At 40.2% G+C, this 72,089-nt stretch overlaps 2 protein-coding genes across 4 annotated transcripts; one reads left to right on the plus strand and one right to left on the minus strand.

Moving 5' to 3' along the window:
* The first annotated feature begins 1,694 nt into the window (after window positions 1–1,694).
* fancl (FA complementation group L) lies at window positions 1,695–34,707 on the plus strand. Its single transcript, XM_063491053.1, has 14 exons — window positions 1,695–1,997; window positions 2,512–2,570; window positions 5,043–5,103; window positions 5,539–5,595; window positions 5,873–5,970; window positions 14,714–14,810; window positions 17,232–17,300; window positions 28,102–28,252; window positions 28,370–28,453; window positions 29,489–29,534; window positions 31,148–31,229; window positions 31,924–32,040; window positions 34,148–34,219; window positions 34,599–34,707. Exons 1-14 carry the CDS (start codon window positions 1,911–1,913, stop codon window positions 34,632–34,634), a joined length of 1,116 nt encoding a protein of 371 aa, XP_063347123.1. The 5' UTR covers window positions 1,695–1,910; the 3' UTR covers window positions 34,635–34,707.
* Window positions 34,708–34,723: 16 nt separating this feature from the next.
* On the minus strand, window positions 34,724–58,111 carry vrk2 (VRK serine/threonine kinase 2). Of its 3 annotated transcripts, none has more exons than XM_063491051.1 (14): window positions 57,960–58,111; window positions 57,216–57,350; window positions 55,822–55,877; window positions 54,205–54,274; window positions 53,559–53,646; window positions 51,986–52,094; window positions 51,698–51,790; window positions 49,884–50,016; window positions 41,086–41,206; window positions 40,086–40,144; window positions 38,536–38,708; window positions 36,747–36,890; window positions 35,289–35,456; window positions 34,724–35,077 (listed from the first exon to the last, which is right to left on the minus strand). In XM_063491051.1, the coding sequence occupies exons 2-14, from the start codon at window positions 57,343–57,345 to the stop codon at window positions 34,724–34,726; spliced, it is 1,698 nt and encodes a 565-aa protein (XP_063347121.1). In that variant the 5' UTR covers window positions 57,346–57,350; window positions 57,960–58,111. The 3 variants fall into 3 exon arrangements, with proteins under 3 accessions (XP_063347121.1, XP_063347120.1, XP_063347122.1); XM_063491050.1 differs by having other exon boundaries at window positions 36,747–36,893; XM_063491052.1 differs by having other exon boundaries at window positions 34,964–35,456; window positions 36,747–36,893.
* Window positions 58,112–72,089: the final 13,978 nt, after the last annotated feature.

Raw genomic sequence — 72,089 nt, forward strand, 5'->3', positions numbered from 1 at the left:
TGTCAACTCTTTCTCTTAGACTCTTAGATTTTTGTCCAGCATTATTAAGTTTCAGTGTTGGGTGGGTTTGCCCTTGTGCTACTGTGCCCTTGTAGATAAGAATACGTCCTAGATGGATCTTTTTCATCCAGGACCTGTCTCTCATGACACTTTTGTGTACAAATAAGTATGAAAAAAAAAAACTGTTATGAATAAGTGTGGAATGTGTGTGGCCAAATGGCTGCAAAGTGAGAGAAGGTGACCTACCAGGAGGCAGAACAGCAGTTATAGGGGATAGCTACAAGTGTCTGGGTATTCCACAGGCCAACTAGAACCATGATAAAGATGCACAAAGGTCAGCCACAGCCAAATACATTCCAGAAAATAAGACAGGTGCTGAGAAGGCAGCTGAATTGTTAGAATTAGATCCAAGCCATCAATACATATGCCCTTCTGATCATCAGATGCCCAGCTGGAATAATAAATTGGCCACAGGAGTAAACACATGCCAGTGATGTCAAGACACAATGCACGGTGTCCATCTGAAGTCCAGCACTTTTTCTATGGTTCTTTGAGCAACATAGAGCGATGGAGGGCAAGGAGAAGTGCAGGTCAGAGTCCCAATCCAGGATGAAACACAGAGCATCTGCCAAATAGGGATGGGTATCGTTTAGGTTTTATCCGATACTGGTGCCAAACCGGTACTTTTGAAACTGAGAATCTGAGCATAGCAGTACAAGAACAAACCCTAAGCACCAGATCCATAGAGACAGTGCAGAGGAACATCTGGGCCACATATGGCCTAGAAGTCCCCAAGTCCTAATGGGAGACACCACCACAAGTGGTTAAGAACAACAGGGATAGGTTCTAGACCAGGGGTGTTGAACTCCAGTCCTTGAGGGCCGGTATCCTGAAACTTTTACATGTGTCCCTGCTGCAACACACCTGAATAAAATTTGTAGGTCATTAGCAAGTCTTGACTACATGCAGAGGTGGCAACTGCTAACCCTACTCAAGTAAATTTAAATAAAAGGTAAATAAAAGTACTTCTAAAACTACTTTTATTGCACCATGTTCATTCACTCTTGAGCTGCTGTAACATGAATCACCTCAGCATGCAGTTCACTTCTGTGGATCTACTAAATTTTATTCAGGTGTGTTGCAGAAGGGAGACATGTAAAGTTTCAGGACATCAGCCCTCGAGGACTGGAGTTTGACACCTGTATTCTAGGCCAACCAATCACATGTAGTGGCGGTTGACAAAGTAGTGATAGATATGGCAATCCCAGTGGAAAGCAACTACTGGAAGAAGGAGCACACCCCAAAAGTGGAAGAATGGCTTTACCAAATTCCAGGCACAATTTCGGAGGGCTCTGTCCACAAGAGTGTAGTCCTAGAAACAGGACCCTCAAATTCAAGGCTGTCTGGTAGAAGACCTGAGCTTGAGAAACACACCATCCCTGAGGGGATGAGAGCAAGATTATATATAAATAAAAATTATGTTTCTGTCAATTAGACGCAATTACATAATGGGCAATAATGTCGGTAATTTTCAGTAATTTCAAAAGTTAAACCTTCTGTACAGACCGGCAGTTAATCAGTAAAATCATCAACACACTAACGTTTAAACGTCACACCAACGACTGTCAATAAACTTCAGAATTACGATACTTTTTGTAAGTCTTTGAAAGCAACTGGATGACGTCGACTGTTTGGGATTTAATGGCGGGATACAGGGGTTGCGATTGATTCTCCTGTCAACGCACCTCTTGCTAATTTTACGTTTAACAGCTTTAGCTTGAATATCTCAGGTTTGGTTCAAGTCAGCGACTAATCAGAAAGTGCCAGTCTCTACGGTCCAATTCAAGCTAGGAAGTAGCCACCCCGCTTCGAGAGCGGAAACTTAGGCGTAAAAGGTCATAGAAAGTTTTATGGAGAAATCACTGGTAAACGATAACCCGTTGCTTTTACCTTTCAACAAGCAGCAGACAGTCTACGATGGATTTATCACTGTTCAGGTAAAATGATGCGTTTGTGTGTTGTTTTTTGTTGGACGTATGTCAGTGTCATATTGAAAAAACGATTAATTCAAAGATTTTTTGCTTTGGATGCAAATACTTGTCTGGAAACCATATATTTAGACATCTAACTGATTTATATAAACTTCTGGTAAATTCGTCCTGTTATTTTAAGCAGCTTACATTAGTATCGGTAGCAGAACCGTAATTGTATTAGCGCATGAAACGACTTCATAAGCTGGTATATAATCTTGAAAGCAGTTACTTACTACGAGTGTCATGCCGTATTAAAGCGATGAAAAAAAGTTGAAAACGTGGTCTAAAGTAAATTTCTATTATTTATGTGTCTTTTGAAACACCCAAAGAAACGTAATATTATCCAATTCTTTAACGTAGATTGGTCGGTCACGTGTTCTTCATTAGCGCGTTAGTTGTAGAAGGTATTAACCTCTGTAGCACACTGATCGCAGAGCTAGTAATCTGATAATGCTTTGTCTTGTCTTCCCCCCCCCAGGAAAGAGACTTCAGGATGAGAATAGTACTCCCACCAGATCGACAGCTCAAGGAGGCCAAGTACAAGCATCCCCTTGCATTCTCTGTACAAATGTTTTAAATGTGATACGGGATAAGGTCTAATAAGGGAGTTGTAATAAAGTGCTGCTATAATGTAGTAGTTAACAGGTTTGCTTAGTAAACTAAAAGCTGATTCCAGCCAAAGACTCAAAGAACCTTTGGGGTTGCATCAGGAAGGGCATGCTGGGTAAAACTGTGCCAAACAGAAATACCTTAAAAATATATAATTTTCATGAAAATGACTTATAAAAGATTTAAAATCATTAGCTTTTCTTATGAGACATAAAGGGTCAAATTCCAGTGTGCTTTTACATCAGTACTTCCAAAGAATAAAAAGAAAATAAGATTTATATGAAATAGCTTAACTTTCCCACATGTAGTTATGACCAACATCATCAAGCAAAGGCTCTTTTCAGGCAGAATCAACTTCATTACAAGAAAGTAACAGTATTTTAGTGTATCTTAATTTGTGAGAGCTAACTTAACAGTATTGTTTAGTAACAACATTAAACTGCGTTGTTTGGTTCCTAAGACATATCCTCAGCTTTCTGCTGCTTCCCCTTACACCAAAACTGAATTTCTGTTGCTGCTATTTCTCCTGATTCGCGTCTGTCCCTGCTCAATTTTACGCCCCACAGGTTATTAATTATAAGACTGTGGTCTGTCTTGTGTATTCCATTCAGTTTTATTGATATAGCACCAATTCACAACAGCCACCTCTGGGCACTTTATATTATAGACCTTATAATAATAAAAAGAAAACGCCAACAATCAGATGGTGACAGCGGGGAGAAAGAACTCCCTTTTAAAAGTAAGAAGCCTCCAACAGTACCAGGCTGACGGAGGGGGAGCTGATATAGAGAGTATCTTGAACCAAAACATTCTACAGGGTGAGGCATTTATATGGATACACCGTAATAACATGGGAATGGTTGGTGATATTCGACTAATGCCACTCTCCAGTGACATGCGGCGAGTGCTATGCTGTGGGCTCTTGCTGAATGAAGCTAGGACAGCCACTGATGTTTCTTCATTAGTGACAGTTTTCCTGCGTCCACATTTTGGCAAATCCAACACTGAACCAGTTTCACGAAACTTAGCAAGCAGTTTGCTAACTGTAGCATGGGAGATGGGTGGTCTCGTAGGGTGTCTTGCATTAAAATCTGCTGCAATGACCCAGTTACTGCGTTCACCAGATATCAACACAATTTCGATCCGCTCCTCACGTGTTAACCTCTTCGACATGTCAATTGCTGTGAACAAAGAGAAACTTGTAAATAACTCATGAAAGAATAAAGTTACGTTGAAACCAAGCACACCATTGTTTTTCTTGTGACATTACCAATAAGTTTGATGTGTCACATGGCCCTCTTCCTATTGAAAAAACAAAAGTTGTATCCAAGATGGCCGACTTCTAAATGGCCACCATGGTCACCACCCATCTTGAGGAGTTTGCCCCCTCACATATACTAATGTGCCACAAACAGGACTTTAATATCACCAACCATTCCCATTTTATTACGGTGTATCCATATAAATGGCCCACCCTGTACTTTTAGCCACAAGTAAGTCTGCAGTGTGAGAGTGAAGTTATCTGTTGATATAATATGATATTATATGGTCTTTAAGATATAACGGAGCCTGATTTTTCTGGACTTTATATGCAAGGAGGAGGATTTTAAATTCAGTGCTCGATTTAACAGGGAACCAATGAAGGTTTAGGGGAAATCGGATCTCTGCCTCATGTACATTTGCTGTATGTATTCGTATGATTGCATCTCACCCTATCCTGAGGATCTTAAGGATTCACTAGATTTCTAAATGTTGTCTATGGTCTTCCTCTTTTCCTCATGCATTTCAACTCCACATTTGGCATCCTTTGTCCAATCTACATACAGTTACTAGCTTTGTTAAATAAAATGTAACAACAAATACATGCAGAGTTATAAATTTACTGAATTGGTATTTAAGTAAAATAATTCATGACAACAAGATGGAAATTCTTGTTTTGGACACCCTCTCTACTTTTAAGATTAGGCTTAAAACTTTCCTTTTTGATAAAGCATATAGTTAGGGATGGATCGGGTGACCCTGAATCCTTCCTTAGTTACTCTGCAATAGGTGTAGGCTGCTGGGGGCCTCCGATCAGTGTTTCTTCTTCACTTACCTGTTTTTCACTTTCTATGTGTTTATACACCCCTATGCAATCACTCGTTAGTTGTTATGTTTTCTGGTTTATAAAAAACATAAGGCACCACTAAAAAAGCATTTTGACCTTTAATCAAGGTTAAATTATGGCCTGCACTAACAGGAAAATGTATGGATTACTCTTAGGGTAAGGTAACTTGGCCAATCAAGTACGTGTGTACGCATCATCGAAAGCACATTTTGAGCCAGAAAAGATGCTCTTGAAACTTGTGCCTGGCCACAGAAGATGTCCTCAGTAATCCATTCACAACTTTGTCCTTACAGGCTGCACTGCTGCTGGCAGTTGAAGCACCTGTTGCGTGGATATGAGCGCATAGTGAAGCAGGTAAATGTGCTGCATGTTGGTATTTAGTGATATGTTGTCTCTGTCTATGAGAGCACGCTGTTTTGTCCTGTGTGCTTTGTATTTGGCTCCTTTGTGTTGCTCCTGCTCCCTCTGTCACCCATCAGGCTCGCCTCACTCACAGGCAGAGAAAAAATATTTTTCACTGTTTAATTAACATCGCCTGGAAAATGTCCCTATTTGTTATGTGGCCCCTCAGGGTTATTTGGATGAGATTGATATTTCACCCCGGGCTGCAAAGTTCATTATTTTCACAGCCTTTAAGCTATCATTAATTATTAAAGCTGGTGGCAGCCCCCATTAATCACAAACACTGTGTTTGATTTGAATGGCTGGCTAGAGGAAAAAAATAGACACTGTCACTTCATTATCCCTCCATTCAAGGATGTCTTTTCTCTCGTGTTTGACTCCTCACAGAGGCTGCAGCAGTCGGCTGATCTTGTCGGTTTCATTCTGGAGCTGAAGACTGTCTTGGTAAGGAGGAGAATGACATGGCGGCTCGCACGGTCACTTTGACATTGTAGCTTCATGAATAGCAACTAAATGGGAACCTCCAGGCATTATCAATAGCCTTGCTTGAGAGGCATATGCACGTGCATGTGTATTTTGTGCCATAAAAATAAAGAAAACAGTCATCATGGCCCTGATTCAGCTTGCTCTGTAGAAAGATTGCTCCTGAGAGTAAGTTGTGATATGATGTGCATAGTAATCTGGGCTTAAAATAAGAAGAGCTCTGTGTGTGTTGTTGCAGGAAGTGGTGCTGAAGAGCCGCCCCGAGAACCACTCCATCCCGCCTCCGCAGTATTACTCTCAGCTCATCTCTGAGATGGAGACCCTCGGGTGGGACAAGTAAGAGTACCAACACATGCTCCGGAACCAGGGCTTTATTGGCGCGTCAGTCATTAAGCTGTGAAATGTTTGTCAGCATGTTTGCCAGCTCTGAACGGCACTTTTACTGGTGGTTTTGTCTGAGTCGCAGCTTAGGTTTGTGTCTGCTGATTATAGGACACCACAACAACACACAACAGCATTCATCTCAAGGCACTTTATAATGTAAGGTAAAGACCCTTCATTATTGGAGAGAAAACCCCAAGAGTCAGACAATCCCCTGTGAGCAGCACTTGGAGACGGAAGTATTTCCTTTCAATAGGCAGAAATCTCTGACAGAAGCAGGCTCTGAAATTATCTGCTTAGGCAACAACACTGATCGTGTTATTACAATGCAGTCCTCTGGAAATATCCTACAGGCCTGCTTATGGTGCATGCTACTGTTTGTAGGGGGAAAATACTTTATTTGCCAAGAATGTTGTGACAAACGGATAACAGAGTAGGGCTGTTCGATATAACGATATATATCGGATGACGATATATATCGGATGACGATATAAAAATGTCTATCGTTTCATTTTACGCTATCGTTTGTTTCGTGGTGTCGCAAAATAAACTGTTTACGGCAATATTTTTTCATCGTTTTGACGGTCACTGTAGTGGCTATATTAATTTCTTAAAGTTCTCTCTTTCTCTTATATTTAATATAACCACACTACAGACAGACAAGCACTTGTTTTTATGCGTTGTCGTTAGCAACAACTACGGTAAAACCACGGCGTGTCCGTTTGTTTATTTTTCCACATAAACCTTTCACAATAAAGCTCAAGATCCTGTTGAGACTTTTCAAAATAAACTGAATCACGTGAAAGATGCAGAGTATTTACGGATGAGAAGCAAAAAAGAGCCGTCAGGTGCTAAAAAATAAACCTTAGACTCAAACGTTAGAACAGACTTTTCGCCGCAGCACGCCTGTAATAAATACAAAGAAAACGGCGGCCGTTGAAACTTATGTCTAAAAATGTATAGTTTCATACATCAGTTAAAACACTCGATTCCAGGTACATGACGCCCAGCTGGAAACACTTCACGCAAGTCAAGCTGCCCGAGATTCACAGAATTTACAGAAAATGTTGCATTTTTGTGATTTATATCGTTATCGGACGATAGATGTCTTAATATCGGGATATGAGATTTTGGTCATATCGCACAGCCCTATAACAGAGTTACCTTTTTTCAGTGGAATGAAAGATTATCTATACTTACCTGGCCCTATGTGGAAAAAAATAATGCCTTCCTAAACCTAATAACTGTTTGCTGTTCTTGGTAACAAAAGTGGCACAATCAGACATTTTTGCTCTTTTCTGAGTTAGTCTGAGATGGACCTGCTCTTTGTTTTGTTGTTTTGTTTGTTTTGTCCTCCTGGATCAGTGCTTTTGAATTTCAGAGCTCAAACTGATGGCTGGACATTCTCCTTCAAGATTTTCTGGTACTGACTAGAATTCATGGTTCCCTCAGTTATGTCAACTCATCCAAGTCCTGAAGCAGCAAAATAGCGCCAGACCATCATACTTCCACCGCCATGTTTGACTGTTGATATGATGTTCTGTTTTTTACACTAGATATAACATAGCCTTCCAGAAAGTTCAGATTTTGTCTGGTCAGTCCACACAACATTTCCCCCAAAGTCTTGGGGATCATCAAAATATTGTTTGGCAAATGAGAAACTTTGTGTTCCTTTTAGTCAGCAGTGGTTTTTGCCTTGGTACTCTCCCAAGGATGCCATTTTTGACCTTTCTCTTTCTTATTGTTAAATTATGAACACTGAACTTAACAGTTCTTTAGATGTTGTTCTGCGTTCTTTTGTGTTCTTTTGTCTCCTGGATGAGTCGTCAATGCTCTCTTGGGCTAATTTTGGTAGACTGGCCACTGCTGTGAAGGTTCACCGGTGTTCCATGGTTTGCTGGAGGCCCAAATCCTTTAACCTCCTAAGACCCGAACTCTTCCACGGCATGCATTTTTAATTTCTCTTTGATATTTGGGCTGATTGGGGCCTGATAAATGTAAAAACAAAGAATTAGCTTTTTTTTTTTTTTTACCTAATTTTAGTTTCTAAGAAAAATGAGAGCCACATATGAGGATATTCATTTAAAATTTTGATAGAACAGTAGCATTATAATGTCCTCGTAAGTGGATATCAGGCCCTTGTAGAGCAAAATTGAGTATTTTGGTCTAAATAACCCAAAATGTGATGTCCACATATGTGGACGCCAGGTCCTAGGAGGTTAAATTGGCTTTGTAACCCTTTCCAGACCAACGGATGTCAATGACTTTGCTTCCCCGTTTCTTTAGATCCTGGCATGTGTTGCTTTGTGAGATGTTTTAGCCTGCTTCACTTTATCAGACAGCTTCTATTTAAGCGATTTCTTGATTCAACAGGTCTGGCAGTAATCAGGCCTGGGTGTGGCAAGTGAAAGTGAACTCAGCTTTCCAAAAAGTGTGGTTAATCACTGTTAATTCATCATTTAACAATGGTGGGGAAATTACTTTTTCCACACAGGGCCAGTTAGGTTTGGATAGCTGTTTTTCTTTTCCTGTAATAATCACGTAAAACTGCATTTTGTATTTTTCTTACTTTATCTTTGACTAATATAATTTGTTTGATCTGAAAGATTTAAGTGAAAGAAATGTGCAAAAAAACTAAGGAACTAGGAAGAGGCAAAATACTTTTTCATTGCACTGCAACTGTTTTCTTACCAAGACATCACGCCTTTACATGTCACTGTTACCTCTCATCTGTGTATATTCTAATACAGTTAGCATGCGTTTCTTCTTACTTGCTGAAACTTGTTTTCACAAGCAGTCTTAGTCGTAGAAGCACTGCAATCACACCGCCTCATTTAATGGAACCATTCCTGGACCCACATCTAAAAGTGGTTCAGGGCACTGTATGCTTAAGTGTGCCCTGTGAGTTTATGCAGTGGTCCCGCTAGTCTGAGGAGAAGTGGATTTTGTAGGTCAGGCTTGCTCAGGCACAGTCATGTTCGTACGCTGGGAGTAAACCCTCTGTCACTTTTAGCATTTGCAATCAGGATGACCTCCATGAGATTGATCAGATAATGTTATGGAAGTCTGTAGGTGCATGTGGTGATCCTAAAGCTGTGGGTGTGATCATCAAGTTAAAATAGTGCAGATTCAATCCCCACTCAATATAAAAGGCTGTTGAAATTAGCTTTGGCAATATCAAGCCATAATCAAACAAGTTATTTTCTCTTAATGAACAATGTAGTAACATGGTTCCATTCCCCACTTACATGGTCCCAGGATACTGTGGTAGTAATTTGCCTGTGGAATTGCTTGCTGATGGAGCTCCACGTATCAACTCAGTGGCTCTCCTGTTCCTCCGTCAAAGCTTTGATATATGTATTTTTACTTTTCTGCATTTTCCCCAGGGGCAGGATTAACTTATTGTGGTGCATATATGAGCAGAAACCCCCACTGCTTTAAAAGGCTATATAGAGCACCCCCCCCCCCCCCTTTCTTCAGCAGCGTAAACTGATTGGAGAGCCTACAACAACACAGTTCTACATTAACAAATGGCTCTTAATGACTTCCTTATTTTTAGTTATTGAGTTATACTTAAATCCAGGTCACATTTAATAACACTCAGCCCACGTGCGCTGACGGGTCTGGCTAATACCGTTTTCTCCGCTCATCAGGAGAGAATGAGGAGGAGGAGGAGGAGGTGGCGGCGGTTAGGAGAAAGATATCTATTCTCCCCCAGCTCGGATTAAGCCTTGACTACTACACTCATTTTCCACTTTCCTATTAATGACCGGAGCTACAATTATGATATTAGCAAAATGCAAATGGCTCTAATTGAAGACTCTCAGGTTTTAATAGGAGTGGGGGGGGGGGGGGGGGTGGGGGGGTGAAGGTATGCTTTATGCTGAAATGGGACCAACATCATTTTCAGTGTCGTGTTACGGTTAGGAGGCATTATGCACAGTGGGCCTCAATCTCCAAAGCACTCGAGATTCGCTTAGCGTCTTAATTGGTACGGGCCGTGCTAATAGCCACCAGGGGTTTTCAGCTGTAATTCTGTCTGCTGATTGGGCCAGGTAAGTGAGCAGCTCTGTCTCTCTCCATGTGTCTCCATTTGTGCATTTTGAGAGTGTGGTCATCTTAATTGGCTGGAGATGGCAAACCATGTGTTAATTAATGGAAAATGAGGTCAAGTAGGTCAGCTGCCATCACTCGGAGGCCTCGAAATGTGGCCCTAGAAGCTGCAGGGCTCATTATGGGCACAGCTGGCACTCGATGTTCACAGCCTCTTGGTGGACGTGCAGAGCGCCGTCTCTTCTTATCTCAGCATTATCATGCGGTCACACTGCGTTGCTGCTCTTCTGAGGCCAGATACATCGGCAAGCTTCTGATGGGTCGGAGCTGAGGGGGGGGCGCACGGTTTCATCACTGTTTTTGTTACATTATCAGGCCAGCTAATAAAGTCCATGTAAAATCCTGTTCTGTAAAATTACACAATGTTGTTATCTGGGGTTGCTGTAAGTAATGAGAATGTCCTGAATAGCACAGTTAAAGTGTAAAGCGGGTAGTGGCTTCTACCTTATTAAAGTTGGTGTATTTATTATTAGTATTATTATTAGTAGTAGTATTTATTTATTTTTGTACGGCTTACATCGTTCTCTATCCGTTCTTGTGCATGCCATCGTTTTGCATGTGTGTTTCTGATGCAGCGCACACAAGCATTACATATGTGTTGATCTCACCATTCATGAATCACTTTGTCAACACGCACTCCCATATTAAAAAAAAATCAGACACATGCGCACACACTGATGTGCGTGGTGTGCGCTGTCTGGAAGTGTGGAGTTGCAAATGGGATGCTCTCATCAGTCTTCCCAGCAGGACATCGACTGTCACGCTGTTTCCATCATGGCCAAGTAGGGGCGGCAGCTAGTCCCTGCTATACGGGGTGTGAAACCCCAGAGGAGAGGAGCTGGAAATGTGTTTTAGCAATGCACCAATGATTTTTTTTTCTCCCTCCTGATATTCTTTGTCAAGAAATCAAAATTACAAGTTCTTTTTCTTATACTGTATACTGGTCAGATTTGTTCTGTCTAGATTATCTCTGTACATTCTGCCAGATTTATAGAGCAGAAGTCAACTTTAGCAATATTCTTTGATGTTTTTTGAATTTCTGTTTTACATCTTAAATATCCAATGGCAAATTTGCTGCTGTGCCAGCCTTACTTCTTTCTCATAACTCTTTGCATGCACCACATCAGAGAACACATACTTCAGTGGTTTCTCATGAATACTATGTACTTGCATTGCACACTACTAGACGTTGTGAAGAAGTAGATTTTGAAGTAGAGTGGTTTGCCAACATTCTTGAATAAGCATTAAATTAAAAAACAAACACAAACAGATATTTAGTAGTTAAGTATTTCTTGCTTTAAATTTTTTTCTCTGTTTTTAAAAATTGTATAGTGTGATATTCCAAAGTTCTTCTTTGGATGTTAGCTGCGTTCAACACTATTTCACAAATGTTGAGGTTCTACCTTTGGGGAGGCCAGACTGATGTTTTTCTATCCAGGTGTGCTTTTGCTGTGTGCTTTGGATTGTGGTCTGCTGCCAAACATGTACTCTGTAGATTGTATTGTATTGTGGATCAAAATCTGACAGTACTTTTCTGGGTTATTCCATCGGATAATTCCATCAGTTTTGACAACATTCCCAGACCACTGGCTGAAATGTAGTTCCACACCATGACACAGCCTCCACCCTGTTTTAGAGGCTGCAGAGACTCACAGTTGTACCTCTTCTGACCTCCTCCCCACAACCTGATAGTGATTTGAACCAGAAATGTCAAATTTGGATTCATAACTCCATACGACCTGTCACCACTCGTTTTCAGTTTAGTTCTTTTGTAATTCGGTACACAGTTAGCCTTTTTTTCTTTGTCCCTTCTTTAAGAACTGCTACTTGACCGAGTGAAGGTTCAGTAAATAGTAGATGGATAAACAGAAGGGCCAGATGTGTCTGTCTGGTCCTGTATCAGATCTCTGCTGGTTTCTTAAGGATATGACTTTCAGATGCTGTTCATCTATTGTTTTAGACAGCTGCGTAATTAATTTTTATTTTATTTTATCCCTGGATGTGCCATTTTTCTTGTACTTGAATGATTCCTAGTTCAGTGGTCAGGTACTTGGCTAAAAATGGGTGAAAAAGCAGCCAAAGACTGGAGGACTCAAGGTGACTTTAAAAAAACATGGCTGGCATTTTGTGAGATATTAAAAAAAAAGAAGGCTGACCAAGACTTTTGCACAGTACTGTAGATGTAGATAGTTGTACAGGTAAAACAGTAAAATGTAAAAGATTCATTTTAATTCAAGGTGCCTATAATGGTTGTTAAGTTGAGTTCCATCAAGCCTACGAGACGCTGTAGAAATACAAAGGGATCTATCGTGGGTTACTCTGATATCAAAAGTATAATCGTTTTAAAAACATTGAGAGGTTTTCCTTTTTCACAGACGGTCATTCTTTTGTTCATGCCTTCTGTAACTCACTGGCACTTGATTTTAATGATTCCACTTGTTATCCATTGATTTGTTCTTTCGGACACCAGTCACTTTCATCACCTGAATAGGTTTGGTAACTTGTCATTATTGTGTCTTTATTGCTGTGAGCAGCAATCGGTATTTTATGACTGTCCTTTTGGTAAAAGTGCAGGATATGAAATAGTCAGAGTAGTGCCTTTTCAAGAAATTCAATACTTTGGCTAGATTGTTTCAGCAGGTAGCACCGATTTTTGGTTCACACAAAACTAAAATTGTGGCTTTGTCAGACTAGCTCGATGGTGACATTGTGTGCCTGTATGCATAGATGTTAGTGAGCACATTGCATTAAAGCACGGACGCCCTACTCCGGCGTTTGATTGAAAGTGAGTGAGCAAGCAGACGCTTTTATGAGTCGGGCCCATCGGACACCGTCTCCCATCATTCCATCACTTCCCTAAGTGTGTGTGTGTGCGCGCGTGTCATTCCCTGAGCACAATGCTCACATCAGTCCTCTCTAACACACTCCATAAATCCTCAGCTGATATACAGCCATGTCAGCCTCGACATAGAGCGCCCGTCGTAATGTACTGTAAATCTGGAGGAGGACTGTTCAAATCCTTTGTCTCGGATCAGTCTTTTATCTTTGGGTCTCAGTAGACTGGAGTTGGTCTGGCGAGGGGGAGGAACTGACTCCTTCACAGTGTGCTGGAGCAGCAGAAGGAGCAGTAAATCTGACAGCAGTGTTGGCGAGTGCTCCAGCCACATCAGTGTTGTGTCCTTAACCTCAATAGGTTATAATTAGCTCAGGAAGGAGAAGGTCTGATTTACAAGTTGATTCAGGCTGAAAAACATCTCAGCCTAAGGTCATCCAGAGACGCATCGTTTTCTGAGAGCTTCCTCCCACTGCTGTAACTGCTAAAGCCACGCTAATGTTAGCGTCATGTTATTCCTCTGGACAAACTGGTGTTGGCTGAGGTTTGTTTCTGTCAGCTAATGAACTCAAAGAATTGTTATTAACATTATTCATATAATAACTAAAACATTAATTAATAAATGTTGTCTCTGTCTTAATTACCTGCATATTTTTATTAAATACTAAAGTATATATGAAGATTATTAACTTTATTTATGGGATAATTACTATTAATTATTTGTTCAATAAAAATAATGTGTTCGTGCATAAGACTGAGAATGTGCAACGTAATTGTTATGTAATGTATTTTTTGTCTTGTATGTTTCTTTTTAGCTTACTAACCTAACCTAATGCTAATATAAAACTACCTTCTTTGCTAACGCTGGTTGATAGGTGGGTCTGGGACTAGCAGGACTCAGCTAAATTTCATTCTTTTTTTTTACTTTATTTTTGGGAACTTTTACAAAAAGAAAATAAAATGACAAAAAATAATGGAAATGGGCAAGGCCATCAGTTGCATTTTAAGATTCATCCCATGTCAAAGATACCAACAGAAACCATGAATGGATGGATCATAATACCTGTGCAAAAGGGGTCACAGTTCATTTTTGCCCACCATCTATTTTGTCTTCCTTGTTTTGTTTTTTTTAATACCCAGAAGTTCCTCATAAATCATATCCATAGATGGAATTCTCCAAGAAGCAGGGAGACCCAATATTCTTATCCAGCAGATGCAGTTACCAGGTTCTGTGCTGAAACAAACTGTGTTTCGTTTTTGTTTTTACTGGCAAAAACCCACCAGACAGACAGGTTTTGCCAAGCTAGTGGCACTTAAAAATAAAATTTTCATTCTGTATTTAGTGGTTAATACAAATATATGTGAACATCATTATGGTAAGATGACTAGTCAACTGTTTATTAACAGGGTGAATCGGCAAAATAACTTACAGGATGGCACACTAAGGTATGGGCCAGGACTTTATGTGTCATGTCAGGTTACTGTGGCCACAGTTTGCTGCAGAGGAACACAGATTAGCAGAAAATGATCCATAGTTGTAGGCCATGACTCCAGAGTTGCAGTCTGATGTAATGTCACTGTGTTGGTACCCAGAGTGATAAATCTCAAGGTAGAGTTTATGTCTCAATATTGCTCTCTGCAGCTGTGATTAATGACGGATGATGGCTGCTGTCAGGTTACAGTGTTGCGTGTGCCCTTCTCTATGAATAGAGGTTGATTTATGGCGTGTGCTTTGTGCGTGTCCATCTTCAGGCTGCTCTTCATCGACACAGAGTTCCGAATGTTGAGACTGAAAGCGGAGGACTCAGCTGGAAGGCAGCACATCCTCACTGTTAAACTCAAGTCTAAGGTAAGGCGCACTCTCATTGTGCACACTGAGAAACACACAGTTTACCGTAAGGACTGGATCATTTTCCACACTAAAAAAATTATTCATCATCAAATGGAATACTCTACAACTTGATGTTGACCTACAGCCAATCCAAATCCAAACAGGCCAACTTCACCAAATGCATGTGGGGTTGTTCACTTTGCTGATGGCAAATCAGTGATTTACATCTGTGCCCCTAAATCTGGGTCAAACTGGAGAGGGTGTGGAGAGACACGATAACCCGCTGTGACTGAGACGTAGCACAGATAAAATATCTCCACATAACCCCAGCGTGATGGAAAACCTTCTATGCATAGAGAAAATCAGTACACCCACACTCATCTGCATAGCTGCTGTCTCTGCTCTGCTATTGAAAGAGATATACAAAACCTCTGCCCAGTGTAGGTTAACCTAAACGCAGGCTGTGGAAGGCTGTGGCTGTGGAATTTCCATATAAAACGACACTTGATGACATTTTGTCACAGGTACATGTGATGATTCTGGTTGATTGTAAGCTTTACAGTAGTAAGGCTGCATTCTTGATTTCTGATCATGGAAATGTTCTTTTCGTTTCGCTTGTAGCTTCCTGTGATTGACTCTGAGTTTGCTGTGACTGCTCAAGCAGAAAAGCCTCACTATCTGAAAGCATGATTTGTGATATCTTAGTCCCAGACTAATGAACTACTTGCAGAAATGAGACGTGCAGTTCTCCTCTGCTCGTCCAGTAAGATTGATCTTTCTGGTAAAGTTGGTGAGATCTGGTTTTAAAACACTAAACTTTTAAAAAACAAGTTGAACTTTGAAAAATAATGAGACAATTTATTTTTCAAATCAGGATAAAGGATACATTTAAATGTCATCATGCATCGCTAAAGTGGAAATTTAAACAAGCGCTGCATAGGTTGCATCTGTAAATTAATTAAAGTCAGCACAGTGCTGCTCACTAGTGTTTGTGCACAGTAGGGTTGGGCGATATGTAAAAATTTTCCAACCGGAAACCGTCAGTCCAACAATCACAGATGGGCGATATATTCGTGGATGCGCAGACTTTTTGATGGGCAGAGCAATGTAATCATGCACGGACTGATTTGCGTCTTTACAACACAGAAGTCCAAACACGGACGAACTAATTTCCCCCCCACAAAAAAAAAAACGCTGTCAGCGTTAACGCGGCTTAAACGTGGTCATCACAATTAACGCGATTAAAATTTTTAACGCGCTCAAACCATCTGGAGCGCAGAATGAACAAACTTTGGACAAACTGCTCGAAAAACGTTGACAGAGACGTTTCAAGGATTTTGACTCAGTCTGCGCTCCAGGTGGGTTAATTGTAAATCGCGTTAACAATTAATCCATGTCAGTATGTCATCGGTTCAGTGATGACGGCACGTTAACGCTGACAGCACTAAAAAATATAAAGTCGCCAATTTGGGATTTCTTTGGCTTTAAGCCAGATGAAAGAGGTAAACCTAAGGATGCAACCAAAGCGGTATGCCACTTGTGCAGACGCAGATTTTGTTATGCTTTACATTAGAATTTATAATTCAGACACTGGCAACACAAAAAAATATTTCATCCTTTAAAAATAGGTTACATAATGCATACTTGAAGAAGTGAGCTCTGCAGCTTATCTTCCACACATAGAATAAGGCTTTTTTTTTTTTAAAATTGTTTAATTTTGAGATTTTGACAGCAGAATTACTTAAAACTTTTCAAGTGAATGTTTTACTTTTTGTAAGTCAGAGTGGGGAAGCATATTCTGGGCATGGTGGGTGGATATCATGGTGAGCTGGTGCTTAGCTAAGCCCAGATGACATCCACCAGGGACAAAGGAGGGTGGTGGGACCCCACTCTGTGCCCACCTGCCTACCTGGCCCTCCTCACCTTTTTGGCGCTGTAAAAAAATAGCTCCAAGTCCTCCCTGTGTTCCAGCTGCCTCCGCCAAATCCAGCGCCAGGTCATCCCTCACCAGGCACAGCCAGGGAGGAGGCAGCACTGGCACGGACGCGTGGAGGCTTGGAAGGCAGGGGAGTGAGAGAGGATGAGGATAGAGTAGTATGATGCTGAAGGTGAACAGGGAAAAAAAAAGAGCTGCTCATATATATTGACCAAAATGTATTTTTCAGCTCTTTAGAAAGTTGAGCCAATAAAGTCTTAATAACAAGACTGTTTTAAATAAATACAGGGTGGCTGTTAATGTTAATTATAAGACGCTGTTGACCTATTATAGCAGACTTTTCTAGCATGTTGAGAAATCCCAGTTTAAGCCTAATTGCTAAACTATGATGCCCAACTTCCTGATGCACATTTTTAAATCAGAATTCGGAGATCACTTTGCTTTTTTATTTAAATGAAGTCTTAATATATGCCACAGTATTACCCCATCTTCTTAACACACAGCATCCTGCAGAGACTCCTGAATGCTCAGCTGACCTGCCAGTGCCACTAGCTATAAACTGGACAGCACAGGTAAGTAAATATACACAGCTGCACACACTGTCTGTCTAAAGAGGTTTTACTTCTGTTCAGTGAATGTCAAATGCTACTAGGTTGCTATATGTCACACTTTCGACCAATGTTTCAGAAACATATCATCTAAAAGATTTAACTCACAACAAATATCTGACACATCAAAAAAAACAAAAAACCTCCCAATATTTTAAATGTATGAAGTCAGTGAAAGCTGACTTTAAAAGCAATACCACAAGAATTCATACTGACATCAGATTAAACCTTAAAATGCTAGTTTGAGGGTCAAATATTAAAGTTTGTTTTAAAATAAAAACCCATCTTAAATGAATTCTCAATACATTTCACACTCTAACATTTCTCGTGATTTCAGGCAAGATGAACTGGGATTAAATCTCTGCTAAGGATACACCATAATGCATTAAAATGTTTGGTTAAACTTCAGGATGTAATGTTTTTTTGTTTTTTTTTTTAAATTTCATGCTTTTTATTAAATTTTAGTATAATTTATCCACCCATTCTTACTTTGTGGCAAAAGATCTTGAAGTTTGCAGTTCATTATGACAGATTCTAAAATTACTGAAGATTTACATTCACAGTAAAAGATGGTGAAATCCCAGACTACTGCGCACCCACTACTGGATTAGAATAAACAGTACACATCCCCAATTTTTCTTTTCATGTAAAAAATAATTCTAATAAAACCCAGAAACTGTGTAACGTCTGTAAATGTGCACAGATGAATTAAGCCAGTCAAACTCAATATGCAAACACTAAGTAATATGCCCTATTTATTAAACCAATGTATAACTAACTGTTAAAAATGAATATAAAAAACAGCCAAGTGAACTTTCTTCGGATTTTGCTGCCCCCCTCATTGTTATGCTTTCTAAAACTCAAGTGCAGTGTTATTCGTGCATGAATCCATATAGCAGTCACATTTAGTTTTATGATAGTAAGGTTTCGCTGACAGTGGACTGAGCATGCACTTGTAGAAGTAGTGCTGGAACCGTGAACCAGGCATTAAAAGCCTGTAATAAACATCCAGTTACAGTATTTTAAAAACAGTTTTTCACAGGATGCAGTAGAGCTGGGCGATATATCGAGTTTTTTAAAAATATCGATATATTTTCATACGAGATATAAGATGTGACAATATCGTTTATATCGATATAGTATATGTTACGTTATAATTATACTTGTGGAGCCGCAAGTTTGCCTCTCTTTCGTCCATTTTTGTCTCTACGCTGCGTTACTCGGCCTCGCCTCTCCTTCACTGAACACAACTCCCCCTCCCCCATAGCTTCACCTGCAGGCAACAACAAGATGAACACGGCAAATCTCCGTTAACGAGTTACCTCGGATCGCCCCGTGCGTGGGGCTGGACGGGGCGAGCTAACCGCGCTAACGACATGCAGCCCACAGGGGCTGCATGACCTAAAATCCTTTCATTTTCTCAAAAATCGACAGTGCACCTTATGTATGAATTCTGGTTGTGCTTACTGACCGCGAACCGTTTTTATGTGGTACACGGCGCTCAGCAATCTGTCAAAAAATGTTTTAGTACGACTTTGGTAAGCTACGGAGCCGCACCGCTTGATGGATTGTCGGAGCATTACGGCTACCGTAGTGGAGCCTCGCGGAGTGATACGTACTGTGCTTCAACGTAACATTACCGTATTGTGTGTGTATAAGAACCATAAATGGCACCTGTTAAGAGACATGGTTACAAAGAGGATTTCAAACTCAAGGCTGTCAGTAACGCAGTAGAACTTGGGAATAGAGCAGCTGTGAAATCTGTCTCTTTGTTATTATGTTCAGCGTCTTTTAGTTTACATTTTGACTGCACAATTGTGAGCTTTTTGTTATGCACAAAAACAACATTGTGTTTCTTTTATTTATGGAGCATTATTATTTAATAAATGCTGATGATTTATTTTTGAGTAATTTCTTCATGTACATCTACGCTGTATGTTAATAAAAGTGCCTGTGTGACATCTGGGACACAGCTTTGACTAAGAACTCTCTTTTTGTTCTTACCTTATGGCTTAAAAAAAAATCGAGATAAATATCGTATATCGCCATCCAGCTAAAAAATATCGAGATATGAATTTTGGGTCATATCGCCCAGCTCTAGGATGCAGTCCTGAGGAAAAACTAAGCACACCTTTACTGCTTTCATAGAAATTAAGAGGGTGAGTAGCAGCCAGGTGTTTCTAATCAATGCTCAATTAATTGATCATCAGCAAGTATTGGCCACCTTTATAGAAACAGAACTTTTGATACATTCGTGATCTTCCCAGGATTTAACTGAAAGTCACATCACGCAGTGGTCAGAGAAATTGTAAAAACAAAACTCGAGATACAAGTCAGACTCTGAGGCCTCATTTAACATTTTAAAATTAATGACAGTACTGTTAGGAAAAGTCAGAACAAGATTGGCTTGTTGGGAGGGTTGCCAAGAGAACTCTTTTCTAATTCTTTGTAAAAAAAAATTCTTTGTAAAAACAAAAACAAAACAAAAAATCCCCAAAACAAATAAACAATAACCCAACATTGCTTAGGGTTGCAAATTTGCATCTGAACAAAGTAGAGACCTCTGAAACAGTGGTCTCTGGACATTGGAAGACATTAAAGAGGAGATGTTTGTTCATAATGCACAGCGCCATGTTTGTGCTCATATGCTGTTTGGTTTTGGTGGTGGTTGAGTAGTTGATGATTTGGGTTCATTTTGCAGCCACTGGACCTGAGCACCTTCTCATTTTTGAGTATATTATGAACTGTATATCTCTAAGGATTTTAGATTCAAATGTGTGACTGACAGCTAAAGCTTGGCTAAGATTCAGTCATGCAACATGGAAATGATCCCAAACACAGCAGTACATCTACAACAGAATGGCTGAAGAATAAAAGAATCAAGCTGTTGCAATGATTTTGCAATGGTCAAAGTCCAGACTTACACTCAACTTATCTTAAAGGAGTTGTGCATTCATATCCACAAACCTCCATGAACTGAAGAAATGCGGTAAGCATAAGTAGGACAAAATTCTTTTACAGCAATGTGAGAGGTTGATAAAGTCATACAGAAAATGTTAATGCTGCTTTACCCTGTCGAGGATACTTGGGTGCATGGGAGTTTGTCCAAGCAGTCTACATGTGTTTGGTGTACAACCATTGCAAGAGCTTGGGGCCACATAGCCAGCAATAAGTTGGACTCGTTCCCGGTGGGTGTTAGACTCCACCAGGGCTCCCCTTTGTCACCGATTCTGTTGATAATTTTTATGGAAGCGAAGCTCTTGATTTACCGGTTGATGTATTTGGAAATGAGCTTTCTCCAAAGGGTGGCTGACCTCTCCCTTAGAGATGGGGTGAGGAAGTTGGGCCATCCGAGAGGGGCTCAGGATAGACATCGAAAGGAGCCAGTTGAGGTGGTTCCGGAATGTAACAAGGATGCCCCCTGGGCGCGATACTCTGGGCATTTCACACTGGGAGAAGGGCCCTGGAGCAAACCCAGGACACGTGTGAGAGATTATATCTCTCAGCTGGCCTGGGAATGCCTTGGTGCCCCCCTGGATAAACTGGAGGAGGTGGCCGTTGAGAAGGAGGTTTGGGCTTCTGTTCTTAGGCTGCTGTCCCTGCAACCCGCCCCAGAAAAAATGGATGGATTGATGAATCGATATTGGTATTAAATTGGTTCTATAAGCTATTGAATTATGTAGTCTACTTAGTTTTTTACAGGGATGCATAGAGTCCTGTGAATAACTTATGTGACTGTGTAATGTCACAAAAATCGGGCTTTTACATGGCGTGTGTTTTTGTAATTGATATTTTAGAAATTTTTATTGTTGTCAGAGTTTTGTACTGTGATGTATTGAGGCTCTCGGAGACTCAAACTCTGATTAAGGACTACACTGATCCACTTGACTCATCTTCGGCTGCCTATTGCATAATTTGACAAAACACATCTCCACCTGCTCTATTAAGACATTTTCTTTCAGCCCCTCAAATTTAGTCCACTATAATTGGCATAAAAGTGCTTTGATGTAAAACCAGCTGTGGACTCTTTGTATCTCTTTGGCTCCTCATTATTGTTGTTTGCCGTCTTTCTTCTTTCACTCTGGTGCTGCTTTTTATCTCCGTCACTGCCTCGGAGTCGGATGTTGCTCATTCTCTCTCTCTCACACACACACACACACACACACACACACACACACACACACACACACACACGTTTTGATTTATTTATTTATTTTTACGCAAACAGTCACTTAATCCATCGTTAAAAAAATACGGTGGCACTCTGTATCTCAACATTGCACGTCCTTTGTGCCAATTTGATGTGCACTTTTGTAAAGACCAGTTTGACTTTTAGACCTCAGGAGTGAGGATATGTTTGGAGAGTGACAAAAAAGGAGCTGTGAAATGCGTTATGTCAATCAGAGAGAGGAAACACCAGCGACAGAGAATGTGAGGAGAGAGATGCTAATGCATGGGCGTGTGTGTGTGTGTGTGTCTGTGTTGGCGAGCTGATACATGGCAGGCGTACAGTGAGGACCAGCTTAGAACAGCGCTACCGTATGGAGCCTGTCTGCCTGCTGGGCCGTTGATGGATCTCTCCCACACTGCAACATGAAGTGTGTGTATATGCTTGTGTATGTGCGCTTGCATCTGTGGCAAGTGTGTTTTTGTCTGATGTGTGAAGGGTGTGTGTGGCGGGGGGAAGGGCTTGTCTGTCGGCAGTCCTGACATGTTCATTTGAATGAGTAATTATTGCCTGCTCTGTTGCAGGGCCAAGACGTGCCACTCTGTGCATTTGTGTGGAACCTTGGTGTGTATGCAGTTTTTGTGTGCTTGAAGGCTATACAATGGTTTGTGTGTGTGTGTGAGTTTTTTCTTTTGTTTTTTTTTTTCTTTTTCTAACGACCAAAAAGTACAAGCATGAGAGATGATGGAAGTTCTGTGTGACTGGCTAAGCAGTGGACCCAAAAAGCCCCTCCTGAATACACATCCTTGCATGAAAATACAAAATTGCTGTTAAATGTTGGTGATTGCTTATTGTATAATAAATTGAAAAGTTGCAGTCCTAGTTGGTTCAGACCATGTACTCTATAGGCACCTTGGCATTACCCATTAGTTTTGAACTCATTTTCATATATCTCTATATCTCTAATACTTATTAACTAAGTCTCTAATAATTACTGACTAAAATTTAGTAAACTGACTCATTGTTTATTCACTATGACCTGAAAGAAGTGACCCAGTGAATAAACTCATCACTAAAGTGTTTACAGAGGTCAAGTTCAACCTCATCACTTCTATGGGACAGAAGTCTTTTTGGAACCACAGGTATGTAGGTTTATTACTTGCATACCTAACTAGGGCTGGGCCATATTTTACCGTTCACGGTAATACCGGTACAATGGTAGGCAACGATAAGAAAATGAAATATCGGGATAGAATATGGGTAAAACGCGCATGCGCAGTGCCTTTGTTTTCATACGCACATGGCCGAACTGCAATGGAGAATGAGAAGGGGGGGAAACAAATTGTCGAGTGAAACGCACGAACCAGAATTGGTTTGTAAAAATGGTGCAACTTCAGTGATGTGGAACTGGTTTGGTGTTTGTCCGTCAGATACACAACAAAGCACATTTTTTTGTAGAACATGCAAGCGGGCCGTCATTATTGCCGTATTTGTCGGACTAAGGTGCTCGTAAATCTGGGAGTAATCTGGGTCCTAAACTCTGTCCGCTTCAGGTCCCAAAGTCAAACGGACACTGTGGCATTAGTGAAAGTTAAAAACTGTCTAAATTCTTTCATCTTTAATAAAACAATCAGTATTGCTGCTTTACTAGGTGTAACTATCTAGTTTAACATCCAGGCATCCATGAAAACAGAATTTATTACATTTAACGGAGTTAGAAGTTAGCAGGCAGTTAGCTCGCTAGTTTTGCTAGTTACCTAGGCATGATATAGCATGTTCTGACTAGAAATGGCACGATACCACTTTTTTATGTCCGATACCGATACCGATATCATAAATTTGGATATCTGCCGATACCGATATGAATCTGATATAGTGTGTTTTTTAATCAATAAAACTGTTTTTTTAATATCTTGCTGCTTTTTGTATAAGTTCATACTCAAGTTAAAAAAAAACCACTAAAGCTATTCTGTTATACCTATATGCAAAAAATACACTGCACCCAAAATATTTCATAGTTCAGCAATACTGATCAATCTAACAAACTTAAACCTACTCCATCCTCCCTATTCTGGTATTTTAAAGAGTAAGCAACCTAACTAATAGGGTTGCAAACTCCCAGCAAAAAAAAAAAAAAAAAAAAAGGGAACCACCCCCCACCTCATGATGCTTAATCGACGTAATCAACTTTAATTTGATGCAGTGTGAAAAAAATGCACAGAAATCAATTATTTTTCAAGAATAATTAAATAGATTCAACATCTTTCTTCAACAGAATTGCAGACTCCACAGATGGTACCTTCCCAAAGGAAAAAGTACTAGCTTACTAGGGTATATTAGACTTAATAGTTAATATATACAGTAATGGACTTCTATACATTTTACATCAGATTAAAACTTTGGGTGTAAGATTCAGATAATTATTTATTAAAAGCTAGACATTTTAAATGAGAATAAGAAAGAAGTATGCCTTTGTGCCCCCTTTTCCCTGTTAATGCCCTATCGGCCCCCCTGGCTAAACTTTGCTAGACCCGCCCCTGCACAGTTACCAGCTGTCAGCTACTAACAAAAGATTATCAAGCTTAAACGTGCTGCTGTTGTTCAGCCGCTGGTTTCCTCTTTCTGGCGCGAAGTGGGTGATAAACAAAGAAGAGAGACAGACTCGCAACAGAAAAGCCGATCAGCTGATCATTGATCAGTGTTTCACGATTGAAGTAGCAGCAGGAGAGGGAGGGAGAGAGAAGAGGCAGTCGCTCCATATATCGGTTGTTAAGCTTAACGCGGGAATGCTTTACAAACATTCAGAGATGAACTTACACACTTGCTTTACTTCTCTCTGGGATAACTTCCTCGGAGATAAAATGCTGGTTTGGTAGCGAGGTTACAAATACACACAGCCGCTCTATCACATGAGCACACTGCTCCGATGTGCTAAGGTTATGAGCAGAGTTACGCCATGTCGCAAGTTTTGTGAGGTGCTTTTTTGATATTTAATGGATCGGATTACATTTTTTATTTCTCTCCGATATCCGATCCAGGAATTCACGTCAGTATCGGACCGATACGTAATATCGGATCGGTCCATCTCTAGTTCTGACTGAGAGATTTCTGAAAAAAATCAAATGTACTGCCCTGCTATCACTTCCAACATAAATGAAGACAGGAAACTAAACAGCAGTGACGTTTGTAAGATTACTCAAGTTGGGCTAGGTGGTATTTAACGATGTGCTACGCGACACAGCGACACAACTATGCTATGTTAGCATAACATAAACAGTGAAGCTGGAGGATGAACGCTAACCCTTTTCCACTCGATAAAAGTTAACGTGAAGGTTCCTGATGGTTAGAGACAAATGCAATCGCATGGCAGGATGCTGTAAACGGACCAAACTTCAGTCAGGAGAACAACTGAGATAATCCATCCACAATATGAGGTTAGTCATTAATATACTGCAACAACATGGGAATAGAGCAGCTGTGATAGAATACAGCATTAATGAATCAATGGTACAGAAGTGGAGGAAGCAAGAAGAATGAGTTGAATAAAGTTTGATTTATCTGACTGCTTTGTTTCACTTAATGTGCCTTATAATCCCATGCACCTTATGGTCCGAAAAACACGTATTTGACTTTTTTATTTGGCACACTGTTTAATGTTGCAAAGCACCTCTTTTTAACTTCAGTTAGGATATGTCAGGATATGTCAGCCCATTTCTACTGGAAATGCCTTTTGGTTAAACATTCAGCAAGGAAACATTTGCACTGTTAAATTTTTATATAGCTTTAATGCACATAAAAAACAGCTGCTTGTTTAAGTCAAAATAAATGGATGGGGGTTTTTTTGCACTAGTAAAGTTGTGAAGTTGTATTTTGTCTCGCATCAATTATATTGTCAGTTATATCGTTATCGCAAATTTTCAAATATATATCGTGATAAATATTTTTGGCCATATCGCCCTGCTCTATACCTAACCTACATCCTTTTTTAAATATATGTATATTGTCTGTGTGTTTTGGCTGCTGCCATGTTGGCTCTTTGGAGCCAGAAGTAACTATATTTGGTCAGATTTGTGGGCTGCTAAGTTATCACGTAATGACAGCAGGTATGTACGGTTATGTTCAGTGACTCAAATTACCAACGTGAGAGCTGTCTGCTATAGCCTGTCTGCCTGTTTGTTTATATCTGTAAAAGCGATACTACTTTCCCAATATGTATATATATATATATATATATATATATATATATATACAGATATATACATATATATATACAGATATATCGTTTAGTATTAAGCTTTGCTTGTTCCATATTCAGTTTTTCAGCAAAACTTGTTTGAGTCCATAAGAAAAGATTGACTCTTATATCTGGAGGAAGATTTTTTTCCAATAAATGTTAATGTTAGCCCGCGACTTTGTTCCAGTTTTGAATTTTGGCCCACTGTATATTTGAGTTTGACACCCCTGTTCTAGATGGACAGTCAATGTTACTTGCCTGCCTCATCTGTGAGTGGTCATACTCCTTTGGTTTATCTATGAAGTTGTAAAATCTGAAGATCACATGTAAATAACATTACATATAATGAGCGATTAAAAATAAAAAACAAAAAAAAATTTGTCCATTGTTCCATAGAAGAAAATGTTCATGCTGGCAACATGCTCACATCCATTCTCAGTAAAATGTCACGTTGAAGGCATTCTTTTGCAATTCTATAAAATTACAGAGTGAAAGAAATTACAATAGTGAACAAATAAAAGAAATTGTAAAAAGAGGGTTAAAGACAGTAAAATTTAACAGCATCCAAGTAAAGAGAAATGAATAATTTCAACCTGGCTGCTTTTAGGAGTTAAATTGAGGTCAGTCATAAATAGATAAAGAGGACTGATTGAGATGGCCAAAGAGCAAATCTCAGCTCAGACTCACTCTCTTTTATACTTTCCTACAGTTTGCCACTCTTACGCGTGTTCTCTTCTCAGATGTAGCAGGAATTCAATTACCAGCTCTTCTTCCTTTTTTTTTTTTTTCTTCCTTCTGAACTGGGTCTAGCGCAGTTATCCTGAGCTGTAACCGTAATCATACCACTGGCATTAATTGGGCTGTAATTGCTGAGGCTCTCGGCACCTGGACGATGCTTAATTGTGTGCACTGTGCTGGCACAATGACCCATAATTTTTGGTTCATTTTTTCCTCTAATTTTTTCCTTCTCATTCCATCTGTATTGCTCTCCCACACCTCTATCAGCCTCCCTTTCTCTTCTGTGTGTGTGTAACCATGTGTGTGCACCTCAAGTTTATACAGTCTTCACTCACTGTCCATTTGCTGTCTACACTTTGAGTTCACTTCAATTTTCAAATGAAACATGGCAGCAAATGTCTTCTATGCATTTGCTTTGGCATTAAAAACATTATATGTAATTATTAACCTTTTGAAATGGCATATTAAAAACCTGCCCTGTGTCACTGACTTTGAAAACCAAATAATTTGTCCAATAAGAACTCTGTGTTAACTGTTTACAGGTACCTGCTTACAGATATAACCAGAATACTTAAACTGGTTATATCTTAACTGAATATTTTAAAATTGTTGGAACTGTCTAGGAGATTTTAAATGTTTTTTTCTGAGATTGATTTAAGATCAGTCACACTCATTTTTATTTTGAACAGTATTAGAAATGGCAGCTAGTTCCTATTTACCCCCGCTAATATATCTCAAGCTCACTAATAAATCATTATAATCTTACAGATATGATAAAGATACAATAAACTAGGACAGGAATGATGCACAAGCCGTGCTTCAGCCATATGAAAAACTCCACCATTAGCTTGTAGAGCCACTTTAGCAGCAATAACCTAAAGAAATCATTTTCTAAGACAGAGTCAGTGTCTCACATCATTGTTGAGGAATGTTGACCTGCTCTTCTTCATAGCATTGCTTCAGCTCATTGAGGTTTGCAGACATTCATTTATACACAGATCTCTTAAGGTCCCACCACGACATCTCTGGACTTTGACTGGGCCGTTGCAACATCGTGATTCTTTTCTTCTTTTTTTTTTCAGCCATTCTGTTGTAAATGTGCTGCTGTGCTTGGGATCATTGTCTTGTTTCTTGACATGAGCTTTAGCGGTCTGACAGATGGCCTCACATTTGACTCTAGAATAGTTATCTAGAATACCCAAATCATCCCCCTCCTGCCTGTGCTTGCGTGCTGTGTTAAGTTTTTGCCAAACATGGGGCTCTGCATTACAGTCACACATCTCCACCTTGGTCTCAGATGGGCTCACATTTGACTCTACGTCTCTGCGATAGATGAATGGTCAAATGTTGTTTTTCAGGGTTTTTTTTCTAATTACTCAGCATTTGTAATTTTGCACGATGACATGGATGCTTCAGACCTGCAAACTGTCAAAAACCTCTGCTTTTATAGTGCTCATACTTCCTAAGTGCATTTGATTATCAGCACCTGGTTGCTAATAATCAAATGTAAGCAGTAAGGAGTGCTCATAGTTAGCGGGTAAGACTGGGACCTGTGATAATAGAAGCTAGTTGTATCGAACTAACTGCTCTTACAGCAGTATAATTCTTCTGTTCTGGTTTATTAGAGCACTCTGGAGCAGCTCCACAGCCAGTTCCTGCTGGTTTTGGAGTCCCTGACAGAGTTCTGGGATGTTCTGGATGAAATTGATAGCAAGACCTGGATTCTGGAACCGGAAAAACCATGTCGCTCAGACACCACGAGGCGGATCGCCATTGGTACTGCTCCGCACATCAGCAGATGCAGCTTCACAGACTAACCATAATACAACCAAATATTACACCCACCTAACTACCCACTGGTCTTTATAAGTGGATCTGTGTGTATGTGTGCAGGAAACAACGTCTCCATCAAAGTAGAGGTGGATCCCAGACACCCAAAGATGCTGCCAGAATGCTGCCTGCTAGGAGCAGAGCATGGTGGGTATGACCTGGGAGTCAAAGCGTGTTTGCAGGCAGCGCAGGAGCTCATCTGCAGTATTATGACCCCAAAACTGACTGACAATGATACAGCATGGGAAATACACAGTTATCAGGTGACATACATGTGACAGTCACTAAGACGCCCACGTTCAAGCATTGCTTCTTGGACTTTAACTTAACTTGAACTTAAATTAGTTCAATTAAAAAACAAAGTAGTAGTTTCATAAATGGAATCTTCCTAAGACCTGTGCATCCTGCCTGTCTTCACACAATAACATAGCAGCTGAGGATCAGATGAGGCAATAAAGTCTAAATTCTGTCGTTATTCAGATCAGATCAGTGAGAAGCTACGAGCTGTGAAGGAAAATAGCACTTTTTTTTTGCTCTCCACACATCTCTGGTTGTGTTGACTGTTGTGCGTTGTTGTGTCAGAGGATCTGCTTCCAGAGTGGCACATCTTCATTCCCAGCGCAGCAACACCGGAGCCAGTCAGCAGGCGAGCTCGGGCTCCAGCTTTCTATTTAAGTCCCCGTCAATTGACGGCCATTGTTTCTGTAAACCCAAGGTCACGCGACTCCTAGCCTGTTGCCTAGCAATGCAACTCAAAAGATATTAAACACACGCACACTTCAGCCACCAAGACGGGAGGCAGGCAGCGACCCTCAAATACAGGGGGTCGCATAGAAATATTGCTTTTTGCATGTAGGAATAACAAACAGCGAGAGTGATGAGCGCTGCACGGAGACAAAGCTCCCCTGTGGAACAGCACAAGCAACGATGGTTCATATCTGACAGCGGTGACGCCGCTGTCTGTGCTGATCTGGGCCTTTGTCCAATAAGAGATGTTGTTTGAGGATATGCAGAGTGCTTTTTTTTTTTTTTTTTTTAAAGGTAGTCTAATTTTCCAAGGCCTTATATACAGTGATAGTGTATCTGAAGCTGCTTGAAATGTGACTGCAGATCTAATTTAAGGCTGTTATTAGTATTCTGATTTCCATCCAATTCCACATGATTTCTTGTGTTTTGTTTCAGTGGTGACTCCGCTGAGGAATAAGCTGAATGCTAACATGCACTTGTGGTAAGGTTTTCTCAGTCACTGAGCTTTCACATGCTAATTCAGCAGAATCTCTTTGAGCAGAAATTGAGCTCTGAATGTCACACACTTTCTGAAGAATATGGTGGATGTCATGTATAATGTGATGTACTGTGATATGATTTTTGCATTACTGTCAACAAATCAAATGGAAAAAAGCAAACCCATCAATACTTGCACAACACTTACTTATTATTTAACTATAAATAATAAGCAAGTGTTGTGGTTTCTATCAAAAACATACACGTTATCATGACCGCTGTGAATGCAGAGCACATTCTGGACCTGCAGAGCGTTCTCATCCACGTCTGCACCATCTATCTATCTTTCTTAGCTTTAGCATCCTTTGGCTCATTATCTTTGACCTGCACAGACAGCATTTTGATCCACTCTCAAAGCAGTGAGCTGTTTTTAGATTAAAAGCTCAGAGGAACTGCCTGAATGGTACCTGCCCTTCACCAAACAGCACACAGGCCTGAGGCCTCGTCTACAAAAATATTAGATTATGTATTTGAACTTAGGCCCTCTTGTCTGTTGTGGAAGTAGACACACAGCTGTAGACACCATGGAGTAGTTGTTCCAGCGTGAATATGTGACAAAACTGCATTCTGTGAAACTCCCAGATGAGAACATTGCCCATAAGGTGTCTTTCACTACTGCCTCAATGGACCAACCACTTTTCCCACCTTCCAGGCTCTGGTTCCTGATTTCCTACCAGGTCATATGTCGGTCCCCGGTATCCTGTGCTGTCACTGGCAGTGCTGTCACTGGCAGTCACTTCAGTCACCTCAAAGCTGAGAAAAGGTTATCTCAGGACCCACCTACTTCGTTTTGCCAACATTTTTGTCCTGTCTCACTCCCCCCAGTTCTTCTTGCTAAAAGGGAGTTTTTTCTTCCCACTGTCACCAAGTGCTTGCTAAGAGGGGATTGTCTAATTGTTGAGTTTAGTGAGTTAGCCAAAGGATGCTTATCTCAGAGTTCTACCCAACCATAAGTCTTTTTATTTATTTATTTATTTGCAGCCAGAGGGGTCACCCCTGCTGGTCATGGGGAGAGAATGTGCACATGTCTTATACAAGCATGTGTACTATGAAAGGGTAAAACACAAGAACAACTCATCTGTGGTGTTTGCAGCTTTTAAACCGTGTCCACAACAAAGTGTCATCCGTGCTTTAATTGTTGGTTTTGGTCTTTTCTTTATTATTTGTGAGCATATCTGCCATTCAAACTCCAATTCTTTTTATCTTTACATCCAGCAGCATTATCAGTGTCTAAGTGAATCCCTGCACAGAGAGCAGAGAACCATTTGATTAACACTCAGGGGAAGAAGGGAAAAAAGTCATTTCCAAATGAAGCTGGGTACAGATTTAAATTTCACCCCAGGTTTTAACATTTGCCTCCCTGCATGACACACATCTCAGTAAATTCCCCTCCACCACTGTACAGTTTGAGGCGGCTCAAATGTTCCTGCAATTTTTTTTTTCTTACATTTTATATAGCAGTAGTGAAAGTCTCCTAATCATCCCCCAGTGTCTTTGCAGGCTCATTTGCATGTGGTTAATTAGTGTGTGAAGGAGCTGTCTGTGGTCTGCTGGCAGGAACCCGGACTCCAGCGTCTTGCACAACCTCCAGGATGTTTTGGAGATCGAATTCCCATCACCTGCCACCCACGAAAAATCTGTATGTCACATAGTTGCCCCATTTTCCATTTCAAACGTGTCCCTTCACCAGTGTGTGTGTGTGTGTGTGTGTGTGTGTTTACATCTCTGCATACATTCTCCTGTTTGAGCTCAGAGTTCTAAGGGGGCGGACATACACTGCTGCTTATTTTCCCGTTTCTTTCCGCATTTTTCTTTGTGTGTTTTGTTTTTCTTAGAGGTGGGCTCCAATTCTCCTTTAATTGGGTTGTTTACAGATAAGATCATTAGAATAACAAAGATGGCAGAATTCTCTGCACTATCAAACCGCTTTAATCACGAAAAACCATTTGTCTCTCTTTTTTTTTTTTAAGCCCTCGTTTTTCTCCCCTCCCCTCTCTGCGGATGGGTTGAAAGGGTGTCGTGTTTATCCGCTGTCGCCGCGGTGATTAATGCCTCTGCTTCATTAACATTCAGAGGAGTGCAAAAAAGTTGAGTTGACCAGATGTTGATTTTTGTTTTTTTTCTTTCCTCTGACATCGTCTCTTTTAATGGATAGCTGCAGGAAAAAACCCCAAAGAAAACAGGAGTCACTCATTACACCAAACTGCAACGAGGAGCAGGGAGAAAGGAGTTACGGGGTGACGTGTGGAGTGTGTGTGCTTTAGTGTGTGTGAGGACAGTTTGTGCCAACAAGCGTGCTGCACATGCACATTCACTGCTCTCTGTCCGTGTAGAGTTTCAACCTTGAGTGTGGCATCTGCTATTCATATCGACTTGAAGCTGCCATCCCTGATCAGGTGTGTAATGACCCTCGCTGTGGGCAGCCCTTCCACCAGACTTGTCTCTATGAGGTATGAACACACACACACACAGACACAGAATTTGAGGTTTACAGCAGGGTTTCTTCCATTTTTAGATTGAATAATGAGATCAGACAGATGTGTTCACATCAGCTTTTTATAACAGATGAGAGGAAAAAAAATGCAAGCTGCATATAATGGCTCATCATTGGCCTTACATTAAAACTGGATATTAACTCAGTAAGTCTCAAAGAAATATGTGTGTATGAACTATTTGACACGTTTGATGCAAGTTAATATGAAGGATTCAATAATGTTGTAGGCAACACAAAACCGAAAGCTTTTGAAACACGTCAGACTTCAGTGGATATGTATACATGTGTTATGTTTTAGGAACAAAAGGATGCAATATCATTTGATGGAAATGAAAATTATTAACCTACAGAAGGCTGAATTCGGAGGCATCCTGAAAATCACAGTGAACAAAAAATTCATACAGCAAGGTAGTCCATTTTTGTAGCAGGTCCACACTAATGGTGCAACTGCCGATTCTGGTATTCTATGGCAAATGCAAATGTCATAGAATACCAGAATTGGGCTCCACTGGGGCACAGGGCCCACTAGAGGACGTCAGCTGTAAGACCACCCTCATGAAGTCTGTTTCTGTATCTGTGGCATGCAAGCAGATACCAGTCCTGCTGATGAGTTAAGGGCCTTCTACAGCCCTGTCTGCCCTCTGCTACTTAGATGACCAGATCAATGTCCTGGAAGTTAAACAGAATTTTTTTTTAAGGAGAATATAGACTATGTATATAAAGATGTCTGACATGACAACAGCCCAGATGTGAAGCCACAGTGATATGACTTATTACGGAAATGTTTTTTATATATAGCTGACATATCTTGATATAGAAGTATTTAAGTTGAATATCTTTGCTGTCATACAGTATGTGATTTCTCAAGAATAAAATGACAACAGCGGTCAGTGGAAACCAAAATTATCAAAAGTCCTTATTTTCTTTGAGCAATGGATATATTCATAGAAGCTACTTTGGGTTGTTTCCTTATTCACAAAGGCTCACCACAACAAGTAGGTTTGTCAGATTTTGAAACACCTGATGGTCTTCCTGATGCAAAAGGATTTGTTTGTTAGGTGAGCGTGGAAACCACCACACTGTATAATTATGACTTTTGAAAAAGCATGTGTGGCTGTATGTGGGTAAAAAACTGAGCATGAACTCACTGCTTAGGGTGTTTGGGTTCATATGACATGTGCCCAACAACTAGACTGTCACATCACCCATATTATAATCTCAGAAAGTTTAAGATTTACCCCAGACTACTTCAAAGCTACAAAATGACCAAAAAACTGTGATCTGGTTATAATAATTAAAAAAAATCCCACTTCTTCTCAAGTCCCTCAGTACCACCAGCATGCCTCCGGGACACAATTCTCCATTTATTGACTTGAGTTTAAAGTGCTCCCTCCGCAAACACTGTAAGGGTTCCTCCTGAGGAGTGGACACAGTTGTAAAAATCTATTTTATTTATTTATTTGCTTAAATGAACAAAGTTTTGCGCATTACAGTTGCCATTTTCACTCAGTCATAATACAAAGCCTTATCCTGTTGCCTTCAGAAAGCTGCATGTGGTCAGTGCACTGCAAGTACAGTAAACATGCACATGAATACAGATTTTTCCTTCCCGTTTCCCCTTTGAGGACATACATATTGTAAACAGTGTTTCTAAACAGCATTTAATTTAATCAGGCACAAACGATTTGTGTTCATTAGCCATAAGTGTTTTAGTGTTTCAACAGGTGGGCTGCTCAAGGTGAGTGACAGTCAGATATGTTCAAAGGTAGAACTGGACTAGTGCAGCCTTGCGACACACAGGAAATGAGCACAGATGACTATGTTTGGACTCTGTCCTCGGTGACATGCTGCACGGCCAGATATCGTTGAAGCTCAGAAACACAATCGCAGGACGCTAATCGACTTTAAAAAAAAAGAAAAAGAAAAAAAAAAAGAGCCCTTCAATGCTTCAAGGGTGCTGGATAATCTTAAACATAGCTGTACAGAGTGTATATTGAAAATGCTGTTATGAGCCACACATCAGATTCAAGGTAATGATTTGATCTTTTCTCTTTTGCCTTCAGTGGCTGCGAGCGCTGCACTCCAGCAGGCAGAGCTTCAACATTGTTTTTGGAGAGTGTCCTTACTGCAGTAAGGTATGTGCGCGCCTCACAGTGTGACTGACAGCTGCCTTCAGAAAGCCCTCAATAGACATTCAGCTTATTAATTAGCATGCCTCTATACATCCTGTAGCCTTTTCTTCTACCACTGCGCTTTCAACAATGTGCTGCATTCATACACTTTGACTGAAGCTACTCCTCGTCTGATAAAGGAGTAAGCGTGTGATACTGCGTGTCTGTGAATACAGCTCGCCACCGATTCAAAGTCAAAGACGGTTTTATTCGAGCGTGTGAGTCGCAGTCAGAAACGAGAGCCCACTTCATCTTTTTATCATAAAGAAATCTTTCATCGCATGTTTACCTTTACAGAACATCTAATAGGCAGAATAAACTGAGGCTTGTCCTTCTATTTCAGCCCATCACTGTGAAAATGGCAGCCCAGAAGTCCTGATGGGAGGCTTTGTGTTCCCGGCTGCTCCATCTCCACTTTGGGAAGGAGCTTTGAAAGGAGCTGTTAAAACTCGTAGATCCATTAGCTCCTCAAAGGGGCTTCAATGTACTTTGGCAAACTCTGACAACAGCAAGCAGTAAAAGAAAGGCGCCCAGAAAGAGTAACCAGGACATCAGCCATTCACTCCGCTGGGGACCGGCTTCAGGACTTGAGTTTTTGGGAACAGACTCTTCCCATTTACCCAAAGCATCTCTGTAGTAGAGCTGGCTATCCCAGTACTTTGGATGGCTGTACACCACTCTGTGGTGTGTGTGTGTTTGCCTGTCCATGCCACGGTTTGCTTGCTCTTCTTTTCTCCTTTGTGGGAAGACTCGGCGCTCCATTCTCGCTGAGATCAGGGGCACGTCATCTGTTTTGCTGCTTGTCCTTGTGGGGTTACGTTTCTGTTAAAGAAGGTAATTCAAGTGTGTGCGCTTTGAAGCATTTAGGTGTCAACTTTCAATTCTGCTTTTTCTTTGTAACCTTTAGAAGTCTGGAGGAACAACCTAACTGAAGAGTCTACAGCACATCGTAAAGATTTAGTCAGGTGTAAATAGTTATTTTGTAGCCTTTAGTGTAAAACAGGTTCAAACTGCCCAAGCTATGGCCTCACACCTGTTTGGGTTGAGCTCTGGGCTTTACTGGAGGACTTCTGAGATAACGTGCAGCAATGGGTTTGGGCCTTTCTTCCTCTTCCTCCTCCTCCTCACTGTCGATGTCTTCATAACTGCACACAGGTCTTTGCCTCGGGGACCTTCTGACAGCAGGGAGAACTTCTTCCTTCTATATTCAAACAAATAAAAGGCAGTTTGACCAATCAGGAACTTGATCATTTATTTGACAGGGAAATTTAGTATTTTAAACAGCCACAGATCTCAGGTGCATTACAGGTAGAGGGATGAACACATCAAAGTACAACATCTAATGGCAAACGCACAAGAACCCAGGGTGCTGTGTTGTCTGCACTGTTCCACTACTGATTTTTAGCTGTGGGTAACCCCTGCCTGTCCAGATTCATAATAAAACAAAAACACTCTAGCCAAATTATTCTTCATCTTCATAACGTGCTTATAGTGGAATCCATAGGGGACAAAATCCACTAACCAACCAATCGAGGCAGCAGTGAACAGCTCCTGTTTTATGAGGTAAAATGACTGTTTTTGTCAGTGGAGGCTGGTGGAGTGTAATGGCTTGTCTGACAGCAGGTAAAGCAGTAAGAATGTTCTAATGTTGGCATCTACTTAAACCCATATTGGTTCTTTGAGGTGTGTAAAATCTGTGCCTGATGACTGTGTCCACAGCAGCGTGAGGTTTTAGATTCAGGCTCTTGTCTGTGTGGGAGATCACTTCAAAGAAACCAAATTATAACCTGCTGAGTGAAAACAGTTTACCCACGTATTACTTTTAACACAGAGAAATATACAACACAGTTCTGCAGCTCCTGACTGAGAAACCAACTGCTTTTATGCATGACCTGCAATATTACACATCGTACGTCTCATGCTGATCACTCTGTTTTAACAAAGTGCCTGTGACAGATATTTGAATGTCATTCTGTCTAAAAATACTAATTTTTGATCCATTTTGTGTAAATCTTCCAGTGTTTCACCTTGAATATGTTACATGACAAGTTTGTAACTTCATTTTTCAGGGTTTTTTTTTTAATGCAGTGTGTTTTGTGTGTAAAGGTCTTAAAAGTAGCACAAAGGCTGAAAAATGCTGGACAGTAATTTACTCAGAGTTTGGATGCCTTGTGGTGTTCATGTCATCATCATGTACACACAGAGGTGCAACATCAGGTCAGTCAAAGCTGACCTCATCATTAGGTTAACTCCAGCTTCAGCTGTAGTCTCTGATCTTTCTTTTAGACACTCTTTAGCAGGAAGCAGAAATGTCACACAGTAAACTGTTACACAAGCTTCTGAACCCTTCTGATGAAATATTACAGTGTAATTCAAATCTAGTTTCAAAGTTATTTTTGTATTTACAAGAGATGTCAAAATGGGACTTGGGTTATGTTGTCTCAGCATACTGTTGCATAAAGGGTGACAGTTAAGGTGTTTGAGGCCTTACCTGTTCTGACAGAGGTTTATTGATGGGTGGTCCTCTGATGTAGCGAGCTGGCACTGCTTTGGACTTTGCCCCTTCATGGACTTCATCATGGTCCTGTAGCGGTGCAGCTTTGGCTCTAGAGACTCCGCTCGCTCCTCCTGCCTTCTGCTGACGGAAACAAAAAGCAGTTTTATTATCTCTGTGATGGCCGATGTGAGGCTGACACGACTGCTTTCTAACTGACCTCATTTCAGTCACACCATTATCTGCGAGCTTATTTCTCCTCCTTTAATGCAACGCAGCTGGAGGATAGATTGGATCAGATATGAGATCCTGCCTTCTTCAGTGTACGAAGCTATGCAGTGCAATTTAGTTCAGTGTTCTGCGTTTACTTCACCGTGTGTCACCTGCTAGCAGGAGAGCTAACATAGCATTAGCTGAAGCTAGACAAGCATCAGCAGTTTGTCTCAGATGAAGGTAAGGCTTTCACTGTCCACTTCCTCATCTCAGCTACTGACTCTTACTCATTATGATTGGTTTGTTTCTTTTACTGGACTGTTACTGTTGTTAAGTCCAAAATAAAATACTCAATACCAATATCCAGGAGAATACACAGTCACATTTTTCATGTTACACATAGGCAGAACTGATAATATTTGCTGCCTGATGCCAGCACTAACATTATCACTACAAAAGTTGCTGCTGAGGCCAGATTCTGTGTGAAGCCTCAGTCTAAAGGCCATTTCCTCTGAACTCCTGATCTACAGCTGTGCATGCTTTGCTCCTATGTCTTTTAATGTCACGTGAAATCTCTTTACCCCATAAGCCCATCTTTGAACAGTCTTCCTTAAATAAAACTTTGCCTCACTACATAACTATAATCCTCCATAAAATAATTCCATATTTATCCAACACTAGTGGCAAATGATTGTGTGAACATACCCATTCAGTGGCCTTTATCTCAGCTGACATTTACTCTCCTCACTAAACCGCCTGTAAATGGCCACTTCTGTTTAACTAGGGATCAAACTGGCCAGCACTTTAGCATGGAAATTAAATGACACAAGGAGAGGAGAGGAAATCAGGAGCATAATTGGAGACACCCTGTGCTCTGTAGTGTGTGTCATCAACTCCTTCAAATTGGGCCGTTGATAGTAAGGGGGGGGGGGGGGGGGGGGGGGTCAAGAAGTTATTCTGTTAAATTGAGGCAGAATCGCAGCCCTCCAGCTTCAGACCTGACCGCCTCTGGTTCACATGCTCGTTGGGGCAGGTTAGCCCTCCCTTTCACTGCTGTCACAATTCGGCACTCAGGGTTAAGAGACTGAGCAGGGGAAATGAGGATCTTTGTGGCCAAACACTTAAGTAGTTGAATGTTGACTGAATGGTAAAATTCTGTCAATTATCACCAGTCTTAGATCTAATTTTTTTGGTGTATTCTCAGCTTCTGTGTCATAGTGGTTATTCTCCAATGCACGAGAAACATTTTAGGGAGGGCCAGTCAATGGTGAGAGTAATCAGACTATCACATCCCACTGGGGTTAAACCCAGCAGTCTGTGGTGGTGAATCATGCTTTCATAATCTGCCTGACGAATCCTGGCGTTGTCATCTTGGAATATGCCTGTGAAGTGACCACACCCGCTGAGAAAGTGAGCTGCTATAGACAGATGTCTAACTGAGCCAACATTTCAGTAAGAAGCCAAATACCTACTGGAGGATGAAGGTGGGTTCACAGGATTTCAGTGCATAAAGGAAAAGATGTCAGTGGTGCCAAATTTTTTCCACACCATCTCACAGGTTTTGAGTCCTCACCTTTTCCTTGGCTCGAGGATCTTTGGTGGACGATTCCCCTGCAGCTCCCTGTGGCTTGGACAAATCAAGTCCTCCCCTGACAGCACTGCCCAACAGGTTTTTAAGATACTGGTAATCGGGCTTCTCTTGGTAGCCCAGTTTGTTCACATAAAGGAGGAATTTGGCCACCTCATCTGAAGACAGGAGCAGAGTGGACATCAAGAATCAGATATGTTAACTGATACTGAGAGTGATTTGATTAAATCTGGTTTGATTTTACAAAGTTACTATTCCAGAAAGTCTTCAGAAAATGAAGCACCCTGTATATTTCTGAGTGTGTGTGTCTATGTGGGTGGTGGTATCTCTCCGCAGAGGAGATCAGGCGAGCACGTGGCTAAGGACCTGCATGTGTGGAAGTGTCATAGTCAGTCCTGATGCATCACACACTGGCCAGGTGACATGTATGACACATACTGCAGTAGCACGGTGTCTCACACACACACACACACACACACTCGCACACAGGCTTGATGCATACCCCGGCTCTTATCTGTGGCGGGCAGCCGGGCTTTGTCAGCAGAGGAGCATCTAGTCCCAACCATACATCACACACCGAGCCATCGCACAGGTGTGACCTCTCCTTATAAAGAAGAGAGATAAAACACGACTAACTTTGAAAGGCATGTCAATGGGACAGCTGTTTAATTGCTACAAAGTTATTCTGGAGCTTCAGGTGAGAGAAAAGGAGTGTTTTATTCTGGGTGGGACATTTTCATGTAGCCTTGACTGTCACAGCCTCGTCTCTTCTTATAATCCAGTTTAAAGATTGGCTTAAAAATGCCTGAAGTGAAGACAAACTAAGTTTAGCCTCTTCATTGAGCTCAGCAAATAACCACACAGCTACACCAAGTTTATGTGTCACGTGTCATCATTTTGACCCAGCTAGCAAAGGATTTTGCACTCTTCGCATTATTAACGTACCGGAATCTTAATTTACGATGGGAATCTAAGGTCACAACACCATACTGTAAATACTCGGCCATGCCGCTTAATCTTTGAAGTCAGGAGTATAAAGTCAAGCAGTTAGCCACACAATTTGCCTACACAGTGTGTAAAAGTCACCCACGCTGTGCTGACTCAGTTCTTGGATCAGATTCCAAGCAGCATGTGGAAGAATACAGAAACACCTGTAGAGTTCGGCTGTAGCTATATTTCATTGGACCTGAACTTCCCTTCAGTATATCTCTATAAGTAAAAAATCTTTGAAATAGTCCATTTGTAGAGAAAATATGAGTAAGTAATGACATCATTCTAATGACTAGAAAAGTCATCATCTTAGATATGTTGTTTCTACATTCACACATACTGATTTAAAAAAAATAAATAAAGAAGTGCTGCTCTGTCTAATCTTGTATTCTTATTAACAGAGATTCTCAGTAAACCCAGAGCCCAAAAGAAGATTTTTCTCTTCCCCTCCAAAAGCTTGTAGTTTTACTTTCAAATTCTCTCGTTAACCTGAGAAGTGGAGAAGAAGTTCGCTAACCTGAAGATTCCCTTTGGCCTTGGCTTACCTGTGCTGGCTCCGCTCACTGACAGCTGCTGGACTGAATGTGGCAGATTATCCATCAGTCTGAGAGAAAAAGTGAAAACAGAAGAGGTGAGAACAGAAAAGATCTGAGAGATGGACTCAGGGGCAGAGCAGGAGAACGAGTTGAAATGAAGCCAAAGCACACAACATTAGTTTTTCTCACTCTGACATCAACTACACACACTCAACATAATTGTTAGGAGTAGATTATGTATGCAACACTGCTGTGGAGTACATTCCATATATATCTAGCCTCATATCAGACAGAGCTGTTAAGTCATTACACTCTTATTTGCACTTGTAGTCTTTGTTTCTTTTTGATTAAATTTTTTAAAAAAAATTAATGGAAACTTTAAAAGACCATAAAAACCTGGAGAACTATTGCTGAAGACCTCATTAAAAATTACAAGAAAGTCTTGTCTTATAGAAAGCTAACTATAAGGAAATTCGGGGTGGCTCAAGACTCTTGCACAGTACTGAGGCAGTGGAGACTTGGCAGCCACCCTAGCATGAATCCAAGCCCCAATCAAAATGAATGAGAGCTCCATAACTATAAAAGCGCACAGTAAAATCTGCCCTCAGGTATAACTCTTCAACAACAGACAAGAAAACTTATCCTGTTTAATGAAATACGCTCAAGCAGTGTCCTGTAAGCGAAACAGACTCAAAGCTGTGCTATGCTGCACACTCTTCTTTAAGGCAGAAACAGGAAGAAAGGTAGTAACGATTTATAATCATGTTACTAAGTGAAATTCCAGTATCAGACTGTGTGTGTGTGGTACTATATGTTGTACTGTTAGAGCAACAGATGCTGCAACGCAATTTAATTATTATAATTTAATTTCACTACAGAAATCTGCGACGTCAGTCAACAGCTTTTCATGGCAATAAAGAGACTCTAATCCAGAAAAAAAGGTGTTTAAAATCTTCCATCCTTCTGTAGAGAGTACCCGGATACACGTTCAGTCTCAGTTACTCCCTACCTGGTCTTTGCCTCCTGGACCTGAGTTGGATTTTTGAGGACATTGTCCCAAGGCAGAGACCCACATAACCAGTGAAGGAGACAGAAACCCAAAATTTGGAGGTCACCACGTCTAGATGCCGCTGTAAAAGGAAGAAAAATGAGATGATGGTGACGGTGCAGTACTGCTAGCATAATTCCATAAAGACAATTTAAAGAAGACAATGAAAAAGTAGGAGCACGTAAGTCAGTAGTTTGAACGACAAACAGCAATATTTTCTATCAAATAGTTGGGTTTTTTTTTCCTGTAGCATAGCCGAGGTTGGACACAAGTACTCTTTAAATTTTGAGGTTAAAGCTAACACAGTAGAAATCAATCAAAAAGGCTGAAGCACATATACTAATTCTTACACTGTGTCATCTGTCAGTGGGTTATTTTGTTTGGCCAAACAGGATGGAAACTTATGAAGACAAGAAAGTGTATATCAACTAGATTCCTCTTTTCAATTATAGTCTCTATGTGAGATTGAATACTGTGTTATACCATCATGATGATTTTTTGGTGGGTGGGTTCAGCTTCTACTTCCAAATGGACTTGTGTAGCTTCCCACACTTACTATGATTAAAAAACCCATTCTGGAGTACTCCTGCTGACTTATTTGGTCATTTTTTCTTTAGGATCTTTAAATGAAAAAAAAATACCTGTGCTTCATCCAGACACTCAAAGTAAAACTTCACTGACTGGTTGTAAAACACATCTCAGTTCAAATTACTACCACATGTTACAGAAGTCAACAGTAGTGTACTGCTGACCCCATCTGTGCTCCTCCAGTCTGCTAACAGAAACATTGTTTTGTTTTTTTAAATGGTGGAACTGATTTCACTTTAGTCTGAAACTGGTGGGAAAGTGAAAGGCAGATCACAGGCTCTCTATATAAAAGTCTGTATTTAAAAGATGGACACAGCCACCATGACATCACCCAATTGGTTTTGGACTCCACATCTTTAAGCACCAACACTAGTGGTTTGACTGCAACATGTTGGTTTTTGAAGCCAAAAGTGACACATGGTCAATTGGTGGAACATAACAGACTGATTACTAGAATATATTCATCAAAACTGAAGGACAAGCTTCCAGGAAATATTGTTTGTCTCATAGACTGCTTAACTACAGACATGAGAGCGCAATCCAGTGAAGTGACTCAAATTAGCAGAGTTGAAACCCTGCAGGGGGCACAGCCGGCTGTGTCGGCACACCTGACAACTCCAAGGTGAGACATGAAAACTATTTAAAAGCTCATACCCTCAACAGTTGTTATTAAGGAGGAACCAATCTAAAGAGTACAAAATATGTGTCTCACACCAGACTGTAAAAATGCTTTACATTGCTGGTAAGCTCGGCATTTAAACATTGGAGTCTGTGGGGACTGACTCCGTGTTGAAGCCTGCCTCAGATGGCTGTCAGAGGAACTGGAGTTCTGGCGCTTCCACACTGGCTTCATTTTTTAGTCCTTGCTCTTTTACAACACACCATAATGTCCAAGTACTCCAGTAGCACTGTAGGTTAGAGGCAAAACATGGGTGAATGAGGTCTGGAATTTAAAACCAAAAACAAAAAGGCTCATTTAATCCTGCATTTTTTTTTCAAAATTGCCAGTTTTATATGAGTGCAATGCTACATTAGCAGACTCTCTCTTTGTCTACACATTTTATTTTTTTTTACCACTAACTGCAATCTTTCGAAAAGGTTTCCTTTCTGCTATAGAGTACAATTAGAGTGGATCAGTTGCTGACTTTAAAGAACTATTGTGCTCAATATGAGTCCTGTAATCAGCCATCTCAGCACTGTAAATATCCCAACACAAAAAAGGTTTCCACAAACCATAACCAGGGATCTGAACGGCACAATTTGATGTTAGGGAACTAAATAGATTTTACAAGTGTGGCTTCCCATGTACTAAAGCTTCTTTAAGAACAAGTCCAGACTGTGTTTGTGTCTTATTGTGGTTGTGTGTGTGACTGCATGAGTCTACATTAATGTGTGAGGTCTATCAATATTTAGCGACCAAGTCCATCCAGAGGGGTCGAGCCCGAGGGTTTTAGCAGCTCAATACTGTAACAGCCGCCACACGTCTCGGGAGAAATTACCTATCGACTGACTCCATCAGAGGGGAGAAATCTCCTCCCTGAGTCGCAGCCAGCATTGATCCTCTCCAGCCAACAGTCTGGTCTAAGGAGGAAAGCGTGGTCACTGGCACAGAAGACCACATTATGTGGGATGGGAGGGCAGTAATCTGATAACGTGCAAATTCTTGAAATGTAAGTATTCAAATGTACGAGTGCAAGGTTACATCTTCAAGATGAAGATGGGCACAGATCGCCTATAAGTACTAAACATTTCAAGGAAACAGTGTTGTGTCTGAGTCAGAAACTGCAAGGCTAGCATAGAATACTAAAGTGGACCCAGCAGGAAGTCTAAATAATCAGTGAGGCTGATCAGAACAGGAGTAGTGGTGAAAGACTGGATGTATAGGAAGGGGGTTGAGAAAAGAGGTGTTAGATAATGCCTCCCACCCAACAGCATGTGCCGTTTCTATGGAGTATTTAAGAACAGATTATATATATATATATATATATATATATAGGATGCAGATACCGACTTTTCCACCTGTTTTGATATTTTTCAAACCTTAATGTTTGAGTGCTTGAGAACAGGTTCAAAGAAAATGCACTCTGACAGCTGACTCTGGCTTACACAAATGTTCCAGTCTCAATAAATTTGAGATTTATTGAGATACACACCCTGTGTACGGGGTAGTCTCAGTCTATACAGCTACCTTTTGAAAACCCTGGGAACTACTCTGATGGCTGCCTAACTGTCTTTATTGATGTATACTAAGGTGTAAAAACTTGTCATTAAGGGTAAAGGGAAGGTTAACAAATTTCGTCTTCATGGGGGAAAGGGTTAAAGAGTTCAGAATTGAAAATATTTTTTCACACATGATTTAATTTTTAATTTAGTCTTTGTTAAAATAAGTAAACCTAGGAAAGACGGGATATGTTATAAAGTCCTAAATAAAGATGACTTCAATGACTTCTTCAAATGGTAGAACCAGTCCAGAATAACATCTTTAATGGCTACTTTTTTAAACAAAACAGATATGCACAAAGCCACAGAGAAAACAGAAGAAAGAGTAATCCAACATTTAAGAAACTGTCATCATGTGCCACGCTTCATCTCAACAACTCTGATAACAAGAGTTAGATGCGTTTGCCCTTGTGGGTGTAAAGTGTGCATTAAGTCAGTGTAACACTGAGACTGCCTATTTTTGTAAATAATTACACAGCCCTCCATAGATACCAGGAGCCAGCTGAAAGGGAATAAAGATGAAAAATACATGGGATACTGACACTAGAAATAAGTGTTACAACTTCCAGAGTGCTATAATAGATTAACAATTAAAAAGACAACAACTACATTAAGTGCTGCTGACCTTTGTGTATTCTGTTATCGCAGTTCAAAATAGCATTTTGTGTGTCTGCTCCTCTGTATTCATGTAAGCATTTCCCCTCATACTGCCCTCAACAGCACAGACACAACATAAATACGCAAGTATCGTGCATTCTCGGCATACACATGCATTCTCTACATGCTTTAGACGGGGAGGTGAGGAAGTGATGCTGTTGTTGTTAATTATCTCCTATTGTTATTCAGATTCTCTAAAGCACGCTGCAGTGTCACACTCTTAACCCTTCTGCTTCACAGTCTTGTCTTTCAGAGACGGTCTTCTGTCTGCCGTCCGCCCACCGAATGGCGGTAATTACACTATTTAACTCCAAGTTCATAGGCCGGCACTCGCGTTGCGAGTTCACCAAAGCTCACCATGGTAACCTGTCAACATCTTTGTGGGGATTGTTGCCATCAGGGTATAGAAGGGTCGGGCTCTTAAACTATATCTCCAAGAGCAGTCGCATGTACTCTAACACTTACCGGTCCATCTAAGCAGGTATTAAATATAACAATATCTAGAATGTTAAGCATGTCGAATTTTTGTGTAGCTCGGGCTCCAGTCAAAAAAGAAAAAACAAACAAAAAAAACAAAAAAACTTTTTTATTGCTGTTGGCTCCAAGAGTCGCTTGATGTTGTCACTTTACGTTTTTTCGGAGAAATCAAGTTTAACGAAGCGGAAACACCAAAACATTAGTCCAACTTGGAAGTGCCCAAAAATGCAGTTCTTGGAGAGGTCGTTTGAGACTGGCGACAAAAATCAAGCCCAGTGTAAAATGTCAAACCACACACCATTAAAAAGCATGTTTACAGCCTGGTACAAGAAGTGGCTTTGGCTTCTATGGGTAGTTCCTTCCTTCAATAAACAGCTATAGACTATGTGCACCTTAGCATATGCTACTTCCGGTGGGGAAACTCCTGTAGGGCGCTTCGTTTCCGGTGTGATATTCGTGTCTTGTTTACGGTCGGGTTTTCCAAAAAAAGTCAACCAAATGGACGAATCAAGCAGCGATTTACATTTCTCAAGATGTCTTGGGCATTTACCGAATATATCTGTAGATGATGTTCGTCGACTTGTCGATATTTTTCCCTCGTGCCTCAGAGCAAAAGAGAGAAAGGATTGAAATTTCTCAGTATTTGTATATAGAGTTCCCTCATTTATCGCGGGTGTTATGTTCTAAAAATAACCAGCGATAGGTGAAATCCGCGAAGTAGCCAGCTTTATTTTTTACAATTATTTTAGATGTTTTAAGGCTGTAAAACCCCTCACTACACACTTTATACACTTTTCTCAGACAGGCATGAACAGTTTCACACTTTTCTCTCTTGTTTAAACTCTCAAAGTTCAAAGCTTCGTAAAAAAAAAAAAAGTTCATTATAGAATGAAACCAAAGATCAAAACCTGTTTTCAGTCCCAAACATTTATTTGAGAAATAAACCTACAGTATGTTTGTTTTCCTATAAATAATAATGACAGATTTTAGAACTAATGAATTTAACTTTAAGCTTAATTGCTTAATTTAAGCTTAATGCACCTTATAATCCGGTGCGCTGTATGGTTAAAAAAATAAATAAAATAAAATAAAATACGGTAAGTTCTACCTTCCATGTCCAGAAGTCCAACTTTTTGTGCGATGGTTAGCGTCTTCCTCTGCCTTTTGGGTGCTACCGCAGGTGCCTTTGACGGTGCAAAACGTTTCGTCGACATTGTTGTGTTTGTTGGGGAGAAAACTTACAAACATACAGTACAGCACTTCAGAGTCACATTGCTAGTGATCGATGTAGTGATTCTGTACTGTACAGGAGAGCACGGCACGGCACGGAGGAGATCAACAATGATCTACAGCCGATCGGGACGCAGAACACAATGCTGAACATTTGCCTGTTTAAATCATAAGAACTGTCACTATACAGAGATGTGCTTCTGAATGTGGATGATGTGTCTTCTGCATGCAGTAATGCAGTTCTGCTTGTGTTGAGTGATGTAAACAAACAATCGATCTACGCTCTTCAAACATCAAAATTGATCATTTGATTTTTTTATGACACAGCAATGGTGAGTGTTCCCACCCTCTGCTCTTTGTAACTTAACGTAATCTTTCCGTTTTCGTATTTTGGACATGATTCCACCTTCGCAGTAGCAGCTGACTGCAAAATAAAGCTACTGGAAATGTACAACCCTACATCCGGTCTTAAAACAGGAAATTAGTATTTTTTCGTGCACAGGGTCTATACATATACACTGGGAGTTGTCGGCAGTAGCTGTCTGCTAGGCTTTACCTCTGCTTACTTATAGGCCATGAACTAAACCTCACAACTATGTTTGCTCTGTTGCGCCTTTTGTAATAGTTTTAATGCACTTATCTAACAATAGGTGGAAATATTAAGCAAGAAGCAGAGTTTCTAAATCCATCCATCCATTTTCTTCCGCTTATCCGGGGCCGGGTCATGGGGGCAGCAGCCCAGACCCTCCCTCTCTCCAGCCACGTCCACCAGCTTATCCGGGGGAACACCAAGGAGTTCCCAGGCCAGCCGAGAGATATAATCTCTCCAGCGTGTCCTGGGTCTGCCCTGGGGCCTCCTCCCGGTGGGACATGCCTGGAAAACCTCGCCCAGGAGGCGCCCAGGGGGCATCCTTGTCAGATGCCCCGAACCACCTCAACTGGCTCCTTTCGATGTGGAGGAGCAGCGACTCTACTCTGAGCCCCTCCCGAATGGCCGAACTTCTCACCCTAGCTCTAAGGGAGAGGCCAGCCACCCTTTGGAGGAAACCCATTTCCGCCGCTTGTATTCGCGATCTCGTTCTTTCGGTCACTACCCACAGCTCGTGACCATAGGTGAGGGTAGGGGCGTAGATCGACCGGTAAATTGAGTGGAGGAGAGTTTCTAAATGATTTTGAAAACCATAATGAACCTGTACAGTTCATTAACGCAGCTTAGTAACCAAGCTTGCTAGCACTTGCTGAAAACATCTTATTTAGATTAACAGGTGAGATGCACGAGTCCAGAAATCAATGAGAGAATTAACCGTCTCTATATCTAGCTTTTCCTTACAGTCTCTGGTCCTGATATGTGACCAGTTAATTATTCTTTGGATTTTTTTTCTAACAATTAAGTACCTGGAAAAGTTTGTAAGTACCAAACTAGAATGTGTGTTAAACTGTGTCTTGATTTAAAAAAAAAAAAAAAAAGCTTAAAGACAAAATATTATCAAGAAAGTTAATAAGTACTTTGCTTGCTAGATACCAACTAAAAGAAAAACAATGTGGAAAAAAACAGTATCTTTCTTTCTGCTGCTCCTTCTTTTCCCTCTTCTAAACATTTTACAGTTGACATGCTTTTCATGTGATAGTTTTTGCTGACAGGACACAATCTGAACCTCTTTCATTTATCGATTATGCCGATAGAAACTCTCCCATGGAGATTAGGCAGTCTGAGCCATGCTAACTCACAATATTGAACCGGTGGGTAGTGGAGTTGGTCGGTGTGGAGCTCACAGGGGTTATCTGTGACTTGCTCTAACCAAACATCAAAGCCCTTAATTAATGGGGGGATGAAAACACGATGCGGGTTATGACTTTAGCTAATTAGGGAATTGTTAAACAGAGATGGTGCTGGGGAATTCAGCAGGGGCCACGGATGGAGAATCGATGGTCAATGAGGAAAGGGAGCAGGTAGGCAATTTGCCAGTTAATGTGTTCCCAATACCAGCAAGGAAGGCAGACGGTGCTGAAGTGGACACTACTTTACATCTATTGATAAAGACGGAAAGAATAGACATTATAGTCGCCTAAAGATAACGTAAAGCACTTTGTGAATTTTGAACACCTTTCATTCTAAGTTGTAAAATCTGACTTAATCAAGTTATGTCTCTGTAGTAGTCTCGGTAGTTTGCATTAGAAGACCATATCTGAAAGTTAAAATGTGGGAGGGGGCATTTTTCAGTCTTTGTTCATTTTACTGTCAGTATCATGGAAACTTTCCTCATTATTTTAATGAAAACATATCATATAATAATAATAATAATAATAATAATAATAATGATAATAATAATAATAACAACAACAACAACAACAACAACAACAACAACAACAACAACACGAATAATGCGACTACTACTACTACTAATAATACACTGTGGCCAGTAAAAACAAAATACATTTGTAATTTTTGATCAGTTTCAGAAGCACTAAAATATGATGTCAATGATGTAATCTAGAGAAACGCTGATATGTAGCATTCATCTACATATTAGCAGACGAACGCTACATCTGCTAATATGTCAGAACTCTTTTTAACTAACTAAGAGTATTTTTTACTAACACAGTAAGTAGCTCAAACTAATTTTCAATCATGCAACTTTGTTCATGTTTAACTGTGTTTCCATCACAGAAATGAGGGTGGCATTCAGGTATGATCGTTTTAGCCTCTATAAGAAGTCTCTGATCAGAATGTTGTTCGTTGGTCAAGCAAGCAATGCGTTTTAAGCACTATTATTCCACAGGCATTTTCAGAGAGACCACAACATTTCTTTGTTTGTAGTTTGTGTGCAGCAATAGCCAGTATAAGGCCGCCAGCAGACAGACAAGTCCAGGATTTGTTGCCCATGTTTGCAGAGAATCAGATACAATAGGAATTTGGAGCATCAGACTTTTGATGCATCAGTGGACTAATTTGCTTAATCTTCTCAGGGCTTTGGCCCTGCTGTGGAAACAATTCACAGGACATTACACGGCAATTGGCAAAGTGATGAAGATTGTTTCGAATCATCATAAGCTTCAGAAACTTTTCTGTAGGTGTGCAAGTGCGGACCACTTTAATTAATACTGACACAATTGCCCCTGTAATAAGCAGGGGTGTCTTCTTATAGCAATTTAAGTACCTGGTGGTATCTTATTTGTCCAATTTCCATTTAAGTAGGCCAGTAATAATTAGAATCTGGACTTAAGTTGAAGATCGTCAAGCAAAGATGTGTGGAAAATGGTTGAGAATTCAATTTGCACAGGACTGCTGACTGTTAATTGTACTGAGCACTTAACGAGACAAAATGAGCCCCTTTACTTTGAATGTTGTACTCCATAAAAGTTACTGACCAAAACAAAGATGTATGGAGGCAAATGGACAGTGCAAATGTATGGTGAAGGTTTATTTAGCTTACCTACAAACAAATTGTTTTGTGGGTCATATATTCCATTGTGTGTAATTTACCAGGCACATAAACCAACCATTAATATCCTGACATAAAATTTGAACATTTAGACAGGTTTTTATTTTCTGTTATGTTTAACTATTTAAAAAGTCAAGCGCTTACCGAGTCCTTTGTGGGCATCAATGCTGGTGTATTCGATTGTTCCATTATGGCCCTTCTTGGGGTTTTCCTTGTATTCTTTGTGGACTCCATCAGGGCAGTATCTGTAGGACAGCCCATAGTCTGCAAGGTAGACCTATAGTTCCCAACAGGACAGAAAAAAAATAGTCTTCCCATCTTAAAGATATAAACTTGTATATAAATAATTTGCATGAGAGCAAATGTGAGTTTGTGCGACGTCAACAGTTGCAGGAAAAAAAAAATTAAAAAATTTAAAAAATTGTGAAACCTTTGAAATGTTTTTTATTTCTGCATAAGCATTGCTTAATTTTGAGACAATTGCAAAGCAGGAAAAGAAAAGCTGATTAAACTAAGTGAAAATAGTGGTGTTGATATACAGGGGGAAAACATCCATTACCATATATAAACTTTAAAGAGATAAGGTACAGTTTTTTTTTCCATTCTCCAAACATGACACTCTCTTTCAAACAGCTTTCTGGCTTTTCATCAATATCTTTAGCAAATTGCAGACAGCAGCAGTGACTTGAGAACAGTACTTTCTCCTTCCAGTCATGACATGGATTATTTTATATTCTCCCAATGATAGACTTAGGTATCCTATAGATCCCTCTTCTTTAAAAAAAGAAAGGGCATCTCCTGAAAACTGTCAGACATTCACTAAAAACAGCAGACATTTCCCTTCTCACAGATATTTAATATTGGGTCATTGTTCTATCCTGGGATCTGCTGGAGCCAGTTGTCTAGCTTGGGGGTCACCACACTGAACACTCCGATTACCATTGTCACCACTGTTACCTTCACCCTCCACATCTTCTCGAGCTCTTCTCTGAGCCCTTGGTATTTCTCCAGTTTCTCGAGTTCCTTCTTCCTGATGTTGCTGTCATTCGGTATCACTACGTCTATCGTTATGGCCGTCAACCTCCGCTTGTCTACCACCACTATATCCGGTTGGTTAGCCATCACCATTTTGTCTGTCTGTATCTGGAAGTCCCACAGGATCTTAGGTTGGGTGATCTTCTTGACCACCCTAGTGGGTGTCTCCCATTTTGACCTCGGGACTTCCAGGCCATACTTGGCACAGATGTTTCTGTATACTATGCCGGCCACTTGGTTATGGTGTTGGTTATGGTGTTCCCCATTTGCTAGCATCTTGCACCCTGCTGTTATGTGCTGGATTGTCTCAGGGGCATCTTTACACAGCCTGCATCCGGCTTCTTGCCTGGTGTGATAGACCCCAGCCTCTATGGATCTTGCGCTCAGACCTTCTTCCTGTGCTGCCATGATTAGTGCCTCTGTGCTGTCTTTCAGTCCAGCCACTGGTGGATTTCTGGATATCAGCCACTTCCTCTATCTGCAGGTGGTACATACCGTACAGCGGCCAGTCCTTCCATGATTGTTCCTCTTCTGCTCCTCTTTCTTGAGGTTCTGCTGCCTGAGGTATTCACTGAGCATGCAGCCAGTTGTGGCAATCTTCCTTATGTACTCGTGGATGTTCGTTGTCTCACTGTGGTACTGACACACACTAGTCCTCGGCCTCCTTCCTCCCGCTTTCCTAGCGGCCTCTTCGTGGTTCCCATTTGCCTGTGGGATTCCCAGGTACTTGTATCTGTCCTCAATGTCTGCAATGTTGCCTTCTGCTAGATGAAATTGTTTAACTGAATCCTCTATATCTTTTTTATAACTTTAATGAAACTGAGATGTTGTTTTGGGTCATATTTAAGATCAATGCAGTTTAAAGAAAATCAATGGGTTTTATTCTCTCCTATAAGTGTACCAGGGATCTGCAGTGGACTGACCTGTTCAGGGTCCCTGTAACCCAGCATGAGGTTGGCAGCTTTAATGTCAGCATGGACGTACTCATTCTCATGTATGTATTCCAGTATATCCACCTGGCACAAGAATCAAAAGCATACAAAACAAGAATTTTATAGGCAGACAGTAATGCAGTAAAACGAAAGTTTTGGTAAAACGGGGTCATAATTTGTCAAACTGGCCTGTAACTGTGTCATTAATAGGCGATCAGGCTGCCTCAGCTTATTTATACTGGTATTATTGAACAGGTCAAAATATGATAATTATCTCACCAGTCTCTGTCCAAGCTGGAGAACAGTGGTCTTCTTCAGTCGGCCTCCACTGGACTCACAAGCTTTCTGAAGGTCACTTCCCAGTCGATCCATGACCATGAAACGATACCTGAGTGAGACAGGAAAAGCTCAAACTCTTGTCCTAATTCTGACATAACACAACACCAGATTTACTAACGACCCACAACGAAACTGTACTTTGTATGAAAGACTATGACTATGACAGGATGTTTTATTTACCAAAACAGTGGAACAAAATGCCAAAAAACTGATGCTTTTCATAAGATTCACAAACTAGAGTCATAATATAGCAAACAAAGATGAAAAATCAAATAAAAAAAAAAATCAGAGAAAACAACAGAAAAAATTAATACTGACAGCGATGTGAAAAAACCCCAACACATTTTATGACTAAAAGCAGATATTCTATTGGAAATAATTACTATAGTTGCCTTAATTCTAAGGCTAGATGGTTGAAATCTGATATTAAAGCAGATAACAGAGCTTTTAAGAAAGCACACGCAACCTCCTCCTTCTTAAAATCAGTTTATCTGCTTGATTTTGTTTTATTTTTTAAACTTTGGTTGTTGTACATGTGGATTTCACACTGGTGCATACAATTTACTTGATATACGACAGCACAAATAAATACTGATGTCCACTTATGTGCAGAACACGAACAAAAGCCAGCTTGGCCTGGTTTCAAAAACCCCAGAGGTCCTTTCCTTTACGTTCTAAATATTTTACCCTGAACACACCATTTCATTTTTAAGTTCTGCCCAAAGAGTCTACTTTAGAGCAAACTTCATGGAGCTAAATGATGAAAAAAAAAAAGAATTTTTATTTTTGCTGCAGTCAGAGAAACATGCTCTGTTTGTGTTTTGATGCATCTTCTGGTTAGATTAAGGCTAAAATACAGCCATATGCAGTGAAAATACATTTTTTCAGTTATGCTTTATATTAAGGTTCTTGTAATAAGCATTAAGTCAAGAGGCAATTAATCTTTTTTATAAGTTATTAATATGTGTTAATAATACTATATCAATGTCAATATACATCTCTAATTAGCTTCATGTAGACAGTGCACACATCATGAATAGATGCATGGAAAGGCAGAAAGAAAAAATAGCTTCGAAACTGACACGAAGACCTGATCTGGTTTCATAACCGAATGTAAAATATCATATATATAGTTGTTATTTTACATTCAGTTATGAAACCAGATCAGGTTATGAAACCAGATCATTGACACATTTGATATTATTTTATATGTTTTCCTTAATCATATATATAGTTGTTTAAGGAAAACATATAAAATAATACCAAATGTGTCAATTTCTACAAAATACTACACTCATTCCAGTTAGGACAGCTGCTGTTCACGTCTACATTATTAAATTTAATAACATTAGAAACACGCTGCTCTTTCTTCCTGCTTTATTTTACATTTATGAATCTAAACACAGCATTGTTCAAGTATTTTTCTCCTTGCTTAAAACTTGGTGGCTGCAAAAAAAACAATCATAGCAACCTATGAGTTAATCAAACCTATTAGTGTTGACTGTGTCAATACCTGAGGTTATTATACTCTGCAATTCCTGACCCCCAGTACGTCGGGATGCCCAGGAAGTCCAGCTTCTTGCTTCTCTTCCATTTTTGCACTGGAACAAGTTTAGGAACAATCACAGGTATGCATCTACACATCTACACAAGGTGCTAACATGGAGCTATTGTGTCTGAACAAAAAACAAAAAACAAAAACTGAGCTCTATGAAAAGTAGACAAATGTTTTGCCAAAAAAGAAAAAAAAAAAAAGATTTGTCCTTGTAAGTGTAAGAACGTGTGCTTACAAATATCAATCTTATTGGGACTACAAATACACACACACAGAGGCCCCAGACAAAGCAGTGGGCCTGGCTCAGGGCTTGATGGCGGCTGGCCTGACTGGCTCTCAACCAGGCTGGCAGGTGGTCAGGGGCTCAGTGGAGGCCCGGGCATCATTACGTGTGAGTAGCTTCCTCTCCAAACGAAGGCGTTGGAGAGCTCAGACAAGCACGGAGAGTGGGGCCCAACTGCCACTGAGGTGCATGTTTGCTTTGGCTTATTATTAATTACTGAGCAGCACTCAGCAAAGCCTCTGAGTCTGCAGCCACTTCATCAGTCAAACGCTCTCGTGCTCCAGCGAGCTGCCGGGACGCTGGATGGGTGGTGCTACTCACTGCTCTCGGGTTTGGCTGCCCTCTGGTAGAACTTGAGCTCCGAGAACAGGGGGCCATTCTCCTGGTACTCCTGCATGTATGAGCACACAGTATTAGCACAGTGCAGCTTTAACCAGTGACCATGCAAAAGTTAACTGTCTGTGTCTAATTCCAAAAGGTAAAATTGTGAAAAAGATTTGTGTCTCGACCAGTGAGCATCATGTCACTTACACTTACATTTCAATGCTTTGTTTCCTGGTTGTTTATGTTATTATTTCTTATGTATCGGGAGAAATCATAAAAATACCTGGATGACACATGAATGTTGCCTAACTTTAGTCTCGCGAACCCATGTGAACAGCCCCGTGCAACTCTAAATGCTTTTTCTTTTTTTTAGCTCAAGTCCATGCCCAAACTTATGTTAACGGCAATTGTCACTGATAAGATCTTTTAGAACTACTTCACACAGTAACACATACAATAACACTGCTAGCTGACAAATAGAAATAGAATAATAGCATTAGCTTAATTTAGTATCAGAGCATAATAATTAATTGACTACTGACTGATTAATTGACTTATTGAGCTTGCTTAAGAGAGGGATTATATTTTCTTCTTCCCATTTATTTCACTGGAACATCAGGAAGCAGCAAGAAAGTTTAGCATGTATAGGACTGGTTCAGAACCCAGAGTCAGACCCTGACGAAATGGCAGAAGAAGTAGAGCCATGTAACATGAGGTGTACGGACAGAACCTTCTCATCCAGGTGAAAGGGGCTGAGATGAAAATAAAGAAACAGTAAAAACTAGTATTTGTGATTGACTGTTTCCTAACTGGAAGCACACACCTCCTAAACTGTTGATGTCGTTGAGAGTTTGCAATGCAACCAGCAGAGATTTCAGGAAGTTACTGCTCCCAGCCAAGACACAGTCCAGGACATAAGCCCTTTTAAAACCAAAATGTGTCAATATTTAAGCTCTGACGTTGGTTGGGATTCAATCGAATTTACTGTGCATTTTTTCTGTATGGCACATAGACAAACAGGCATTAATTAGACATCTCTGATTCCTGTTTCAGGTTTCAAAGCATCTTGGGGACACTAATTCAAGTCCAAAGCATTTCTGCTTGCAAGTAAACAAAGAATGTGGCTTATGGCCTGTGCATTATTTTAGCGTCTTTATTGAAGGGATAAACAGATAGAGATGCTGTCATCAAAGTTTTGTTCCCTTCACTATAGTCCAATAACTGGCACAAAAAGGCGCACGTCAAGAAATGACAACTTCCAAGCAAGAAGAATATGTGGATTCCATCAAAGGCCATTCTGTTAACACTAAACATTACTTCTTGTGCAAAGTTGGAGGAATCATCACACCGATTCTGGTTGCACTTTGCTCTCATGTTTATTTTTGGTCCATGTGCTTCCATGTGAGAAAGTCAGGTGATATTTGGTGAAATAGAAAATGAAAAAAAGAGGAAACATCATTTTGCTGTATAACAGTCTAGTCATTTAATATCCATAACCACAGTTCCACCTGCTTTCTACTGCCAGCAGCATAGTGCAGCCACATTCAAGTATCACAGCATTAACGTGTCCCTGAAGGTGGACAGGTCAGCTGTGCGTGCAACATATGTACTCACCACTTTGATGACAAAGTCAGTGTCTGTTCCAACAGGTCTGTCAATGTCCTTGGACGCTGTAACATAACAGAAGACAGAGAATGAAGATGAGACAACATAATTCATGGATGAGAGCAGGCCTCTTGGATCTTAAAAATATATCCAAGACCAGAAGGAAATGTATACGAGTGTTTTCATCACTGGATTTGTGCATGTAAGCAGTTATCTGTTTGGAAATAAAAAGATCTATACATATTAGAGGGACTGAAAAGTCAGTTTATAACAAGCATCAACATTTATGTACCAGCCTGTGCACCTAAAATCTTGCCATTGAATTTTTTACAATTCTGGCAGTTTCATGGAATATTAGGATATTACTTTAAATAAGATTTTGCATAAAAAATTTTATCCCACCCCCACCTTTTTATTTATTTAATATTTTTGCATAAATAAGCAATTATATTGGTTTACAATGAGGCATTCTGTCAGAAGTAAAACAAATATAAAAACATTTTAATTTCATCAAGAAATACAACATAAAGAAAAGAAAAATACACAATAAAAATCTGAAACATTAATAAATGTTGCGGTTTGTCAGCATATGACTTCATCCTCAATCTGTGTTGCCTGTCCTTGAATGTAGCACAGTCTACTGTCACTGGGAGGACCAGATTATCCTCCAGTCACACAAGAGAATATGGTGGTTGACTGTATGGAATGAGCATGTGATCTCGTTGCCTTTGAAAAGGTTGCTTTGAAGATGGCGACCAGGTTTATGACCACTCACATTCAGTTGCCATCTTGTTGGTGCATTTTAAGACAGAGATAAAACAGCAATAAGAATCAGCCTGTTATAAGTTTGTTACTGAATATGGTCAAGTTAGCTGTGAAAAATCAACAACAATCACAAATCTGTTCGTCCTCAGTCAGTCTTTGCGGAAATTCAAAGACTGACTCATTTTGGGCTCAAGTGCAATACACTGGCAGACTGTAGAGAGCTAGGGACAGCCCATCTACCTGCAGAGTGCATCTGTTGTCAGATTGAGGTAATGTCCAAAGTATGTGATACAGCTGGTCTGTGGGCAACTCTTGCGTGGAAAAAAGCAGTTATAACATACAAAGGCTTGAAGTGAAACCATTGTTAAAAAAACGAAAAAAACGATCCACTACAGCAACTTTCTGTGCTTTTCATACTGTATTGTTTAAACTTTAATGATTTTTCAAGCTTTTTCTAGAAATGGAATGAGAGAAGCATGTCACCCACAGCTACGTGTTGCTGGGCTTCTGGGGGACTGCACCTCCATGGTTGAAAACCCCCTCCATAGGTGAATACCCATGAAGAGAATGATAAAGCATAAAACAAGCTTTTGTGTGTACGTATGTGTAGGTTTGTCATCAGACACGTTGCTCCTTACCAAGATAGATCAGTCCAAAGCCACCTTGCCCGATGATTTTCCCCAGCCTCCATTTCTTCTTCTCAGTGTCTGTTAGTATGAAGCCTTCTGGAAGAGGTTTGGGTAGCACCGTTTTTCGTGGAGGTGCCATGAAAACTGAGAATGTTAAAAAAAATATATGTATGTGAAAGAATATCGAGCAAATATTTGCATACAGGAAAACATGAAAACATGTTGTAATGCCCTGAAACCACAGAACGCTGTATGCCTATGAGGAAAAGGAATCAGGGCTGTTTATGGACTTACTCAAGGGCTCTGGAAAACCTCTAAGGGAGTTAATGACGCACTCATACACGAGGCTGAAGCAGTTACTGAAAAACAAAACTGAAACAGCTAGTGTAACTGACCATTATTAAAGTATAGTTCTATATTTCACAAATACATAACACTTAACACAATACACACATAAAACGTTACCGACTCACTGACTGTGTATATCACATGGAGTTTTTGGTCAGCTTGACTGTTTGCTATGACCAACGGGCCGGCTATCTAACAGTAGTAGAAACAGTTAGCTAATAACACAAGAACCCTAATAAAAAATAGAATGACAGCTGAATACAGCACAACGCAAGACCGATAAAAACACTACAGTGCTGGCTAAAAGTTACTGGCAGAACTCCTATGCAAAGACATTTACTGTTAGAAAACTTAATTAGCAACCTGCTAAACTCAGCTAATGAGAAGTTCTTCAGTATCACTCACGTGCTGAAATGTTCAGCAACCGCCGAGATGAAGAAAAGCCGCACGTCGTCACTTGGGATTCTTAACTAAGAACACACCGATAAGTAAATTGAACTACGTTTTCCTCGCTGGGTTCCAGCACAAGACGCTGCCCTGTAAATTGGAAACAGAAACAAACCCCTTTTCACTTCCTGAACGTTATCCCTCCCGCTACGCCACACAGCCAATTGCATGCGCCAAAAAAATCTAAACAACCAATAGGGATGCGAAGGAGGCGCGTAGAAATAACGTAGAAATAATAATAATAAGAATAATAATAAGAATAAGAATAATAATAATAATCGCAGCCTCTTTGTTTCATTTAAGTGGGATGATTCATAATACATACATATAAACATTGCTACGAGTACAATGTATGTAGTCGAATAGTTTTTAGCTCTTGGCTCCGTTTATATGCAGTGTAGGGAATTAAAGGTTTAATCAAGATGTTTCAAACTAATTTACTCAGCTTTGCCTATCTTGCCTCTCTTACTTTATATCGAAACCACTCAACCTGAGCTGTCCCCCTGACTTCATCCATTCTGGTCATCTTAACATCTCCAGCTTGGCCTCCTTCTCTTTTTGTCAGTGCCACCACCTCCAAACCATATATCACAGCAGGTCTCACTATAATTTTGTAAATGTTCCCTTTCATTTTGGCTGTCGTCCTTCTGTCACAAATCACTCCTGACATTCGCCAGGTACTTATAACTGAACTCATCTACCTTCACTAACTTTACTCCTTGCATTTTCATCTATCTAGCTGTCTCTTTCTTTCATTCACACTCATGTATTCAGTCTCACTTCTAGTGACTTTCATTCCTCTTCTCTCCAGTACATACCTCCAGGTGGCTCTTTTTTTACCTGCTCCTTACTCTCACCACAGATCACAATTTTTCTATAAACATCGTAATCAATGAAGACTCTTGCCTGACCTCATCTGTAAACCTGTCCATCAGTAATTCAACCAAGAGGTTCAGAACAGGATCCTGATGTAATCCCACCCCCACCTTGAACCCATCTGTCACTCTTTCTGCACACCTCACCACTGTCCCACTGTCCTGTCCTCCCTCACCACTCTCATATACTTGCCCCTCCTGACTTCCTCATGCAGTACCACAGTTCCTCTCTGGGCTTGGTTATGGCTCATCAACTTATCCGTTTGTATTTTTTACAGGTCTTTACATTCTTATTCTTGATAACTGGTACCAGTATACTTCTCCATTCCTCAGACATCCACTTAAGTTTTTCCCCTATTGCCATATCTTTCTCCTCGATGCAAATCTGAGAAAAGTTCCAACCCAACTCCTCGTCTCCATATCCCTACAGTTTTCATCTCTTCCCTTAGTGTCCAGCCTCAATTACAACTCAGTATAAGCTCCTTCCTTTGCTACTTTTCGCTTTACTGCACGTCTAACTTCCCAGTACTCCTGTCTACATTCTTCATCTCCCTGACTATCCAGTTTTTTATTTACTAACCTACTTTGCACTTCCTTATTCCACCACCAAGTCTCCTTGTCCTTCTTCCTCTGTTCAAATGATAAACCAAACACAATCTTTGTGTTTGTAGCATGGCAGCTTTACTTTCCCTCTGTGCAGTGAATTGATTCTTCCCGCTACAACTTTAACCATTTAATCCTTGGGTCTTCCATCCTTGCACACACTGCTATACGATGCTTCCGAACTACATTCTCCCCTGCCGCCACATTACAGTCTCCTATCTCTTTCACACTGCACCTTCTGCAGAAGATGTCGTCCACATGTGTGAACCTTTGTCCACTCTTATAGTTACACTATGTCCTCCCTCTTCTTGACCGCAGCTATTTCCATCCTTTTCTCAAAACTAATTACCATTTGTGCTCGCTCCTTAACATCATACCTACCCATCACTCCCCATGTTTCCTTCACCTTAATGTCCGTTAAAGTCTGCTTTAATCACTAGTCTCTCCTCCTTAGGACACTCTCTACCACTTCATCCAACTTACTTCAGAATTCCTCTTTCTCTTCTAACTGGCATCCAACATGTGGAGCATATGCACTGACAACATTCAACATCACCCTTTTGATTTCCAGCTTCAAACTCAGTATCCTGTCTGACACTCTTCCCCCACTGTTCACATACTCTTCTTCAAGATTACCCCTACTCCACTTCTCTTCCTATCTATATGAGAACAGTTTGAATCTACCTCCAGTGCCCGGGGACTTGCTTCCTCTCCATCTGTCCTCCTGCACACACAATACATGTACCTATCTTCTCTTCATCATTTCAGTCATCTCTGTTCCTTTACCAGTCATAGCCCCTATATTTAGTCCTTACTCTCCACTTTACTTTCTCTCTCGCTGTTTCCTAACATGCCTTCCCTCTTTCCTTTCCTTTCACTTTGTAATCAGCCAACAGTAGCACAGTTCAGACTAGCACCCTATTGGCCAACAGTACCAGATCGATCATTGTTAAACTGGGCACTGGTCGATCCGGTATAGAAATCTTGTTCTTTATGATACACATCTTTGATTTGGCCAAAATTCTATGTCCTCCCCATTTATTCGGGTGTGGGACCAGCTCTAGGAGCCACTGATTTCTGCCCCCCCCCCCCCCCCCCCCCCCCCCCCATAGCAGGGTTGAACAAAAATGAAATTAAAGCAAATTATAATTTTTTTAATCATAAAAAATAATTTACATGACAATATAAAGTTGTAATTTGTTATGCTAGATTAATCATGGTCCAGTGTCCAACTCAAGTTTGAGTATTAGATGTTTTAATGAATTTGGTTTGCTAATAAATATTTTTCAACATGTGACAGATTTCTATATGCTAGATTTTAGTTCATTTATTTTCTTGTTTCTATTACAGGTGGTCTCATGAACTTGTTAAACAGCATTAATTTTGATATTAAATAAATATGAATGATTATCTGCCTTGATCCCAATTTAATATGAGCTAACCTACAGTAAAGCTACAGTGAATGTACTTTTATTGATCAGTGTAATTTTTTTCTCTAAATAAAATCAATGCCATTTAAACCAGATGATGTCCTTCCCTTGGAGTAGGATACAAGTCCGCTGTATGAAAAGAGAATGTAAAATATTTCATGTATTCATTAGTGTATTGAGGAATGACTCTTTTTCATTAACTTAAAGGTCTAATTATGCCATTGAATAGCTGTGGGTTACCCTGCTTTGCCAAGCAGATGAACGCTATATAACAAATTAATTAGTCACGTTCTAAGTATCTCCTGTTGTATAAAAAATGCTATTGAAGAGGACCAAGAGTACATTTCTAAGTGTCCCTTATGCGGCTGCGTTGTGTTGTTATTGATCTTATAGGTAACTTTCGCTTTAAAAAGAGCCTCCTGTGTATCAGCCTTGTAAAAATATAGCAGGTTCCAGTCGGGCAGGTGCTCAAAGTGTCATCTATAAATTCCAGCTTTACACACACAGCCTAGCACACCCTTTTTACACTTAAAGTGGACTCTACTTGTGCATAAATACTTCAAATAGTCAATAAGGGCAGCCGGTGTGAGCAGCAACACGCAGTAAAATGGAAGAAGAGGTGGTGCTGGATTCTGACACGGGATTGGGCCTTCAAACCAGCCTCTTGTATACTGCTTATTCAACTTACTTACACAGATCAATAGCAGTTTGTTTTCGGGAATTCAAGCGTCCCTGTTGTAACCGAGCTTGATCTCCGTTTTGCTGTACAACACGGTCAATACCACGGCTGGCTAATGAACACAGTCTGCAGGAACAAAATGCTGGAAACCGAGGGTGATGGTTGTGGTGGACACAAACTCACACATTTCTCTCCACTCATCGCTCTCAATCAAGCGTGTTTTATTCCAATGAAAGGAGAAGCAAAATGCCTACTCTTGTTGTTCCTGTCGGCGTGCACCTGCAGTGAGCCTATCGATCTACCGGCACCCTTAGGGCCTAATTTAACTCTCAAGGATTCTGCTATGAAAGGAAGAAAATAAAACATCACTGGTTGAACATCAGGTAGTCGTAGGAAAAGGGAGGAGAAACTGGGTCTGCTTTGGATTGGAGATCAGCTCTAAGTCATGTGTGCTGTTTGTCTGAAGATCAATGGAACAACACTTATAATGAATATAGTCTAATTATTGCACTACAGAGCTCACGATGTGTCTGAATAGCTGCTATTACTGAGCTTATATCAAATGGGATAAGGAATGCTTTTAATTGCATACCTGTAGCCCTGACTGAACGGCATTTTACAAATGTGAGAATCATCACTTTAGTATATTATTAGATTTTTTAAATAAAATGGCCATGCAAGTTGTCCTTAAGGACCTCTATCCCTTTTGATCCTATTTTATATATTTCCTGTCTGTAAACTAAACACTTAACGTGGACCCAAGAACGTTGATATCAAAGTTATTTTACAATGTGGGCCACACAGAAAAAATGGAGTCGACATCAAGCGATGATGAACTTGTCTTGATATTTTTAAACAAGAAAAGGAAGACACTGAGACTCTGAGTTTATCCAATTCTCCAGCAGAGGGGACAATTACAGCTGTATCACATATTTCACATATTTCAGGATGTAAGTGGGGCAGTTTGAGCTCTTGGTGATACAGTTGGGACCTTTGACGAGGAGAGAAATAGTTTCAGAGAGCCATTTGACCTGGAGCAGTGTGTAGCTGTGTGTCTTTGGTAAAATAGCATTATTTTACTATTTCCATATCATTGTATAATCATTACGGTGCACATTTTAAGCTATGAGCACATTTTTTGTCAGATCCGTTTATTCGCATGTGAAAAAAATCTGAAAAATCGAGCTCGATCCAACAAAATAAAAGCATGAAATTCATCCTGTTACATGGTTGGTGTGAATGGCTGCTCTAAGTATATGTGAGTCTAAAAAAAATATTTTAATTCTCTGTCATTTAGTTGTGTATTGCTAAATTACTTTGGTGTATGATGAATGGGTATCGGGAGGTCTTTATCAGTACAAAAACCTATAAAAAGTCAGAAAATGCAGTTAAAAGTCCAAGATTTATGCCCTCCTTCAAATTTTCCAAAGCCATCCAGTGAGGCAGGTTGGAGTCTTTGCTGAGCTGAAACTGGCCCTTGGGCCTTATGTTTGACACCCATGTTATAGAAGAATACTAGGATAATAAGAATAACTACTATAATAAGGAGTATAGAGATCATGGGGCCTTTATTTTAAAACGTTTGTTCCATTTCTTGTTTGTTTTTCTGTGTACAGATCACTGGTGACTTGGTGTGCCAACCGCTTTGGATTTTATAGTGCGTGTGCTTAGGTTTATTCATAAAGATACTGACTTTCAAAATCAGTATAGATTTTGAAAGTCAGTATTGAAAGGTCACTGAATGTCATCTCTTCCTCACAGCTCAAGCAAACCTATTAAAAGCCACAGCGCAGGCCAGAAGATCAGGGGAGCCACCTCCACACTGCACTGCTGTCCTGGAACTAAGTCCTCAAAATTAATCACACCGTGTATTTTGGCAATCTGCACCAAAGCATGAGATTCTAAGCAGAGTGATGCATTAAGAAATCATGACCGTTTGAGCTGTTAAAACATTTTCCAACAATATTCCTTTAAGTAGCCTTCTGCTGGAAGAAGCTGTTAACTTGAGTGGGACCAGCAGAGGTTAAACGACTGAAATGAGTGAAGTCTTTGTCCTTCTCCAGTAGGATACAGTAGGTACACAGCCTCACGCCCGATCGATCCAGAAGTCACCAGTGTTAACTTCATTGATACTGTAACCAGGTTTTAACCTTCACCCTCCTCCATCTCTCTGCCATTTCCTCTCTGTTGGCTTCCCTCTTTTCACTTGCCCTCTACCTCCCTTGGTCTCTTCTCTCTCTTTCCTCCCTTAGTCTGCAACCTCCTCACCCAGGGTAATTGTTCTGTGGGCTCAACGGCACCGGCTGAACGACACTGCGATTTCCTCTCACCGCCTCTCATAGTCCGGGCTAAGTGACACCAATCTCGGCGAGGGCGCGACACCATTTTGTGTAACTGGCCCTCGTGATGGAGATGGCATAATTGTCCTAATTAGGAAGGGGAGCGCGGATCGGGGCGGCCGCAGCTCTGACCCACCCCGGCCTGAGTCCATATGGTGGGAGGCTGATAATGAGCCAGTTAATGTGCTGTGTCCATCAGTAAGAGATACTCAGTATGGACGCGGTGCCAGAGAGATGGAGGAGGTTTGACTCTCTTTGCCCTCCTTTCGATTCCCTCTCTCAGTCACACATAAATTTACATTTTGGCTACAATCTGAAACCAAATTCACCGATGTATGTTTATGTGCTTAATTACCTACAGTAGCCATACCTGTCGGGACATCAGTGGGCGTTACATTTTGTCGGTAATTATGGACATCCTTTCCCCGGATCATAAATGACATTTTCAAACTGTTTCATTTTATGAGTCATTTGTTTCTGGCCTTGACTCTCAGCTCCCGTCATGCAGCTGTGTCACTATTTCATGTTGCGACTTTGTTCCCTTTATGAATATGAGATGTATTGCTGGTTCAAATGAAAGTAATACAAATCTAATGGCCAGTAATGAGATGCTGTTTCACTGTTATTGGGCGTGGGCTGTGTGTGTGTGTGTGCATTGTCAGTGCTGTGTATGATTTGATGCTAATAAAGCCATACTTTCTGCTCCAGGGAGCAAGCACTGACCAGGATTCAGATTAGGCCTTAATGGCTTCAAGGCCTGAGGCTAAATTGAAATGTAAAACTCCAAACCAAACATCATTTAGTTCTTACGTTTCTTGATGTGGCCCAGCAAGTGGAAATTGGAGACATGTAGCTGTTTAAACTGTAATTTGCTTTCTTTAGTGCAAACATCGAAGTGCACTGAAGAGACTGCACCCAGTGAAACGAAGACGCACGTCTGGATTTGTGTTGTGATGCAATAACAGTTCATTTGTGCTAATCTGCGTCCACTCAGCAGCTTCTTCCCTATGAATTCAACTCCTTAAGCACTTATGGGTTTTCTCCCTGGTGTGTGCTATCCAGAAAAAACTTATCAAGCAGCGGATTGAATGTCCTACAGAACATTTAAAATATAAGATTTTCAGCACTGACTGGGCTCAACTGACCACATACTGATTTTTTGATTTGTTTATCCATGTTAATATACAATGTTATTCAACTGCTTGTTAAAACAAATATCTAATCAGCTGATCACATGGCAGCAACCCAATGCATTTGGCTGGCTAGCTTGCCAGCTAGTTAGATAGATAGATAGATAGATAGATAGATAGATAGATAGATAGATAGATAGATAGATAGATAGATAGATAGATAGTTAGATAGATAGATAGATAGATAGATAGATAGATAGATAGATAGATAGATAGATAGATAGATAGATAGATAGATAGATAGATAGATAGATAGATAGAATATCAGAATGGGGAAGAAAGATGATGAACTCAAATATCTTTAAAACCAAGGTATACAGCTGAGAATCTCTGAACAGAAAACACACCAATTGTGGAAGCAGACAGAATAAATTTGATAAAATGTTTTTTAACGACATATCGATGTTTCTAGGCTCACCTATTGTAATTTGTATTTATTAAGTTTTTGACTAAAAAGAGAGAGCTAATTCTCCTATATTGTCTTTACTGGCTTCCTCTTAAATCCAGACTCAGGTTTAAAATTTAAAACTCTTTTTATAACATTCAAGGTCTTGAATAATCAGGCCTATCTTATTTTAAAGACCTCATAGTACCATATACCTGCAAAAGAGCACTTTGTTCTCAGACTGCGGGCTTATTTGTGGGGGCCTGAAAGCTGAGGCAGAGCCTTTAGCTTTCTGCCCCTCTTTTGTGGAACCAGCTCCCAGTTGGGATTTGGGAAACAGACAGGATCTCTTCTTACCTGGACATACCTTGAACCTTATTGACTGGATATGTTTTAAAGTCATGCCTTGACCATGCCCTCTGTCTCACTACTCATTCTTCTGTGCTTTACTTCATCATAATGCTTCTTGTACCCTCTGTCTTGAATGGGAGTCAAAAGTTTGCATGAAAAGAAAATCACAGTGACATCTCTGCAGTGTGTTATACTACAGTTAAAAGACCTAGACCTGGGCATTGTGTTGCTCTGCTTGAATGCAGACATAGCTTCAACACAGACTGAATATTTTCTTGTTAGGACAGACAGTCACTGCAGTTTCTTTTGAATTTCTAAATATAAGACCACAGCTTTCAAAGGTACGTCAGGGCAAATCTTTTTAATTATATTTGAATCTAAGAAGACATCATGCTTTACAAAGGGCATGACTATATTATTAGATAGACACTGCTTTTAAAGTCAAATTCCACACTATCAGTGTAGTAGTTGTTGTCATACAGCAGTAGTAAATATTCAGTTTTATGTGGTTAAAATATAAGTATGATTTTGGTACCTGCTACTGTCTAGTAATTTAGCAGTCTTAATGTTCTGTGGGTTAGTTTTTTAATGCTTTCTAATAAACCCCATACTACATCACAATTTGTTTCATACATTGTTATAGGTCTTCAAGCAGCTTATTAACATTATCCTTCAATGGTCCTCAGAGATTTTAAGAGTGATGAATCAAGCAGTGAACAACACCCAGCAATGCTAATTTTGTCTTTCAGTCATTTTAACAATATGTCATCTTTCATGTTGTAATTGCTCCTATGGGGGTCTTAGAGGATGATTCAGAAATTATTTAGCACAAAGCAGCCTACAGAATGTAAACAGACTTCAACTTTTAACCCAGTAACAAAAGGATATAGTGTATGTGTTATAACCTGACGAGTAACACATACACATGTGAGCAGATAATATGCCTTTACATTTTAATTACACTGTACAGACATATAAACTCTGCTGCTGTTGAAATTTTCTTTCAACAGTAATTTCAAATGCAAATACACATTTGCATTTGAAATTACAAATGCAAATGCTAATAAATGTTAATAATGGCAAGCTAACACTATCACAGCATCAAACCATTTGTTTACATGCTGTAATTACTACAGTGGCCATCAGTGTCATTGCTAATGACACTAAACACACAGAGAAATGGATGAAGCCTGTGGGCCGGTGTTCATAGTGCAGCTTAAAGTTAACTCTAAAGGCTGAAAAGTGTGATTTCTCATTTGGGGCAGTAAAAAGGATTACTCAGAAATAAGTCACATAATGATTTGTTTTGTGGGTTCCAGAAGTGTGTTTGTGTGTGTGTGTGTGTGTGTGTGTGTGTGTGTGTATTGTTATCAGCTGACCTGTGATGCTATTCCTATATTCACTGCTCTCTGTGGATTTAACCAGCTGAATCCAACAAGATATAAGCAGATGTTACACAAGGACGTTTCCAAGCCCTAGACACTATAAAGCTAGTATAAAAGGTTGAACTCAGAGATAAAATCTAATCGGCATCATCACCTTAAGTATAAATTGATGCCTGTTACCCTTGATGTAACCTAGGGACAGGGCTATGGGTGTACCCAGCAAAACACTGAATTACTGTAAACTTGCAAACTAGCCTGTGCTGTACTGCCTGGTATATTCACGGGAGCTTTGAATAACATAAAGGTAACATGGGTATAATAGCTAATAACAATCAACTCCTGTTTGTTTTGTTAGATGTTTTACAAAAAACAATCTGATCTAATAACTCTAAAATAAATTAGCACATTAAATGTAAAATTAAAAATTTCACTTTATAAAAATTCCACTTGCTGAGTAATGCTTAACTTTGAAAATAATGGCATATTCCTCTCTTTCCCTGTCTTTCTTCCATCTTTCTCCATATATCACACATTAACATTGTTTTTTTTTTCTCTCCCCGGGAAACATAGGAACTATTTCTTTACCTTACAGACACATTTTTGAAACAAACTGCTCAGTGGTTTGGAAAGTTGCATTTGAAATGATCTGTCGCTTAAAAATGATTCCTTTTGGGTGCTGGTTTAGCTCAGTCGGCTGAGCAGGCGACCATATTATGCACGGCTGAAAGTGGCCGGCCCAGGTTCGAGTGTGGCCTTTGCTGCATGTCTTTACCTTCACTTTCCTTACAGTCTTCACTGTTTCTATCCAGTAAAGCTTGTTAAAAGGCCAAAAAATATATTTTTGAAAAAATGACCCAGCTACCTAGATGCTTAACTTTACATCTGCACCATGAACACACACAGGGATGAGAACAAAAAAGCATGTGCTGAAGGTATGGGTGTGGTGTCATTATTTTATTACTGAGAAGGTATCTCCATGGTGTCATTGGAAGCAAAGCTAGGCTATGGCACATGAAAAATTAACTCGTTCTATAGTAATATTCATTAATCTTGCTATTAGAATTTTAATATTCATTTACTGCGATTACTCATTAAATTAAATTGCCAGGACACTGGATTTTTTTTGCCCACTATAATCTCTGGTTACAATACGACACTCTAAACATACTTGGTTACAAGAAACATTTATACATTACAAACCTTCGTCATGTACAAATATGTAAGTATTATCAGCAAAGTGAACACAATGTAACGCTGCTTACAAACTGTCAAATTTAAATACAAGTAAAAAGCAAGGACTAGAACGTCTCTAAGTCATTACAGGTGATAATCTTAACCTTAAGACATTTTTCCTTCTCATATTAGCTCAGATGACTCAAGCTCATTCTCTGAACTGGACCTCTTTGTTTGTGTTTGTGATGTTGGTGTCTTTTGGGGTGTACCTAACATACAAATAATATGGCTTGTTGTGTGATATAGACTGTTCAAGAAATCTGAGAGAAATTCTAGTTTTCTAGTATTCTAGTAGTTACTAGTATGTTAGCACTGAGCACTACCATTGTGGCTATTCATAATAGCCTTCTAGCACCTTTTCACTGATTCTTTTTCTTTGGCATCACTGTCATAGTTCTTCACCAGAGTACTCTTGCATCTAGCTACAGCTAGCTACAGCAGTAGAGCAAGCATAAATGGGGTTAGATTTTTAAAGTGGTGCAACATGGCTGGTAATTTCAAAAGCTCAACAAATACCACAAAAAACTCAATTTTGTTTTATGTCTGTTATAATAAACTGAGTGATAATAACATTGTATTATTCAAATGTTTTACATGACATTTTAGTCAGGTTAAAGTAGATAGTTTGCAGTATTGTGGTGAAGTTTACAGTAATGGACTGTGTTGAATTGATGCAAAATGAACTGTATGTGTGTGCAGAAAATTTCAGACAGAAGCACCAGGCTCAGGGAAGGTTAGCCCTCTGCCATGGGGAAAAGATAAGACAGCAGGGCAAATATAGAAGAGAGAGCTGGGCATGAGTACACATGGAGTTTCCATGTTCTCCCTGTACCTGTGTGGGTTCTCGCTTGGTCACCTCACAGCCCAAAGGCATACAGTTTGTGGAGTTGGGTTAAGGCCACTTTATGCTCACTACTTACTCCTTGTCACACAGGTGCTTTGCCGGTCATGCAATGAAAGACAAAACTGGCACATGTGCATCATTTAAAAAAAAAAAAAAAAAACTTTTGCAGGTTTTTCTGCTGCACTGCTTCTGTGAACACCTGAAGCTGCTTCACACGCTCACCTCACACTCAGGAGAGTGGCTGCTGGCCTGCAAGCCATTCACACTAACAAGACTCACCCACTTTACCTCCACTAAGCGTCCGACATAAAGCTGCCGTTGAGACAAAAAAAAGTAAAAATAAACAACAAAGGAGCACTGCTGGCAGAGAAGAACATATTGATTTATTCTCCATGCTAACTAGACTTTGTAGATGCACAAACAAACAGCACTTTGCTTTTCTTTTCTTTTATCCCAAGTCCCACCCCTAAATCATTCTGACCCCAATAAACAATATACTTTTGAAAAAACAAAAGACTCTCTGATGTTGATCCCAAATTTTCCATCCAATTTGAGCAGATGTGTGTGCATGTATGTGCATGTGAGTAGACTACAGGGACGAAGAGTTTTGGCCTCACCGTTCTGTCACCTGGGGCTTCTAACTAGCTCTGAGAGTACGGTCATGCAGCTCGCAGGTACTGCAGGGCAATTACACAGCTATCATTTGCTTGAGACTACCTTTTGTCTTTGATGTTGTTCCTCAAACAATGCCTTCCTTCTCTTCATCCCCCCACTGGTACTTGCAGAGTGTTAATTATCAAGGTGATTACCATCTGCATCCAAACCACCGTTGCCCAAGCGGTGGACTGGGATGCCGATGTGGGTCATATACAGTTTTGAAAAGGACTTTAACTTTGGTAGAAAATGGATCGTGATATTAAATTATATACTTGTACTCACTAGAGCTACATCTATCTATCTATCTATCTATCTATCTATCTATCTATCTATCTATCTATCTATCTATCTATCTATCTGCAGTGGTCAGTATCTATCAAAAGTGGTTCAAAGAAGAACCAGTGGTGAAGCAGCGACAGGGTCCTGGGCCAAGGCTCATTGACGAATGTTGGGAGTGGAGGATGGGCCGTGTGGTTCAATCCAACAGACGAGCTGCTGTAGCTCAAACATCCTAGTTTGTTGTGTATGGGGCTGCACAGACAAAGACCAGACAGGTTGCCCGTGCTGACCCCTGTCCACTTCTAGAAAGCACCAACAACTGGCACATGACCACCAGAACTGGACCATGGAGCAATGGAAGAAGGTGCCCTGGTCTGATGAATCATGTTGTCTTTACATCTTGTGGATGGCCGGGTGAGTTGCTCACCTGGGGAACATCTGGCATCTGTATACATTATTGGAAGAAGGCAAGACGGCACAGGCAGTGTGTTATTTTGAGCATTGCTTTGCTGGGAAACCTTGGTTCCTGTCATCCATGTGAATGTTACTGTGACTCGTACCACCTACCTATAGGTAGGTAAGCATTGCTGTACTCTTTTATGGAAATGGTATTCCCTGATTAAAGGATCTGTTGCTAACGTTTTGGTGCTAGATATCACCGCACACCTTCAGGAGTTGTGATGGGTCAGGGCTGTTTTGGCAGCCAAAAGGGGGACAGACACAATATTAGGCAGGTTGTTATAATGTTTTACCTGATCATTGTTCATGCACATAATTCTCTTTACAGCTTCAAGGAAGTTTAACAACAAACTGCTTGAACATACCTTTAAAAGGAGCCTGGTATGCTTTTGTAGCCTTAACATATCATTTTCAGTCCTAGAATAAAGGTGGATGTTTATGTTAAACTAGAGATGGACCGATCCGATATTAGGTATTGGTATCGGTCCGATACTGACGTAAATTACTGGATCGGATATCGGCGAGAAATAAAAAATGTAATCCGATCCATTAAATATCAAAAAAAGCACCTCACAAAACTTGCGACACGGTGTAACTCGGCTCATAACCGTAGCACGTCGGAGCAGTGCACGTCACGTGATAGAGCGCTGTGTGTATTTGTAGCCTCTAGCAATCCAGCAATTCATCTCCGAGGAAGTTATCCCAGAGAGAAGTAAAGCAAGTGTGTAAGTTCATCTCTGAATGTTTGTAAAGCGTACCTGCGTTAAGCTTAACCACCGATATATAGAGGCTGGTAACTGTGCAGGGGCGGATCTAGCAAAGTTTAGCCAGGGGGGCTGATAGGGCATTAACAGGGAAAGGGGGGCACAAAGACATACTTTTCTTTCTTATTCTCATTTAAAATGTCTAGCTTTTAATAAATAATTATCTGAATCTTACACCCAAAGTTTTAATCTGATGTAAAATGTATAGAAGTCCATTACTGTATATAGTAACTGTTAAATGTCTAATATACCCCAGTAAGCTATAGTACTTTTTCCTTTGGGAAGATACCATCTGTGAATTCTGCAATTCTGTAGTAGAAAGATGTTGAATCTATTTAATAATTCTTGAAAAATAATTTATTTCTGTGCATTTTTGTTTCACACTGCATCAAATTAAAGTTGATTATGTCGATTAAGCATCATGAGGTGGAGAGTGGTTCCCTTTTTTTTTTTTTGCTGGGAGTTTGCAACCCTATTAGTTAGGTTGCTTAATATTTCTGCTAAGTACTCTTTAAAATACCAGAATAGGCAGGATGGAGTAGGTTTAAGTTTATTAGATTGATCAGTATTGCTGAACTATGAAATATTTTGGATGCAGTGTATTTTTTTACATAC

This window comes from Pelmatolapia mariae, linkage group LG13 (genome assembly GCF_036321145.2).
Source record: "Pelmatolapia mariae isolate MD_Pm_ZW linkage group LG13, Pm_UMD_F_2, whole genome shotgun sequence".
Lineage (NCBI taxonomy): Eukaryota > Metazoa > Chordata > Actinopteri > Cichliformes > Cichlidae > Pelmatolapia > Pelmatolapia mariae.

What these genes read in the sequence shown, in the direction of transcription:
- vrk2 (XM_063491050.1), bottom strand. Translation starts at nt 57,345, where the DNA reads ATGGCACCTCCACGAAAAACGGTGCTACCCAAACCTCTTCCAGAAGGC. An exon ending in GCAGAGTATAATAACCTCAG is followed by an intron (nt 52,095 to 53,558) that starts GTATTGACACAG and finishes TGTCTCACTCAG; the next exon opens with GTATCGTTTCATGGTCATGG. An exon ending in CCAGAGCTCAACCCAAACAG is followed by an intron (nt 35,078 to 35,288) that starts GTGTGAGGCCAT and finishes CTTCTTTAACAG; the next exon opens with AAACGTAACCCCACAAGGAC.
- fancl (XM_063491053.1), top strand. Translation starts at nt 1,911, where the DNA reads ATGGAGAAATCACTGGTAAACGATAACCCGTTGCTTTTACCTTTCAAC. An exon ending in ATGGATTTATCACTGTTCAG is followed by an intron (nt 1,998 to 2,511) that starts GTAAAATGATGC and finishes TCCCCCCCCCAG; the next exon opens with GAAAGAGACTTCAGGATGAG. An exon ending in CCTGCTAGGAGCAGAGCATG is followed by an intron (nt 28,454 to 29,488) that starts GTGGGTATGACC and finishes GTTTTGTTTCAG; the next exon opens with TGGTGACTCCGCTGAGGAAT.